Source organism: Tyto alba, unplaced genomic scaffold, assembly GCF_018691265.1.
Source record: "Tyto alba isolate M040663 unplaced genomic scaffold, T.alba_DEE_v4.0 Super-Scaffold_41, whole genome shotgun sequence".
Classification (NCBI taxonomy): domain Eukaryota; kingdom Metazoa; phylum Chordata; class Aves; order Strigiformes; family Tytonidae; genus Tyto; species Tyto alba.
In genome coordinates, this window is record NW_024881317.1 from 15,794,285 (window position 1) to 15,866,373 (window position 72,089).

General features: G+C 38.4%; 1 protein-coding gene across 1 annotated transcript; it reads left to right on the top strand.

Annotated features, from left to right (window-relative positions):
- The first annotated feature begins 447 nt into the window (after positions 1-447).
- Positions 448-60,037, top strand: LOC104358469 (myocardial zonula adherens protein). The gene is made up of 15 exons (XM_042804065.1): positions 448-585; positions 6,629-6,718; positions 15,259-15,417; positions 17,991-18,083; positions 20,738-20,851; positions 21,711-21,863; positions 24,754-24,879; positions 25,729-25,857; positions 28,058-28,143; positions 30,784-30,889; positions 43,625-43,708; positions 44,139-44,239; positions 54,688-55,383; positions 55,882-56,104; positions 57,060-60,037. The coding sequence occupies exons 1-15, from the start codon at positions 511-513 to the stop codon at positions 57,195-57,197; spliced, it is 2,373 nt and encodes a 790-aa protein (XP_042659999.1). The 5' UTR covers positions 448-510; the 3' UTR covers positions 57,198-60,037.
- The last annotated feature ends 12,052 nt before the right edge of the window (positions 60,038-72,089 follow it).

The following is a 72,089-nucleotide window of genomic DNA, read 5'->3' on the forward strand; positions in this document are numbered from 1 at the left end:
ATCTTTCACATAGTACTCTCCGGTTAGAGCACTCAGAGGTGGGTACCGGCGAATGGGCCCGAGTGGCCTCTACGGGGTCCTACAAGCCCTAACCCCCATTTTCCACTGCCTGGGAGGTGGCTGAGCGACACACGGACCCGTCTGGGACTCCTCTCAAAGCCCCGCTACCCATCCTGCACCCCCAACGCCCAAAATTCCCGGGAGCAGCAGGAACGCCGCCCTGCATTGGGACCTCAGTATCCCAAGGCCAAGTTTCTCGCGGGTCTGCGTCCCACAGCGCCTTTGCCCAGCTGCACCCCACGCGAGGAAATCGGGCCCAAGAGCCGGCGCAGGGACGCGAGTCGCGCGGGGGCGGGTCGCGGAGGGCGAAGCGGAGCCTCCCCCCGGCCCGGCCCGCCCCCGCCGGGGCAGCCCGGCCCCTGCGGCCGCCCGCGGCCATGTGCGCGGGGGCGGAGCGGCGGGGCCGGCCGCGGGGAGCCGCAGTCAGCGCCGGCCCGGCGGCCCGCGGGGATGCTGCGCTACAGCTCGGGGCTCACCGTCACCGCCACCACCCCCCGGAGGACGTCCGGCGACGCCCGGCGGAAGGTGCGCGGGGGGGGGACGACGACGACGACGACGACACGGACAGTGGGGAGGTCCCGCGGGCCATGTCGTGGGGCGAAGCGGTGGTTTGACACATCACCCCCCAACTCTACCTTCCCCCTCCCCCCCCCCCCCCCCCCCCCCTTTCTGTTTTTCCTTGCTTATTTTCGGTGGTTTCAGGTGAATCTTGCGGTGTGTGAGAACATCTTTTTTTGCGCGTTCGTAGCAGGTGCTGGGAAATGAAGAGCTTGCGGGGTGTCCGGGTGTCCTGTAAGGCTTTTCTTAGTGTTAGTCCGTGGCTGTTTTGGAAACTTGCAAGGAAGGTGTGCTTGTGTTGGAGACCACCCCCCACCCCCCCCTTGAAATGCGCCTTGATATTTACAACTGAGAACTTGCCTATCCAGTCTCTATTTATCGTGAGGAAGCTCACCATAATAATTTAGATGGCAATAGTGATTTATTTCTATAACCGATTCCTCAAATACAGAAATATGATTTACTGATGCTTTTTTTAATTTTCATAAATGGGATAAATGATAATGATGTATTAATCTATTGGGAAATGTTTCTAAAAAGTTGTTATAACTCTGGCAGATATAACAGGAATGTCTCTACAGCCACACGGCTTTAAATAGCCCTTTTTTTCTACTGTAACCACACAGCTGTTGTTGTGAGTGCTCATTCCACATCTGAAGAAATAAAATAAGTTATAAGCTTGTCCTTACAAAGAAATAGAATTGTATGAGCATGATGCTTCTTCAATTGCTTAGTGATTGTTTTGAAACTCCAAAATATGAGTTCATAATTGAAACAATGAAAAATGTCATGTTGCCACGATAACATGGGCGTCACGCTCTTCCACAGAAAAAATCCCTGGCCTTCATAAAAATGAAATTGCTCATGTATGTGGAAAAATTAAGATGCCTTGGAAATCACACTTATGTTTCCTATGTCTTCTGTGTTCCTGTTAAATTTTCCTGGTTTAATATTTCTTAAAGAAGTTTAAGAGATTTTGTGTTTAAGTGATAATTTTCTTACTTTAATCCCCATGATATATTTCCCAGAGCCAGTGTAAAATGAACCGTATTTGATACATTTGCTTAAAGAAACTGGTAAAAACCTAATTTGCAAATAAAACTGCCAGGCAAGCTGCTGTTCTTTTTTTTTTTTTTTTTTTTAGTGAAATGTGACTCCCTTACCATGAGTTGTCAGAGGAGAAAGACAGTTAGAATAACTGCTGAATAAATGAAAGATATGTGTCACTTTCCTGTGTGCCTGTGGTCACAGGAAAAGTGCCCTTTAATTGTGTGGGGAATCCCATAACAGAGATTTCATAAATGAAGTAGGCTAATCAACAGATAAATGACCAAAGAAAGTATTCTTCTTTTCTTTTTAAGACTGACTGAAATTAAACACCTACTCCTTTTCTGCTTTCACCTTCAAAAGTCTAAAACTAACATTGGGTCTTGGGCAAAGGGAATGATTTTTGGCTGTTGAGCTGGTAGGTTAGCAGATAGTTACTCAACAAACTTGTTATCCCCAAACCATTTTATTATCAGACATTAGAAAGATCAAAAATATTAAATTCAGGTGAAGTTAACTCTAAAGTTGATTTGAAGCTAGATCAATACTGAAGCCCATCTTCCCTGTGGGGGTACTGTCAAAATCTTAGAATGGGACTGGTTTTTAGTAGAACAGCTTGTATTTTTCTATCGCTGTAGTAGTAACTTTGGTTATTCTATAAAAACATCACTTATTATTTTAATGCTAGCTCTGTAATTATTTCGGTACATAGTTAACTATGATCAATGCTTTTATGGGTGCTTTGTTTTTTAAGAGGGAAGAAGAGGCTGAAGAACATTACTCAAACTCAATCTATCATCTGTATTTGTTTTAAGTTGCACCCTAGTGATTTGAGTACAATGGTAAACATGAATCTGGATTGTGCATCTGGGCTGTGAATTCGTAGTGGTTTTACCTTGGCTAGATTGGCTTTTTTCTTAACTGCCCTATTGTGGTAGCTCTCATTTATGCTGTCCCACTAGCCTCTTAGAAAGTTGTTAAAAGAGCATGTCTTCACCTGTTAATTGCCATTGCACTCAAAACTTTTGCTGTCTGCTGTGCCAGGCTGAACCTTTCAGTCTTTGTTTTCCTGTCTGCACATTTGTTTCACAAATTATGTCAGATGAGCTTTGGAAATACCCCTTGTGGATTTTTGGTGTCAAACTGCCAGGAGTGAACATAAAATGTTGGCACAATTAAGGTTACTTACATTGTTGGCTTGCCAAAGCTATAGATGCTGCAAATCAAACTAAAATCTGATAGTGTAGAAAACTTGATATCTGGTGGTTCTTCTACCCAGTATATCTTTTTAAAACTTACACTCACAAAGTTAGAGTGTCGATGACATAAAGGTAGAGTGGAAGCCATGTCTGTCCCTGGTCTTTCTCACTTGTTCTTACTGTTGGTCAGCAGCTGAAAGAAATTGAATCACAGCCTTTTCCCTGCTAAGGGAGTTCTCTTTCATTATCCTACTCGCTTGCTCTCTGCATAACCCAATTTGTTTCTGGAAGTTACTCCTTCATCCTCAGTTGCACACTATTCTGCCACTGTTTGGCACTGAGTCGAGGCTCTTCCTGTTACGATCTCATTTCCATTTTAAGGCATCACTGCAGCACTGTTTTGCTGTTGGAGGAGGGCTTGCTGCAATTTCCATGTGAGCCTGCTCATTCATTTGGTCAAGTAAATTTGCCGACGAATAGTACAGTGTGTTGTCTCTTCAGGAAGCACTGCAAGGCAAGAACAGTATAGGTACAGTATTCGTGATGGCTATTGGAGGTTAGAGGAAAAAGCAGTGTCTGTTTTTTTCCCTTCCAATCTCTATAGTGTTCTTGAATTTTAACAGATTGGTCTGTAGTTCTGTCCTTAGGTAGAGTGCATCAGCTGTGGCCCAGGAGGAGCAGGAGTGAATGGCTACTTTATATGTTTGTTGCTGTTTCCCTAGGGATGCTGAGGAAGTCTTATTGTTATAAACAATAGCAAGAGTACAGCCTGTGTAAGTTTGTCCTAGAGAGGAATTGGGTGGTACTTTGCCACATGACTTCAAGGCTGGAATCCTTAGATGATTGCCAGTGCCACCCTCTGTTTGGCATTTGCATGCAACAGGCTGCAAAGTATAGCATTAAAACTTTATTTTGTGTCAGAAATACTGCCAAATAAATGATACTGATTTGAGGTATTTTAAAAGTAAGGACCTAGCATGGAAATGAGGAAGTGGGGGGTGGGGGAAATGATTCGGGAGGGTAATAGAGAAGGCAATGTGAAAAGAGAAGGGCAAGAAAAACAGTTTAAAGGATAACAACCCTTTGTACTGTGGTTTTAGTCTCCACAAATTACTGTTATTAATTTGTATTTCCAGCCTGGTTATGATATGACTGCCATCTGTACTGGGCTTTTGCAGTTTCCTACATAGTAACCCTGTAAAACAATTGCTGTAATCTGGCAGGCAGTCATGATTCACTGACTGGTACACAGGTACAGGGGTAATTACTTACTTACAGTCACTGCACTGTGAACCTATAAGTATGTTGGCTATAATTAGTCCCATACTGACTTAACAGACAAGCCATTTGCCAGCTTCAAACAATCATACACAAATCCATTTCTTCTGGCTTTGAGGTGCAGTCACTATCTGTTTCTATTTATTTTAGATATTTTTTTCATGTTTTCTCCTAACAGTTATTTCATTTCTTTTAGTCCAGTTTTCCTTCATTTTAAATCACTGTAAGAAAAAGTTGGCCTCATCTATCACTTCCTGCACAGCACAATTTCAGTTCTATTTCCTATTTAGGGGTCTGGTCATTCTTTGTCTACATGGAGGAATGCCAGACTCTGTTTCCCTTCTTGTTGTAAACAGGCATGTTTTAAGAGGAAAGAACCTTGCTAAGCTAATGGGAAGAAAGAACAGGGGGAAATGGAAATTAAATAGGTGAGAAAAGGTGGTATTAATTAATTTATGAATCAACAAGCCCCAAAGTTGAGGAGTTTATTATTAATGTATCTTGATAACTAACTTGTAAGCAGGAAGCACCTCCAGCTTCTGCAGCATATGGGGAGAGTCTGGTGTTCTCAGAAGAACAAACATAGCAGTCAATCAGTGTCAAAAGCCAATGTGCAAGGATTCATAATTTTTAAATGCATTTCATTTTTTCAGAATTCTTTAGCAAATATGAAAGCATAAACTGCTTTTATACCAAGTTTGGGGGGTTTATGTCACTTTCTCTGTGGCTCCTTCCTCTGGATTTGCTAACATACAGCTGAATGGTGAATTAACAGTGGGGAGCCCACTGCACAAAAACTGGCCTCCACAAATGTGACTAAAGAGTAGGTTATGTTTAAACTTAATCTTATTACAGACTTTTTTTTTTTATTCTTTATAATACAGACACAGCTACATATTTTATAGGAACTTTATCTGTATCTGAGGACACTGTTCCTTATTGGTAGAAGGCCTTGCAGATCTAAAAGACCAAACTGAGAGAGGAAGATGGAAGGCAATACAGAGTAGCAATTTTTAATACAGTTCACATCATACCAGTAGTTTAAACACTGTTGATTAGTTGTCTCAACAGATTTGAAGAAAGGCTGGAAGAAAAATAGTGAAATTGCTGTAGATATTTGCAGATAGTTCTTCCAACTGCTTTTGTTTGGGAAGAAGAAAAAGGTTGTTTGAAAAGGTGCATTGTTTGGAAATGGGAAACAGGAGTCCTTGTCGTGATGCTGAATAGTGGTGCTCTGAGGAGGTTGTGTTGTGAAGAGCCTTGCAAGTGAACTCAAGTTAGCTTAATTGATGTGAGAGACAGTTGAAAGAACTGAATTATAAAATGGTAAAATTTGGGGTCTGTGAAAAGGACTTTGCTGCTTTCCTCTGAGTGCCTGTGAGCCAAACATGGTTGCCATTTTCAATACAAAAAGGAGTGCTGTAATGACCAAGACATGAGCTGTGAGCTTGGGCAATTGCAATGGAAAGGTGTATTTCAGAGAGAAGGTACACATTCAGCATAACTGCAGATAAGTAGTTAGGAGAAACTAGAGAAGATCTAGATCAGATTAAATGCTGGGCTATAGAAGAACAGTGGTGATGACCCAGAGTAATCATGAAAGAGGTATTTTGGACATTTTGAGGAAGAGCTTTAAGAGCCCTGTTTGCTATCGACAGCTGGGATTTCGCAAGAAGGTATTGTGGAGCTTCCAATTTAGAGAGACAAATTTCTCATTTCATCATTTGCTATGCTCTGTTTAGGATTTACAGTTATTTTCCACAAAAATGTTTCATGAATAGGACTAATAGAAAGTTTTAACCAAGTTTCCTGGATAAAATGTGTTGCTTTAAAAATATCATTACACCAAAGATCTCTCAGCCAAAAGCAAGGCAAATTGCAATTGGGGATAGAAAGGTATCAACCCTATTGGCCTGTTTCCTCAGCAAGAGAATGGCTTTTCTGAAATCAGATAGGAAACAATGCCTCTTAAATTTTCTCTGAAGCATTTTGAAGCTTAGTTTTTACAAACAGCTTGTACGTATCAGATTTCAGTAATATTCAATTCACATTCAATGGAATTGCAATATTTGGTATCCTTGGTTATATACTGAACAGAAAAGAAATATCCGCTCCAGAATGCACTTTGTTTTTAAATAATCCCTTTTGAAGATTAAAAGTATGCCAAGTCTGCAAACAAAACTGAGAAACTAGAAAATGATGTTCATTGTTCTGTTATCTCAGCTCTCAATGTCATTTATGAGTACATAAGAACATGTTGTTGATTGAAATGGATTTTTGCTATTTCAAGTATGTAATTATGGGGATGCCCTTGAATTATTTCTTGCCAGCTAAAAACCCCTCCAACCTTCAAAAGCCAATGCAGAATGTAGAAAATAGTAAATTAAAACCTGAATGTTAGTACAGTTCATTCTATAAAGCAAGTTATTAAAATATTTTTTTTTGTAACATTTAAGCCTAAAAGCAGACCTTTGTTTTTCTTTCAGATGAATGTCTGTAGACTACGCTTAACAGTACCACCTGATGAAGGCTCACAGGCTGAACAGGGAGCAAAGGAACCTGAAAGAAAGAAAAACGTAAGTTTTAAGAATTAAAGTTAAATTCTGTATAAACAAGGAGTAAACACTGCCATTTGGGAGCCCAAGGCCCAGTCATCTTGGAAGACTGAAGAACATGTAGAAGCTGAGCAAGTCAGCTGTGAGCTTTGAGCCTGAACCTTGGAGTTGGGGATAGCAAATCTGCATGTAAAATAGGGCAATAGTAGAGGAACAGCAAAGAGATTGTAGATGATTTGTGACAGAGGTACCTTTAAGACTTGATTATTTAATATTTATGTATTAAAAAGTAGGAAACTGCTGTCAAGAGCAGGGTCTTGCATTAAACAAGATCTTAATCCTCATCTGAACAAGATTTTGTGTTTCACATAGGCTTAACAGAGTGCAGGATTCTAGCCTTAATGTGTATGGGAGCTGGCTTGCTTGGAATTTAGATGTTTTGCTGTGTTGGCTAACTTTGGTAATGGTTGATATACTAATAAGAAATACAAAATAAAGAATTCAATATTCGGAAGTGAAAGTGATTTGAATATCATGTGTGTAGAAGGGTTCAGAAATGCAGTTTTTTTGTAGAAGCAAGTAGAGTGCACATATAGATGTCTTACAGCTGCTTTGGTGCAGAACTTGTTCTTTAAGAGCTATTTCAGAGCAATAGATGATATTTAATTTGTCTTAAGGATGGAGATGAAAAAGGGAAGCTGGGCAGGCTCTATAATTTCACCACATTTACACTTTGATAAACCAAAATCAAGCAAGAAGTTGGCTAAGTTTACCATACCCAATGTCTGAATAGCAGTATGACAATAAGAAGCAAAACAATAACAGGATTTATTTGAAATAATTTCTTAGTGGTACTCCAAAGCAAAAGTAACTGTAAAATTACTCAGAAAGATGAACATTTTAAAGCAATAAAAATAAATGCAAAGTAAAATGGTCAAGATAAAGATTCCTTACCAGATATTTCTTGTGCTGGAATTTTGTATACTCTTAGCTTTTTATACACTGCTCTGGCAGAGTAGTAGGTCTTTGAGGATCTATAAATGGTACTTACAGAATGGATTAAAGATGCCTTAATGCAAACTAAATTTGGGCCACCATTAAATAGTAATAATTCCTATATATAAATAATTTTGTACAGAAGTGTCTAGCTGTACAAGTAGCTTTCCTCCACCTCTTACTCTGTCAGTCTCTTGTCAGTTTGTATCTGATTGCAGAAACCCTCAGACTGGCCTAAGCATACGGGCCCATTGCTCTAAGAGTAATGTAAGTTTGGTTTTGAGGAGGATAGATATTGACTCATGACTTACTTTACTGTGTTGAGTAGTGTAATAATAAGAAAGAAGTCTGAATGATTAAGGCTTGGACAATTTGTAGCGACTTTTTTATGTGACCATTTTTTTTCTTAGTGGGACCTTGTATTTAATGAGCTGTATTTCCCACCTAACACAAGTTAACAGCAGGTCTCTTGTTGGGATCTAGAGTTCTGTGCTGTCTTCAAATGCTGAGTACTAAGAAAACAGGAACATGGAAAATGTTTTTGGTTTTTAAAATACATTAGTGTGATTTACAGAACTGCTAGAGAGCTCAAGCAATCAGGCAGTCTGAGACTGACTGCCAGGCACTCTCCTGTTTGGGCAGGACAAGGGCTGGAGAGAGGCAGACTCTTCCCAGCCTCTGCCTGCTGCTGGTGAGGGAGGAGAGCAGAGGCCTTGCTGTGTCAAAGGGAATGCCGGAAAACTATAAATATACCATGGCTTGACATTTGGTTGTAATCACCTCTTTCAAATCTCTCATTAGAAGGAGGTGATTTTGAGCTGCCCTAATGTGACATAGTGATGGCTTACTTGTTACTTTTCTCTATCTTCCTGATGTTCAGTACCATTAAAAGATGGTTTGGTTGCAAAATCAACTAATGAACTGCACAGATTTTTCTAGCGCTGGTCATCCCAATAACTTGTTTTGGAGCTTGATGTCAGATCAGAACTGATTCCTTACTAGTTATGCTAGTAGCTGTCAGCTTAGCCTTTTTCACTATAGTCCAAATTTAGCAGAAAATGTATGCTGTATTTCATTAAATCTGTATCAGTGCATTAAGATTGACTGCTTATTGCTATACATCCACGAAATAAAAATGAACCAAAGTAAGAGATTAAAATGAAGTGATGGAGCTGGGCAGTTTTGTTACAACAAAATTGCTGCAGGCATTACTATACTAGGATGTCCTCTCCCTGTCTTTTGTGAAAGGCGGGCAGATGGTACACAGAAGTTTATCTCAAAAACTGAAGGGGGGGAGTGAGCTTGTGTTCCAGTGTATCGGGTTGGATTTTTATATTCATATTTAGGCTATGATACCTTGAAAGAAGCATATGAGAACTGAAGTCACAAGTAGAGGCTGGTTAGTTTGTTTGTTTGCTTTTTACAGGCTAAAAGCCTCCTGCTAAATATCTCTGAATTGTTAGCACTTTAGGTAGAGAGAATCTGAAACTATCCCGATTTGGTTTTATTACTTCTGTTAATGATAGACAATGGATGACAGTAGTGGGAGGCTGTTCATTTCACCATGAAGTACAAGGCAATATTGTGCTTCTCAGATTGTATGCAAAATCTGCATATCCTGAAGCCTGCCTTGTCTTGCATAATAAAGGACTACCAGACAATTGTATTGTCCCTGTTTGGGATTGGGCTTATTTTTATCCATCAGTCCCTTTCTTCACTGTCATGGCTAAATTTGGAAGTGGCATTGGAAGCTGCAGCTAGGCATTTGATGGCAGAATATGGAGATATGTATAGACAGATTTTTCTTTTTCATTTGAACACATGGACAAGAGAATGAAAATGAGCTAATGCTCTAGAAATTTGTGTCACTTTCTTGTCTTTGTGGCTTTTAACAGAGTTTGAGCAGTGTTTAATCTTAAACTAATTGGTACTTTGGCTGTATATATCCTCAAGCTCTTTAGTTTTCTTATGTTTTTAAAGCATCACAACCAAGAGGTGAAACTTTTCACTTCCTAAGCAGGAATACAGAAGCATAGCAAACCTTTTTTCTCCAGCAAAAAAGTAGGTTGTAAAGAAGCCAGAAGGGGAATTTGCTCCTGTATGTGATGGAGAGAATCAAGCAGAAACTTGTGTCAGGCCTGGATCAAAGTGCAATGAACGTGGGGCTGTTGTGCACATTGGATCTAGGACGGTGCCTGTTTTCTCTGCTGATCTGCTACTGCCAGCCCACTCCCATCAGCATAGCAAAAGTAGTGTCATAACAAATGTGGCTCATCTGCCACAGGTGGCTGATGTTACTGTTTCTCAGCTTCTCCAGCACTGATTGCTTGATTTTTGGTGTGTACTAATTAACACCTTAATTAAAAACAGCAGTACATGAAAACCACAGAGAGAATTCCACTGACTTCTGTGGTTACTGCTGTATTTGTGGTATCTTATTTTCTTAATGTATAATCATTGGTGTTCTGTGTACAGATTTCATTGATGAGATGTGACTTTGTATAATACCTGTCACTTCTATTTTTTGAGATAGGCACCTAAATTCTACATTTCAAGGAGCTTAGAAGTTGGATTGTGTTAAACGATGATTCTTACTTAGCATCATGAATTTAAGAACACTCATGTTTATGTCTTGGCATATTTTCCCTACTTTAATACTATCTATATATGAAATATCCCTAAATGTAACATGAGTTTCATGGGCTGTAGAGGAATATGAAAAAGCGTAAGAACATAGCTACCTTTTGTCAGAGCACAGTAACTTTCCTTGGTGAGCTCAATATTATAAATTTGTCATTTTACTGAACAGAAAATATGTAACCTAAGTAATAGTGTAAATGTTCCTTTTCCTTGTATAACTGGTGAACAAGCAGAAGATTACTGGATATTTCAGAAACCTCTGGAATGTGTCAGTTGAGGAAAAGGTAAAGCCTCGCTTAACTGGTATAGTTCTGGTTAAAAGAAGAGTTTTTAGATGGTGAAGATAATGATTTAGCAAAATTTTAAGGAAATATGAGTACTAAACCCAGAATTGTGCTGGTCGTTACATTAGATGTACTTTTTCTTCAAATAAGATACTTCTTCTGTGGTTCTGCTTCCAGTTTTGGGACAGGGAAAAAGTATAATGTATGGAGGTATCTGACTTTCATTTCAAAAACTTATGAAGATAGATTAGGAAACAAATAACCCCTCAGTGTTATTTACATAATGCCCATAAAACCATGGACAATACAAAAAGCAGCTAACAAATCATATTTAGGTTTTGTTTTTATAGTGTCTTTGATCCACCTTTTTCATGCTACTTGTGCTACTTCTTTGGACAGAGACATAAACAGGATGCATAGCAATTATCAAGAGTTTTGCAACCTTGGGGTGTAGGCTTCTGTTTTAAATATTCATGAATTAAGTAAACATAGTCTGCATTTCTTTAGTGCATGCTGTGTGATCACACCAAGTGCATCATGACTGTTGCTGCAACATAGACAAAGCATGTTCCTGGAAGCTCTTATAATATTCATGTGCATCAATATCATGTGTTCTTGCTGTTACCTTGGACTGTCATATACAACTGACTGTAGGTAAAAAGAAATATTCACAAATTGCTGAAGCTAAGTTTGCCTTTTCAGATCAGCAGCTCACATTTGAAGGGATTTTTAGCACACTTTAGGGCAACAACTGCACTTGTTCCAGGGCAGCAGGTGCATAGATGGGTGGGGAGCAAGAACTTCCCTGTACCCTGGAGTTGGCTCATATTTTGACCTGAAACAGCAATGGTTAACTGTTGTAACAAAACTTTCCATCTTCAAGTACTTTTCTCATTAGCTTTACAGTATTTACTGGCTCCTATATACCTGTGTGTATTTACTTATTCTGTTATCATCACGGAGATGCCTCACTGCAGATCAGGAGTGGAGACAGGTGAGGACCTTCTCAGAAAAATACCCGAGTTCTGTGAGTGGATATGTATGGCACATAGAGGAGAATGATAAAAAGTATTTGACTTAAAACATTGTGTGGTCCTTGGGGATGTGGAAAATCCAGGATTTCTGGAAGAGGAAACATGGGAGAGAGAGAACGTGACAGAGGAAGAACAGAGGACAAGGCAGAAAAGGAAAAATCACTGAAGGGAGAAAAAGAAACAAAGGTGGGTGGAAGTAGCTTCAGAGAGGAGACAAAGTGGTGGAAAGTATACTTAATGCATACTTAGTGATGCAGTTCTGTGAAGCAGTTTGAGAACTGAGCTATTCAGCAAGGCCTCCTTTAAAGGCAAAGGTGTATTAACAGAATAGGTAACAAGCAAAGCAACCCATCCACCTCTCAACCGTGCATTGAGAGAAGTTTTCTGGTTGTGACCCTTCCTCTAAGATGAGACTGCATCAGGTTAGCCCTTTTGTGTCAGGGCATATGCTGAACCCTGAAACAAGCGGTCAGTAAGTGGAAATTAAGAGTTTCAAAGAGAAAAGGGGTAGCAGAAGGTAAGCATAGCTGCAATAAAACAACAAGGAAAAAGACTGAAGAAGTATGAGAGCGGTTATTTGTACAGCTGTTGGTTCACACAGCTTTAAATCAAGGAAGAACTGTACTGAAATTTTAACAGGTGCTTGCCTGGGGTTGTGATACAAAGGAGAAGTAAGGAGGAGGTAAAAGCAATATCCTGTATTTTAAGTAGCACATAGTAGAACTGGAACACTCAACAGATCATGGTGATTCTTTTAATCTTCTAAAAGAGAAGTGACAAAGGCATCTTGGGAGGCTTGTGCAAATACAGACAACAGGCAAGATTAGCATTGTTGCAAGAGACATGTAACCAGTCTGGCTTTGTACATGCTTAATCCTGCATGTACTGCCATTATGATGTAAATTTAAGTCTGTTCATCTGTGAAATATGTAAGTACCGTGGGTGATTCTCCAGCAGCAAACCCATTGATCTGAATTTATAAGTCTTTTTTAGAGGGAGAAAAGAATCCTTCAAAGTATTCCTTAGTAATGTGTTAGTAATATTCTAAAAATAAGGAACTTGGTCAAAATTTTCATACAGAACTCTGCAAATAGCCCTTTAAACAATTCTGCTAATGTTTTGGAAGCACAAAGGATCTTGATAGTTGCTGGTATTCAGCTGTTCACCTCATAAAAAATGAACGATCATGGGTAAAGGGTACAGATTTATGAATTCAGTGTCTGGTGCCTTAGTAACATCTAAACAATCAAAGTTATTTTTCATTTGGTTATCAGGAAGATGGAAACTTGAATGTAATCCCTTTATCCAGATGCAGGGGAGGAGCTGCGATGAAACTACCAAAGAAACTGTACAACCCTGGAAGCAAACAAACATGAAGTTTTGAGTCATGTCCCCGTCTAGTTTCTGTATTTTCCCTACTCTCAAAAAATCAGGTGTGGGGTTTTTGTTTGTACGCATCCAAACAACAAAATAGAAACCCCAGTATTACATAATTCTGAAACTGCTGATTATCAGGATATGAAGCTTTGCATATAATATTTTCAAAGTGCAAAATTATATCTTGTATAGGTAGGGCTGGTTGCCCAATATTTTTCCATTAGGCAGTTTTAAGGCTTTCTTTTTAAATGATTGCGTATAGCTTTGTTGTTCTCTGCCTGAAACATTCTTTATCAGGTGTCTGCTCTGTGATTGTTCCCCTCCCAGCCTTGCACACACACACCCAGAGCTTCAGCAAAACGGTTAAGCTATTAATGATATGGTAAAGGAAAACGTGTAGCATTTAAGATGTTGAGAAAATCTGTCAGTGCCATGTGGGAGGGACACAGTATAAAGCATGTCTATCTTTACCTGTTCTTCTTAATGCAAGTAGATTTTCCTGTTCATTTTTGCCTTACCTAAAGAAGTACTTACTTTGCCATCATAGTTGTGTTAGTTTGGCTACTAAAAGCTGAAAGTGCTGCTGCTTTTAGACGGTAGATGCTGTCATCACCGCCTGTCATGGTAAGGACTGGAAACTCTAGGATGCAGCTGCAGATGGATATAAGATGCTGAACGTCATCTCTTCCATTCTCTGGTGTCAGAGAGAGTATTTAGATACTGCTTGGACTCTTAGTAAAGAATCTCAAAGTTGGTCAGTTTTCATACAGTGTCATTACTGAACAACAAAACAAACCAAAACATATTCTAAGGTCAGTGTAGTAAGTATTCTCAAATTTACCTGTATCCTTGTATATCTAGCATGAAAAAGAAAGTTCAGTAAAATTACCTATAGCTGATTTGTCCCCAGCACTGGCCTTTCAAAACCAATATGCAAAGCTACGCAGTAACAGCTGTTTCCAAGATTGTGTCTTCCTAACTTTCTATTCAGAAATAATCACTAATTTTAGGTTCCTAGTTTGCAAATATTTAAAGTTAGGTAAAAATGTTTTTTCCCTTCTTTTTAAAAAGTTGTAATGTGGATGTCTTCATCTAAGCTAGTTGTTTAAATTCTTTGTAATCAAGAAGAGAAGGTAGTACTTCTGGAGGCTGACTCATTTTGGATGATTGCTACAGAAGGATGTTTCTCAGGGTTGATTAGAAGGGATGTTAGGTGAGTAGTTGGGTCAGGTGGTTACATCTGACATTGCAGATATTTATTTACATGATGAGGGAAATGATTCCTATTACTTGCATGAATATTTTTCTTACTAATTGTATTGCTGAGATGAGTAAGAGGATACTGTTGCGGAGTGCCTTTAAGTAAGACATACAAATATTACAACTACGTTTTCCAAATTTCTGCAGATCATTAAAATAACAAATGTAGGCACTTTAAAACAGCCTTTCTATTAATCTATCAAGACCCGATTTCAAAGTTTTACCCTCCTACTTAGTTAATAACACTGGAACACCCACATGAATGCTGTTTCGTAGCTTTGCTTTGGCTCTTACAATGTTGGTTTTACAACTTCTGTAAGAGAAATGCAGCTGTGAAATAATGTTTGATTGCTTTGGAGGTCCTCAGTTAGCTTTAAATGCAAACTGAAATTCTACTTTGTTTATCTCCAAGATAAACAGATGTTTTCTGAGCTCTGTTTAAGAAACCTTGCCTACAGTGTTTTAGTTTTCAGTTTCTTCTGAGAACCTTCTAAAATTTTTTCTCAAACTTGTGAAGTTTTGTATTTCCTGCAGCAAGGAGTTTGGCGAGTGAGGAGCAATTCTGTGACTGCCAGAGTTTAAAAGGAACTCTGAGAGTGGACAGTGCTCTGGAAGAATTCAGAAAAGTAGCATATGTTGGTGAATGAAAATAAGTCAGGATAACATTTTCTCTCCTATGCCTCTACTCCTTGCACAAATGCAATCTGTTGTCTGTAGCTGTACCTATATCACTTCTATTAAAGCCAGTGGAAATTAGATGTCTCAATTATAAGCTGGTCACTGATCTTCTCAAAAACATGAAGGTTGACAGCTTGGCCCCAAAACATTTGGGAGCTAGTTTAGGTACTGTTATGCTTTCACTATAGTTGTCTGTCTCTTCTGGCCCTATGTTAATGTGTTTTTGGTTGTTTGTTTGTTTTTTTATTGTAGTACTGATTTTAAAATAACTTTTTATTTTTTTACTTTTAAGGAGCTCTACCATGTACCAAATGGCATGTCTCCAGGGAAGCTCTCTCATGGGATGGTGTATGGCGTCGTGCACCGAACTGACAACAACCATAAGAGAGAAATGGTGGTTTATGGCTGGTCAGCTGATCAGCTGAAAGAGGAGATGAATTACATTAAAGAAGTGAGTTATGTTTCAGCTTCAAAATTTGTCAAATACCCTTTACATATATTCATGTAGAGCTGTGAGTGTATGTGGGATGACTGATGTCTAGCCCAAGACCTGAATTTGAACTGGGAACCTACTCTGAAGCTAAAGGCTTGTCTTGTTAGTATTCAAATTGGAAAAAAAGCGTGCTGTATACCTAGGAACTGTGTGGTCCAGACTCAAGGCCTCTGTGCGAAGTGATACTTGTTAATGCTTGCTAACTGGGCTATAGCTGGGCACACAAATTGCCAAATAGATCTTGGGGCTACTGTCCTGAAGCCTTCATAATTTCAGATGTGATACAGAAGAAGCTATGTAAGCAGACACCTGAAAGGATAAACTCTCTCCTCTCTTCCTCTGCTTCCCCCGTTCCCAAACCCCCAGTTTTGAAAAGGCTCCTCAATTAGGTGACATAGTAAAATTACTTGGGTATATTTTGGGGCAGCCTTAAAATAGTCAGCCTAATAAGGATGACTTTGTACTACTTTCTCTGTGCATGCTCATTTATCATAATTGGAAGAAGCTCTTCCAAAAGAAAAAAAAAAAGTGTATTTCTGATGCTGCTGGTCTCTGTGCTTGAAACTCAGCATCTCTCTGCCTGTCAGTCCTTGGCTTTCAGGCTTTGGAAATAACACCCTTAGTTATCCCAGGGTAAGTAATTGGACCTTCTCTTTCCATCTACCTTCACCAACTAGGAAGTTATTGGTGAATGGTTGCTGTGTTAATGATTCAAGTGCAAACTAAGTTGAGCTAAAAGGGAGGAATACTGAGTCAAGCTGTAATTATGCGTGCTCTTAACATCTGCCTGCTTTCTAGCTATCAGCACTTGCTTTTCTCCTTTATTACTCACAGTTTGTTAGCTCTCAGAATTCACCACTCTCAAGTTCTGCACTCACAGTTAGGGTATGTCACTACTGCAGGGCCAGCAAGGCATGTGTGCTGCCTCAGCTGCTGGTTTCCTGCCTGGGTAGTTTATCTGCCCTGCTGTGGTGGTGCCAGGGAATGGGTAAATTTGCACACAGCAGGTCTGGCTCCCCACGCTGCACTGTTTCTGATACCTGGCACAGATTGCTTGGACTGGAACTGTCTCCCTGCGCTTTTCTGTTCACATCTGGCTTGTGGCATGGAGGGACGTCAGGCCAGGTGAACTGCATGGCTTGCATGTGTGTTCAGCGTACTGATCCTTTCAGGAAAAAGTGGGAAAGACATGGGAAGATACATACTGGCCATTGCTCTCCTGTCTTATGGAAGCTGTATTCAGCTATGCTAATCTGTGAACTTTGGTCTACCAAGTAAGTTTTGTGTTTAAAAGCAGAGTCTTAAACAAGAATCCTCAGCTTGTGCCACGTATGTGGTGACTTAAATAGACCAAAAATGATGGGCTACATCAGAACTGCTGATGGTTTCCTCTGTATCTGAGTCAAACTTGCACCTTGGAAGAGTGTGTGTTTGTGTGCATATGTGGGTGATGGGGACAGGGCAAGGGGTGCTTTCCTGAGGTGAAGTGCAAGAGTCAGCTTCCTTCTATGTTTCTCATCCTAAAGGGAGCACATAGTTTCGAGTAGGCATGAGCCTACTCCCTCCATAGATCCGGTGGCCAACACCCATCTTTCTGGAAGGGAGTGGGTATACTGCAGAGCTGCTAAAAACATCCCCTCTTGTATAAGGCCCTATTAATATTTTACCTTCACACCTTCCCCCAGCCTGTGCAGAGACAAGGTAAGATCACTGCCCTAGATTTGTTTGATAGAGCGGGGAGGGAGAGGTGAAGGAGTATGAATTATGTAGCTGGAAGGTAGACTGTAGGCAAACATTTAACTAGTGTTTACAATGTGTGCTCTTGAGAAGACTGGTTCTAGAAGTTCATGACTGCAATGGCATGTAAACCCAAGCTGGCTTCAAGTGTGCTTTGCTTTTCTTTTTTTTTTTTTTTTTTTTTCCTTTTTTCTTTTTTTTTTGAAAGACAAGGTATCAGTTACAACCACAATTCTTAAATAAAATCAAATTAAGTACTCTGTTTTTAAGATTTGAATTTGCATTGGTAAATTTATGCTGATATCTTGTTTAGGTAGATACCAGCCTAAAAGTCTGAAATCGAAGAGTTTATCTTCAAAGGATACTCAGGAAAAACTAATTACCACTTTAAACAGTATTAAGGTGTATTAAACCCATCTATGGGTGCTTTTTTTCAGAAAGAAAACATTATATGCTCAAATGAATTCTAATTCCTTTAGTAATCAGGTTAGAGTGAATTATGCATAATGTAATTGATTTCTTTATTTAAACTATTAATTTACAAGTGTTTAAGAGTGTACAGTGAAGTTTAGAATTACTCAGAGATGTTTATTCATATCATCCCTACGTAGACAAGTCTTGAGACTTAGATTTTTGTCTTGTTCTTAAGAGTAAATTGTTGATGCTAAAGTTAGATTAATAGTGGAAACTGTCGAGAGTAACAATAAAGAACATAGAAAAAACAATCATCTCCTAGTATAAATGGTATTATCAATAAGTTTGATAAAGGCATTTGATTTTTTTTCTGACACCAGGTGAGAGCAACTCTGGAAAAAGTAAGAAAGAAAATGTATGGTGAATATGATGAAATGAAACGAAAAATACAGCAGCTTACAAATGAACTGAAAGTAAGTATACATTCATTTGTAGGGAAAGCATATGAGAATAACTGTCCCAGTGTTATCTAGAAACTTTTTAAATTTTTTTTACTTCATCAGAACAGAAATTATTTCTCAAACTACTCCAGTTCATTGTTTTATGTAATATCTATACTTTTTAAAATTTATTTATTTTTCCCTCCAGGAAGGTAAAATAGGACAGGGATGCTTTTGCATATGGAATTACTAATTGCCTGCTTCTTGGTAATAAAAGAATGATCTTGATAGCATTGTCTGTGTGTATTTGTAATTAGTGGAGATGTTTGTATCAGTAAGCTGCCAGGTCAGTTGAATAAATTACTTACATAATTAGAATTAACTTGGTGTAATTTCAACAGACTTTGCTCTGTTTTACTGACTTTATTGTTTAAACACTATAGTAAAAGAAGTAACAATATTCTTTAGTATTAAAGTGCTTGACAGTTCTAAAAATTACTTACCTTTTGGTTCTTAATTGAACCTTTCAATGGTAATTCAATGTCCTCTCTTTTTTCTGACATGCTGTTTTAGCAATAAAAACTGCTGTGGTCTTATAGAAGTATCCTTCATATTAAACTTATGATTTATTTGGTCCAAAAAATCTTCCTGAAAATTTGCTATGGATTTTATATTCAACATCAATTTTCACAGTCCTGGTTCAGATGAAGCTTTGGCAATTAAACATATTCTGGTTTCATGTGACTGGGACCCTGACTTGTGCCCTTCTGCCATCCTCATTTGGAGACTGTCAGTTCCCTGCATGCTGTATTATAAAGATCATGCTGTATATAAAGATCAGAACTTGCAGTTAAACTGGTACTTTTATTCTGTGGCAACTAGTTTCAAAAAAACAACAAAAAAAGTCACCCTGACTTGAGAGCAGGAGGGAGAGAAAACTGAATTTCTCTAAACCGTGTTAAACAGTCTTAATGATGCCAATAAGGTGTGTCTCTCACCCACTATGCATGGAGGCAAATGCTGATTTAGATGCAGTTTTGTCATCTTTGCTACTGATCCTTACTGAACAGCAGTGGTCATATCCTAGACTTCCAGATGTTCTGTCAGACCGGTAGAAATCCTGCATGAGTCTGAACATCTCTCTTAATTAAGGGTTTCTGACTAGCTCTGACAGAATCTCTAGTCCTGCAGCACATTAGCAGTTTTTGAAGCATTGCTTCTGACATAAATGACACATTATGAGACACCCTCCCTGCTTCTTTAATACTTTAGACTGGCTGAAAGAAAGCACAAGTGTTGTTCTACCTAATAATATATGCTTTTTTTTTTTGGTTGGTTGGGTTTTGGTTTTACATGACTGCCATCTTTCATGGTATTTGGGGATCCTGTTTAAAATCCTTTATATATTCTTTGCTTCAGCTTTGAATCACTCTGCTTTTTCCCCATCAATTTCCAGGACTACTGTTTGTTCATAAAGTTTGTTTGAAATTTGTACTTCCAGTATTCTGCCCTGAGCAGTATGCTGCTTCACCCAGGTTCTTAGCTTGTAACTTTCTTAATCCATCCAAAGCATTTCTGCTTTTCTTTGTTTTTACATGAGCACATGTTTATATAGGGTTAACAGTAACTACTTGGCTTTTGCTTCCTATGCTGACCTAATCTGTGTATGACTTGGTTGCTAAACACTCATTGTTCTCCATATCAGTCCCTAGTGTTATGTTTTTACCAAGAAACAGATCTGGGCCATCTAAGAATATGAGTTGGACTGGACTCCATTTGTAGCATTTTTTTTAATCTTTATTATTGGATGGTTCACAATTACTTACATTGTTTGGGTTTTGCTCTCTTCTTAAACTACATCATTTTGTGCCTTTTTTTTTTCCCTCCAATTTTCAAGCATGTGTGTATACATAACCGAAGACCAGACATTTTCACACAACAAAGCTCTCTGTTGACATCTACCTGCTTTGTATTGTTTCATAGAATCACAGAATCATTTAGGTTGGAAAAAACCTTTAAGATCATTGAGTCCAACCGTTAACCTAGCACTGCCAAGCCCATCACTAAACTGTGTCCCTAAGTGCCACATCTATACGTCTTTTAAATACCTCCAGGGACAGAGACTCAGCCGCTTCCCTGGGCAGCCTGTTCCAATGCTTGACAGCCCCATCGATGAAGAAATTTTCCCTAATATCCAATCTAAACCTTCCCTGGCACAACTCCTTAAGTCTTCTTGATGTTGCTTCTTTACATACCTGATTAGTCAGTTCATTCTTAATTAAGGCTATTCTACAATTCACCCAAGCCTTTCTAGATTTCCTCATCTCTTGCATTCTTCTGCTTTTCAGTCTGTGACTTTTTACAGTCTGCCCACTCTGTGTATATAAACTTTCTGAATAGGTATCTGCCAAGTGTCCTCTTGTCCTTTCAAAAAGAACAGCTTTTACAGTGATAACAGACTAGCAATGAACATAGATACTTGTGCTTTATTTCTGTTAGCATATTTGGATTCTAAGTTTTGTTTGTTTCTTTCTGAGGTGCAAGAACATGGTTTGAGGCCTGTATATTTTAAGCATCCAAGTACTGTGAAAATTAACCATGGGGTCTTTCTCTTCAGTGGGTCCCTTTGAAAGAATAGGTAAACTTTATCATAATTCTATATAAAACTTTTTTTTTCTTCTGCTCAGGTGACAAATGCTCATCAGGAATCCTTAGAGAATCATGTGCGAGTACAGGCTGCAGCCTTAGATAGCTTTAGTGAAATGAACAGCTCCTTGACATCAGCATCAATAGACTTGCAGGTACATTTTAATAGCTGTTTCACAGCTGACAACTGCCTTTTCTGACATGGATTTGAAAGCATATGTAAAACATGGATGACAAATACAGATTGTAACACTATACAAGCCCATGAAGTACTGTCTTGGATATCTAAGGCAGCTAATTTAGGAAACTAAGAAACAAATAATTCCAACACTTGTGGTTTTTAAAACCTCTTACAAATAGAGTACAATAAAGAGATACTGATCTACAGCAGACTAATGCCACGAGTCATGTCTCTATGAAATATCTAAGGTAAAAATGTGATTTGTTCTGTATTGTGCAAAACAGTACATCTCCTGACTTATTCCTACCTGCACTGGTTAACAGAAATGCAATTGGCGTGTTTGGATGATAAACACTTGTGAGATTTTACATACCTGTGAAATGCAGGGGGAGGGAGAAGGTGGGAATGAATTTTCTGTTTTAAATAATTCCAAATGCCCACGTATTTGAGCTGAATAACTTAATGTTCCTGCTTTCTTGTATGTCACAGGTTTTTTTTTCAGTCTAGTGCATTTAATATGTGTAGCACGGGCCTTGGAGAGAAGAAAGGAAGATTATTGGGAGTAGCATTCATACTGAAATGCGTCCATGTTCCTTTTTTTTATAGTGTTCCAGGACTTGATTTCACTGAGCATGACTCTCATGGAAATACCTTCTAGTAAACTAAATACAACAAAAGCCATAATTTTAAATGTTAGAACTTGCAAAACTGTTCATGCTTCATTGATACATCAGGAAACTCTTGAATGTTCTGTCTGTCCCATAATCTTGTGACTATATTAATTCACCAAATTATTTGTGATTTTTAATATGTGGTTTGCCTCTTTGCTCTAGAAAACTCTAGTGGATGTTACACTGGAGAACACTGATATAAGGGAACAAATAAGGAATTTAAAACATACACATGAGCAATCTATGGAAAAGCTGAGAGAGAAGCAAAAGCAACTGGAAACAGCACAAATTGAAAATCAGCTACTGAAATTAAAGGTGTGGTATATAAACTCCCCTAAAAATATTTCATAATAAGGGCATTAGGAGCATGTTAAATTAATTCCTTGGCCTTGTTTGCAAAGGGGTTTTTATGCCTTCATCATTCCCTAGAACTGACATACTCTTGTGAATCAATACTGTTCTAATAACAAAAATCTCAGCTGGCAGCACTCAGTCTTTCTGTCACGTTCTGTCACTATTCAGGGATGAATATTCAAACCATTACTCTGGTAAAAATTCAAACCATTGAATGGTTATTAGCATCCATTGCTGTACGTAAAGGAATATCATAACTCTAAGCAGCGCTATAAGAATGTCTTGATGTTTGTTTATTTGGTATGCACAGTTTTTAACAGGTAATCTCTTAAGTCTTATGATCATATGGTCAGCAGATACATGCTGTAACAGTAAGTGTCTTGGAAAGAGAATTAAGGTATTCCTTTCAGAGAAATGCAAGGGACTAAAACGCAAACTGGAAGGTTTTATATGCTAGAAGGCTTGACTGTTTTCTCCCCTCATCTGCCAAATGTATTCCTTTTAATCTCATTAAAAAACAAACAAACAAAAACCATAACAAAACAAATAATCAAAAAACTCTCCTGAAAACTTTTGTCTCTCTTAAAATTGCTCAAAAGAGAATATTTTTGGTATAGTATTGTATCAGAATTTGTCACTGTAAAATTAAGGTGACTGCTGGTTTATTCGTGTTTAATTTTGTCAAAGATGTTTCTTTTTTGGTGCTCTAGTGACTTGAATTCATGCTAAATGGTGAATGATTAAAAGAGAAAATGCTAACATGAGCATATTTCAACTTAAAATTCATATTCTAGTTTCCTCTCATAGTGAGGTTTTGCAGGCTATAAAAGTACCTGTATTTTGTACCTGCTAGTGTCAGCAGGAAATAAAAAGAAGAAAAAAACAATTAACAGAAGAAAGCAAAGCTGATGCAATTAAGATTTCAAAACAAATTTGGACTTTACTACAATCTTAAGGACATGCACCAACAAGTCAGGGGAAGGTATGTCTGCTTCTTAGGTCAGAGAAGCGCAGGTTAAGCCCCAGTTCAACTGAGTGCTTAGGGATTTGTTTATCTTCAAGCATGTCAAGGTCTGCAGAATATATGCCCTGCCTTAATGAGGAAAAAGTTTAAATTTTGCCCTCCAAATTACAGTTTCATTACAGTGTTAGTGGATGAAATACGTCATTGCTGTCTTTGAAAGTTAAATGTAAAATTGTGTATCAAAGATGCAAAACATCTGGGATTTCATTCCAGGGGTGAATGTAAGAGGGTGGTGTGGAATCTGGGAAGCTAGCAGCTGAAAAGCAGTAACAACTGTATGCTGTGATTACTTTCTCGGTAGGAGAACACACCCATGTATCTTATTACGTAGGTTCAGTTTATTCATCCAGTCATGACAAAAGCAATGTCTTCAGCCTCAGTTCAAGAGTAGTACAGCAGGATGCCCTGATGTGTCTACCTTTTTATGCTTGTTTTTACTCCTCTCATTGCTCAAGCTATAAGCAAAGGAATGATGGTGAGATGGTGCCAGAGACCATATTCCAGTTCAGTTAAGGACTCTGGGGTTTGATTGTTGGCTTTTTCTGAATTATATGTTTCTTTCAACCTTCCTGAAAGGTGGAAGGTTTCGTGTTGTACTGAAACTAAATTTAACTTCACTCACTCTCACAAAGTGTAGATTACTACCCCTGCCCAGGTCTAGATGAGATGCCAAAGGGGACAACTGCAGTACAAGTGGAGTCCTTCAGAGCTCAGTCCCTTTTCAAAGGATGAAATACACTTGTTATCCTAAAGGGTAGTAAAATAGCTTGTTCCCACCATGCAAGATAAACACAAGGCTTTAATAAATCTTTCAGTCCTTGAAATGAAAAGAAAACCCCAAACCTCAAAACCTTAATCATCAGAACCAGGTATTTTGTATCTGTGTACTGATCAGCAGGGAACAGTTTATTATTCTCCTAGATGACAGTATATTCCTCATCTTCCTGACATTTTTGTAGCACCCACAACATTTCACTGTAACCATGTCTGATTTATAGCATCTCTAGTAAGAGAACTAAGTCCTGGACTAGCTATTTTAGTTTGCTTTTATTGCGCTTTACACAGTAGATGGGTTTAAGCTGTGAATATCCTATCTGGTGTTTAATTACTTGAGGGTGTGGTTCAGTCAGTGTTTTGAGCCAACACAAGGGGGAAATCCTGCCTCTGAATTACCATTCTTACCCTCTTCTCTGTAGCAGTAGTAAAGTTTCTGGTTCCGTGGTTAAAAATTAACTCTTCCACACCCCTGAGTATATTAAGTCTAGTTGTTCCCTGATCTGTTTTGCTCCATGGTCACCCCAGTTCTTGTGCCTACACAAAGAGTGGTATGTGAAAAAGCAAGAGAAAGGAGGGAGGGTATAGCTGTGTCTTCTAGTTAACAACACATGCTTAGGTCCAGTTTAAAGTAATTCTTGCTTTGTGTGTTCATGGTCATTTAGAAACAGGAGTTGAGTCTAGATCTTGTCTAATCTATGCTTCTGTAAAACAGGGAGAGACTATCAATGGGGAAACAAACCAAGTGATTGGAGGCTGTTATGGAAGGGGTCAGCAAAGAGGCATATCCTGGGCTTGGATAAGCAATGAGTAAATTCAGACAACATGAAACCTCATGAAGTGGTAACTTCTACAGATTCAAATTACTTATATAATGGCAGAGTATTGTAAATGGTCTTGTTGCTAATGAAAATCTGCTTCAGCAATGTCAAATTTATAACAAAGTGGAGAGGGAGTGGAAGTTCAAAGTGTTATTCTAACATCCTGTGAACTCTTTTCCTACTGCCAGTAGTGCTGCATGGTGACTGATGGGTCAAATTTCCTCTCTCATAGGTGGAATCGTCGCAGGAAGCCAATGCTGAAGTCATGAGAGAGATGACAAGGAAACTGTATAGTCAGTATGAGGAAAAAATGCGAGAAGAGGAGCAGAAACATAAAGCCGAAAAAGAAATCCTTCTCGTATGTATAGTTAGTCTATAAGAGTGGTGCTTACCTTGGGTGTCATTTCTCAATCACTTACTACTTCAGAGTTGACGTGTTCTTCACTCCTGTCTCTGTGACTAGTCATGCCACGGTTAACTAAGCTTTCCAAACTCTTGTGGTTGTAGGGCTAAGAAAAGAATGTGTTCAAACACAATAACAGAAATGATAGTGTAGATTTCAAAATTTGAAATGAAGTTGTGTTTTTTAACTTCTCATTCTCTACAAAAAGGAAAATATAATGTCCAGTTTTAGTGATAGTTTAAGAACAAGTTCACTGCATGCTGCTGGAGCAAGAACTCTTCCTTTCCCCTGGTTTTCCTCCACCCCCAAGTAAAATCTTTCTATGAGCACTTAGTTACTGAATTTTTCTAATTGATAAAGGCAGAGATAATGGCTGAGATTCAAGGTAGATTACCCAGTCTCTTTCTGTTCATATTGTTTTATATGTGAGGAAGGTACAAAGCTCAGTGTGGCAAACTTCCCTGTTTAAAATGCTATCTTCTGCAACAGTGTATTTTTCTTACACTGTTACTTCATGGCATCCTCAGAAAGGAAAACAAACATCTAAGAAATGGGTATAAGTTTTTCTCATATATTCATACTGATGCTTTACAAATACCTATGAGCTTCAAAGTGCCCTAAATCTTTTGTTGTACAGTTCACGTTTAGGGTCACAACTCTTCCAGACTTCTGGGTAGGTGTAGTAAAAAGCTTTGAGCTCTGATTAAACATTGTTAGCCTGGCTCTGTGGTCTAAAAAAATTTTTTTTAAATTCCTCATTAATACATTGGATGTTAATGTGACTGTAAATGTTCTTATTTGAAGGAGGAAACTAATCGGCTTCTGAAGGCTATTGAAGAGGCAAATAAGAAGATGCAAATTACAGAAACAAGCATACAGGAAAAAGACCAGCGAATTGGTGAGCTAGACCGGCTGATTGAACGTATGGAAGAGGTATGAGAGTTAGTTGCTTGCTGCCTTTAAAGGAAGTGCAGAAGTGGATGGAGGAAATATTTTTTTTTTTTTTTGCCTGCTGCTCAGTACCCTGCTCAGTGACATACCATTGCTGTTTGCATCTTACTTAGTTATTGTATCCATATAAGTAAATGGACCTGGACTACCATAGAGACACTGCAATTAAGTGGTTCTTCTATCTTTCTAGTGGCCTTTACAGTCAGGAATGCTTAAGGTGTCAAAATTTATTTAGCAAATTAACCCATTATTTTAAAGAAAGAGTTTAAAAATACCATTCAGTCTTCCTTTGGTGTGCAAGGTCTCCTAAGCCTAATGAAGTAATAATCATAATTGATCCAAAGTCTCTCAGAAATGCTGCTGGTAGGTTCATTAAAATGTGTTTTAGTAAGGAATAGGCCTTACTATTTAGCTATTTATATTTCTGATTGGAATTGTATCTCCAAATTTCTCCTCATGTGGATGAAAGGCTAAACTGAAAGCTTTGGACTAAAATGTTTTTGAGGGTTTTTTGTGGGTATGTAGCAGCCACTTAATCTTCCATGCAGATGTCTATCTTATTTAGATTATGGCTCAGAATATTTTGAGGAGATAAGAAAAAATCATTTTTACTGCCTTTTATTCCAAAATTTATGTTCTTCCTTTCCTGCTAGCATTAAAAAACTTCTAATTATTCCATTCCTCTCCCTGGCTAAATATTCCTTACCAAACTGTAATTGAGAGCAGATTTTTGACAGTTCATTTTTAAAGCTCTGAAAGCAGAAATGCTTTGAGGCATTTACTTACGACACTGGCAACATTACTGTAAAGCTAGTTGTATCAGTTTTTGCATTGCTTCTTTTTATTTCCTGCTTTTTCTTCTCTTTTATGAACTTCACTACAGAGCAAAACTCAGACTAGTAGTCAGATGATTATTATTTTAATATATTGTTAAACCTAAGAATACCACAGCACCTCTCCTTGCATAGTACACTACGTCCGAACTGTATTGTTCAACCTTTTCAGATAGCTGAAAAAGCTCTATATCTTCTGTGTCAAATAGTTAGGGTGAAATTTCCTCATCATTTTCTGGTATCATTCACCTAACTGAGAATGAATGTTACTGTTTTGTCCTTACACTGAATAATGTTACCCTAAACAGTGTAAGAGCAGCCCTTACAAACGATTACAATGCCCTTAGATGTACTTTTGCATTTCTCATTTCATTCAATAGCAGGCATCTCATTGTCTTTAAATATCTGTGCCTTGTTATCTAAAATACAGAAGTAGGGAGTATTCTAGTAAGTGGAGGGAATACGATCTTGTTCTTACATGTGAATTGTATTTTCAGCAGCTTTAGTCAATATAGTAAATATCTGCTACTGAGAAATAGATTTTTATATGCCAGTCGTGTTGGCTTGACTGGTTAGTCTAATGTGCATTTGTACTGAGCCCCTTTTTCTGATGTTTGCAAATCTATTAGTAGAATTAGAGATTTCACTGAGAAATCATTCAGCTTAATATGCCCCTTTAGTAGCTCCATAAACTTCATCTGGGCTTCAGCCTACAACTTGTAAGTATTTTACACAGTGAATAAAGGATGACAATATAGTTCTTAAGTACAGATGAGTTTCTTCATGTTGGTTATTTAATTTGCTTTTATCTGGCTGATACTTGCAGAGTAAAACTGAATGCCTCTTAAATTCCCATTAAAGTAGATAGCAGACTCCTGTTAATTTGTGTTGACTCAGTCCCCAAGTCCTCATAGATCTTCATGAGCACTGTGCTGGTGGACACCTGAAAATAAACAGGAGTATTTTGGAGAAGAAAATAGAGCAATACCTTTTATCTCAGCCTTGGATTGAGAGATCTTTTTGGAGGGATAACATGGAAAATTATACATTTATGTACTTAAAGGTTGTGATGATTCATCTTTTTATTCAAAAAATAAAGTTTCAAAAAATACAGTTTCAAGTACAACTATACATCTTTGAATAGGAAATTGATCTTATTTCCATGCATAGTTGGGAATTTGATTTTATTATGCATTCTGTGCTCCTTGGCTATAGGAAATGCATGAATTTTGTTTAATCAGTTTCTATTTTAATTTCACAAATAATCTTTTGAATTGCAATTAAATATGCTTTGTGAAGCCTTTACATTTTGACACATGGAAAACTGAAAGGCAACATTTCTTGTTTAGGAACGTCACCAGCTACAAAAACAACTTGAACTAAATGAACTACAAATATCTGGAGGAAAATCTGAAAACAAGTCTGACAGTGAAAGGTGAGATGTCTTTTCTGTGGAATTTCTAGTATTGCTAGGAAACTTCAGGGGCTTGTTTGTTTTTGAAGACACCTGAATTTTACTTTTTCTAACTTTAAAACAGCAGTCTAGTAGGGATTGTCCACCTGAATGTATGTTTATTTACAATATAAAATATTGAGAGAATTAATTTTTGCAACAAAAAACACTTTAATGCATATTTCATTGAAAAGTTGTTTACAAACAAGCAGAGCACATTTTAGATGGAACAAGTTGTGATGTATTTGTGGATTGCATTTTTCTTAAATCTGCTTTCCCAAATTCAGCACAGTATGATCTTGACTGAAGTGTTTCATTATCTCCTAGATGGCTCAACACAGTTTCAAAAGAAAAGACATTCTGTATCCTGTTTTAAAAGATGAACTCTTGAAGAGAGCAGGAATTCATACATAACTGCCAGAAGTGTATTTTTTGTATGAAAGGGAGAAAGCGGGTAATATGTTTGAGGCTTGGAGGGGCAGGTCTACACATGCGGTGCACATTAACATATACACATGAACAAAATGAAGCTGTGGAAGAAATCTGCCATGTAGCATCACAAGTGCAGAAGCTATGAAGTTATCTGGGGAAAGTCAGGGTGATCTTGGCAGTGAGACCTCTGGGAATGGTTGTTCTCAAAAGCACTGAGGCTTAGATCTAGTGGTGCAGTGGCACCTGGAAGACGTGTTTCTGCACATAGGTGGCATGTGCATCCATCAGTACTTCTTTGGGACTGGCAGAGCACCATGACCACGCAAAAGAAATCTTCAAGCGAAGTCAGAGGCAAAGTTTCAAGAGAAATCTATCCAGCACTGAAATACCGTGACTTTCATTGGAGTGAAAAATGCATCTGCCACTCAAAGGTTTATATGACACTACTTGAGCAGCTAAAGATGAATTAAGAGCAGAGACTGAGTAACTGTACTTGATTACTACTTATATTTCTGTGGCACCCAGAAATTCAGTTCTCAGGTTTTGGCATCCCGCTGTTCTGTAGAAGCATAAACATGAAAGGAGTCCCCTGCCAAGAGCATCTCACTGTCTTTGTTGTATTGATCTGTGACCAGCTTATCCAGTTTCAGGCTTTTCACAGCAGCCTGTTAAAATAATAAAGTGAACAGATGTCGCATACAACATAGAATATGGAGATGAAAGATAATCGCTTTCTTTCTTTACCTCTGGATAACAGAGACTCTTCTTGCTTCAGTGAATCCTGCCCTTTCCACTCAGCATGAGAAGTTATGCTGCAGTAAAAAGGGTAAAGGCAGTGTTCAGACAGAAATTTCTGCAGTGCAAGCAAGCACACAGTTGCAGTCTATGCAAGCAATGAATCTGTGTTCACATACTGAAGTTTGTTCTTAAGTTCTCTTTACCTGTCTGTACCCAACCAGACACTTCAGCTTCACCTGAGGAGTATATTCCATTGCTCCATTGCTATCAGTGCTTAAAATCCTAAATCTTTCAAGGAGAGACCAAATATGTGTCACAATTGCAATCAAAATGTAAATTGTGGTTTTGTGAGACCTTAATACTCGGGATTGAAAAACCTGCAGCAGTGCCTTGATTTTTTTGAGTCCTTGTCAAACTGCTGCAGTTACAGTTCTGTAGAGTACTTCACTGTTAATAGAGACTCCTTCTGTGTGTAACAGCATACAATTCAGTCATTCATTGGAATCATGTCATACAGTTTGCCATCTGCTGCTTTGCCTTAAAATGGTGGTTCTATTTGCAGCTTCAACAGTTTCTTCTGCTGTTCACAGACCAAGATGAAAAAAAGCCTTTTTGTTTTTGATTCCCCCTCCTCCACTTCTCAAATTCTGTCCGGTCCTAAACATAGGCAGACAGAAGTTTATTTTGTAAGCAAGCAATTGCTTGCTTTCAAGAATTGTACATTCCAATAAAAATGGAGGCTTCCATGGCCAACATGCCAAAACCTTATTAAAAAGCTTCCCTCCTGTTTCTTTGCATATTCTAAAACTACTTTTCTGGTAAGCTGTCCAACATGTGGAAGGAGTTATTGTGGGTGTTCAATTTCTGTGTTAAGCAGATTTGAAGAAATATAGGAACTATCTAAAGAATCATACATACAAACTTAAAACATCCATAGTTCCTGCTGACTGTTGATGAGTTAATACTACTCCAGTTAGCATTCTGCTACCATTGGCAACTATGCCAAGAGCTTTTAAAAGGATGTCAGGAAATGCGCTTCCTGGCTTTTATTTAATATGTATATCCAAAAAGTTTGCAAGTGATAGTAAGACAGGATAAATGTATCTTTCTGATGATTAAGATCTAGTTGTCTAAATGCTTTTCACTTCAAGGAAAAATAGACATCTTAAGGAGATGAGCTTTGTTACATTCTTTAATTGCCAGCATTTCAGGCTCTGAGTAAGCACACCAGTATGCAAGACAAAGGTGAGTTAACTTGGGCAGAGACAGCCACTTTGACTAACAGACTCCCATTATAATGTACTTTGGACAAGTTGACATCTGTCAGTGGAATTTGACTTGCCTACCTCTTGTCCTAATCTTCCTGATACATGGTGGGATTGTGGGGGTTCTTGTTTTGCTTATACTGCATAGCTCCCCACTTACATGCTTAATTCTTGCATGTTTTGCTAGGTCACAGCATTTGGAGGAGGTAGCAGCTAGCCTAAGAGAGCGAATCAAACATCTGGATGATATGGTTCACTGCCAACAGAAGAAAGTCAAGCACATGGTTGAGGAGGTGAGATCTAGTAAAACAATACTGAGTCTTTGGGGGACACTGATTCTTTTAGTAAATAATCCAAAAAGAGCTCTGTTTTGTGTGCAATTTCCTTATGCCACCTTAGTTATAAACACAATGGAAGATGAGTTAGGCATGTGGAGCTAGTGAACCAGAAAGACTAGGTGAAAACAGTTTAATCCAGGGGCTGTGGGTTATATACTGTGATCTTTAGGCTGACACTAATTCTGGAACTCTTCATGGTAGTCCAGGAATTACAACATACAACTTGCAACTTGATTTGAAGAATTCAGAAGGTAACTGCAGAAACAATGAAGACTAGTCATTAAGAGTCTTCCACTTCTGTACAGGAAGAAGGCAAAAACTGCCTTTTTTTTTAAAAAAAAAATGTGGTTCCTCACAGAAATAGGTGAGCAAATGGAGTTTTTCACCACTCATTTTTACCCTTGTCTTGGGACATCATCATAGCTGATACAATTTCTTGTTAAATTTTAAGCGGCTTTCTGCTGGAAAGCTGCTTTAAGTCACAGCCTACCTGTGTGCCAATAAACTGTTTAGCAGTCAAAAGGCTGTGATTGCAAACATTTCTGTTTCTCCAAGTGGATGGGAGAATGAAATGGGAAATAGGTAAATTAAGTTTAAATTGGGGCTTTACAAAGCAGACTGACAGCACTATTACACTGAGCCATGCTATTGCAGTGAGGGTAGGCATTAATGAAATATCCTTTATTTGTTTTTGGACACCACACATTCACAAATTCAAGTGTTTGGAAACCATTCTAACACAAAATGTTCTTTCTGCACTCATGATGTGCTAGTATAAGATTCCTGATTAGACATGGAGTTTTTCCATTTTTGTCAAGATAGTTTTTATATATTTATATATATATTTACCTATATATGGGGTTTTTTATAAGATTCTGATGTAGTCCTGCAAAAGTATGTATCTCTTTGCATTACGGTTCTTCTGTCATCAGTATAGAAGACTGGTATAAAGTCTTGAGGTTTTGTTTCTAGTTCAGCTTGACATTTTTACTATTTCCAAGCATCATAGCATATGATCTATAACCGAGATAACAATCTTTATACCATGGTATTCTTTTAAGGAAAACTTCCCCGATCTAATAATCCAATCCATCTAATCAATGGATTATGGAAACAATTACTTAACCTGTTTCGTATCCTTGTAAACCAGCCATCATATTATGAGCTTTTTTTGTTCTAACCAAAAGTTCTAAAGGACTTGTCACTTTGATACACGTGGCAACCCAGATGATTCTAGTAATATATAAGAGGATGGTGGCCTAAACCCTGTCCTTTATTATTCAATATATTTTAAACTGCTAGATATAACTTGACCTCTAGTGGGTTGCCTTGGTATAGCAAATACTTTCAGTTCTATGGGGTGTTTTGGCATAAACATTTGTAAAGCTTGAGCCAATTATTATTATTTCATAAATATTACATTTAACGGGTGAGTTTAGTTTGCTGATTCCTTGTAATGTATCTCTGTGGGTGCCTTCATATACACAGAAAGCCCTTCTAGATCTTTTGGTTATCCTATTTAACAAGTAGAATGTTAGGTGACTAGTTCACTACTTAGCTGTCAAATATGCCTACTTTGAATTGATGTCTGACTGCCTGCTTTTCAAAATCAATTAAATCTCTGCACAAATCCTTGATTGCTACATTGCCATAGGGAATATATTTTTGCTCTCTCCTTTAGTCCTTGTGTGGTTTAGTTTTTCTTTTAATTCTTTCCTTGAGAACTGCGTGAACACCTGTAGCTACATCTGTATTTTCACCAATGAGCTAACTAATGACTCTTGTAACAGGTTTGATCAGGACAGATGGTACCAAATACATTAGGCACTTAATGTTTTCTTAATTTTGTGCTATCCATGGTTTGTGTTTGTATGATGTTCGAGAACATATCTATGATATAGTTGGCATGGACTCTTTTAATTAAAGTCCTAAAAATAGCAGCTTTAAGAGTACAGAGAAGAGTAACTGTCCACCATGGGGGGGAAGATAAAAAGCATTGCAGAGGTATATGCCCTAAGATATGATGATTTTCATGATTTTGTGCTCTTCTCTGTGTAAATACTAGAAAAGTGTTTTTAGGCTCACTTTAAGCAACTACTTACTAACTACACCATAGAAGCTGAGAAATTGGCAACAGAAATAGTTCTTAAAAAGTAGGCTGTTGAAAAAAAAATGCAGTCTGAAGAGTCTGTTCTGGAGTTAAGTTCAAAACTAGTGAGCAGCTGCACTAAACATACTTTCTAGAGTAAACAGAGAAGGTTTTGTAATTGCACTGCTATTTAAGTCCCAGAAAATTTCTTCATCTGGGTATATTTGAACATGTGTCCTCTCTATATTAAATTTAACTAAATGTATAATGTAGTGGCTAGGAATATCTAGAAAAGTGTCATGAAAACCTACCATGTTACTAGCTATTGCAATACTTTCATGGCGGGTATCTTTTTTAAAACAACATTCTATCTTAGAGTTTATGAGGGTATTATAATGATCAATAGCTTGCATTAATATAGTTAAGAAAGAATGATCACAGCAGCTAGAATGCCTGCTTTCTGAAATGCTTAGCTTCTCTTGCATGAGAATAGACTGAGAACAGGCCAACCTGGGAAACTCAGAAGAGAAGTGGAAAGAAACCAAATAGTCAAAACTATCAGCAATGCTTTTGTTAGAAGCTGAAAGAAAGCTACGGTATGAACTAAGTGAGAATGATGGTTAAGCCTATGCTGGCTTGACTACATGATGATCTTTATTTCGTATTAATCTTGGTATATTTGGACACAAATCTGAAGTATAAATGAGGTGTTTATTCTCTCAGTGTAAACCACAACAGGTTTGTGCTGTTACCATCTCCAATTTGGACAAAGTGCAGCTGTAGAAATTAACATCATTTCAAAGGGGTGCTGAACAAACAAGATATGATATGCAGCTTCAAACTCATATGGAGAACTGTCAGAATTGAACAAGTACTGAGATGAATCTGCTGGCTGAAAAATCACAAAATAGATTGCTCTTCAGGCCTTTTTAAGGAAAGATGATGGATCCTTTGGAAGTGAAAAATGCAGGGCATTCTGTAAAAAATCAGCAAGCAGTCAGTGAAAGAGAAGCATTATAGTTGAGTTTTGTGGTGCAATAGGCACCTTTAACACCTCCAGTGCTGTTTTGATAGCATTTCAAAACGTGTTAGGAGGCTGTGGTCAGTACTAATTCAGGCATGCATGAAAGGGGATGCTGGCAGAGTAGCACCAAATGTAGAAGACTGTGGAGGAAAAGAGTATTAAAGCCTTCCTTTTCACAGGACCCATCTTGCTGGTACTGAATGCAGTAGATATGTGACCTGTGGAATTGAGCCCAGGCAGAGAAGGACAATGACAGTTAAGTGTGTTTACACTCCTTAGTGAAGAAATCATTTGCTTCTGATTTTGTTTCCTCTGAAAATAAATCCTTCCATCTCAGGGATTAATAGAACCTTTTTCAACTTGACCTAGTCAGACCAGTCAGAAATTAAATAGGAGCATGGAAAATAACTTGCAGAAGAAAATAAATGGAAGAAATAAAATGGAAGTTTGCTAGTATCAGTGACCTTCGATATCTCTATGTTAGATCCCATGCACACCCATTTTTCAGCCTTGTAGGTATTCTCTCCTATGAGAGCCAAGATCACAGCCCATTAGAGCACCAGCTGAGTAGAAAGTTATCCTGCGTAGTCTTAAGGCCTCATGTTCTTGTTAGAGAGAGATTGCAAATGATTTAAGGCTGACAAATTTATCCCTGTGTTGTACTTGTTTGTTAAATGAATCTGTTTGTTCCCAGCTTAGTGCAGTACATTTTATATGAAGGGCTGGCAGTTGAAAGTGCAGGACCCGCATTTGGCAGGTGTGTAGTAACCCAGCCCTTTTCTCATACTAACTGTACATAGCAAGCTTTCAAAAAAAGAGTGAGAAGAGACAGATGGCCAGAGTGGGTCACCCAGAACTCAGTGGTGAAATCAGTGAATTTTTTTTTTCTTCAGCGCTTGCCTTTGTAGCCATCTCAAAGTATGGCTGGGCAGAGAAAGACTTTCAAAGACAATCCAAGAAAAAGCCAGTGTGAGAGGTGGAAGCATGCAAACTTCAGGCCCTTCCACCAAGAGGGTTTCCATGCAGATATAGAATTTGGCAGGCAGATGCAGGCACAGAGGTGGTATGGGAGGGCATGGGAACCTGCTCCCACATTGCTTCTTTCAGGGTTGAAATTGTTGCTGCTCTGTGAGAGGGTTGACAGCTTGTCTTTTAAGTTATCTATTCAATATGTCAATCAGTTTATCCTGTCTGTGCCAGTGTAGGAGATGGGAGAGAGTTTAGTGTAAAATAAAGCTAAAAGTCTTGAAATGAAATACAAAACATTGATTTTAAATTAGCAACGAAAGTATTTCCTGGCTTGATCTGAGTTTCAAACCTGGAGAGATTTAAGAGAGCTTTAGTTTTGAGACTTGTGTAATTGACAATGGAATGGATTGCAGTTTCATGACAGAAAAAGCTTATTTTATATGTAATATTGTTTCATTGTTGAGAAGCAAGAGAGGGAAGGAAATAAGCATTTACATTTTGTAAACAAGGCAAGTGGGTTGATGCAGATACAGGGTTCTGTTCTGAAAGGGACCGAGAAGAGAAAAGAATATTTGATTCCATGCCAAAAAATTATCTACAGATCTCAGATGTCACATGAAATTCCCCTAACTACTCAATTGAACTGTCTCTAGGTCATGGCCCATGAGCTGTTCTCCAGCTTTAGTCTCAGATTCGTTGGATAATAAATGGTGACCAAACACCAGGGAGAAGCTGTATCCTGTTCTGTTGTGGAAGACACTTGCATGCAAGGACAGAGTGATAATGAGCAGATGATATCCCAAAATACAGAAGATACTTTGTATTGCAGAAATGGGGAATAAAGAAGAAATTTTCCCACCAAAGACTTAATAACCAGCTGAAAACTTCTGTATCAAGATATATAGCAAAATATCCCAGTTTTAATATGGAAGTACGGTTTCAATTCTAGGTCAAGCAAAAGAAGCCACACAGAAGCATAGAGGATGAGAAGATGGAATTACCAGCCACAGACAGATACCAAATTTTTATTAACCAAAATCTGCATTGTACCTACTATCTGCATATAGTACCTACAATAAAAAAAAACCAACAACAACACACAACAATAAATGTAGAAAGAGAAACCCACCTTAAATGGCAGAACATAAATAACTTGCCACCCCCCCAATTCAAGTGCTTGGCATGCCTCAGTGGACTTAAGCAATGCAGTACATTCCTTATCTATTGGCAGAAGTAAAATCACTGCTGGTGTTTGGTGAGAGTGTTTATACATGCATAGCATCAGCTCTTCCAGCTGGGAATTTCCTGGCCAAGTCATTAATTAGAAAACTTGCACATTACTAAGGTAGCTCTTAATAAGGTGGGTTGAAATGTTAGACAATGTGCTAGTGTTTATAACTCATTAGGACATCTAGACCCTGTGGGCCTGCTTTAGCAATAGATGTACATCAAAGACTGGTGTAATGTGTTCATACAGCTCGTTAGTTCAGGAGGGTCTCTAAGTTGGTGCATTAACTTAATCAGTTGTTACTTTTTCTTTAAATATGAATTTTAAAATGCAGAAAGTATTGAGGGGTCATTTAGGTGATTTAAGGAGGATTAAAAGGCGAAGGTGTTCATTCCTATTTACTGAATGATGTTCCCCGAAAAAATTTCAACACTCTTACCTAGCCTCTGATAAATACTACTTAACGTCCAGTAATATATTGGACTGAGTAAAATCTTGTTCTTGTACGGCAGTTAACCTCAGAGTTCAGTCTGATGTTGCAATGTCTTGTCTGTCTTGTTTTATATCATATAGTATGTGTTTGTCTTGTGGTTAGTCATATTTATGACCAGTTTGTTCATTTCTCTGAATCAGTGTTACAGATGCCCAATCCATTAATGGTAGATGAATAAGGAAAATACACAATACTTGAATAATATATAATACTTAAATATATTAATTCTGTCATGTTCTGATAAATATTTTAAACTAATGGATGATAATATCAAGTAGTAAATGTTGACTAAGTTTACCAAACAGCTAGATCTGTTCCAATGCAATAAATCACTGTATATTTCAAATCTGTGTCTAAGTACACAGAATAAAGTTTGCTCTTTCAGACTTTCTTTATAAAGGCTTTAGAATTGAATACAACTTCAATTTTCCTTAGGATACTTTTTCCTTCTGCTGCAATTGCTTTGTAATTCTGTTGACTTTCCTTCTAGTATCACTACTCAAATCTCCAGCATTTCTTTAGAGACTTTCTTTTAGCTCTTGCAGTTCTTCCCTTGACTGTCCTCCTTAGGTGTTCTATCCATGAGATCAATTTAATGCAGTTGACTTGTACATCTAGCTTTCCATCTTGCTGAAGCAAAGTTTAGTTTCTTAGTGGAGCAAGAGAAATTCAGAAGTGCAGCTCTTCCTAAAGAGTATTTACACAGTCCATTCAAGTAGCATGACAATTCTGTTTGGTATTTGAGGAGATGTATTGGAGACTGTATAAGGTGCAGTAGTGAGAAAGAAACAGATCTTCTTTGATGGGATGGGCAAGAAGAATTTCATTTTCTAGGAGTTGCTACAAGATAAGGTCACAATTTGGAGGTTGAGGGAGTTTGAGAGAAATGACCTCAAGGTTTCAGAAGGAGGCAAAAGCAAAAGGGTGGTAACAGCAATAGGACCAAGTCATGGAGAAGAGAGAGCTTCAGAAGTGATGTGGCCATATATTAATCTTGAGCCAGTGGATAAATTCAGGATGATTCACACTGCATGTGGTCCCTTATATGCTGATTAAGTTCATTAGAAATTGCAGTGAGTATGTGAAATGCAAGCTTCACACCCAGTGCAATCTGCCAGGCACTTCGTGGATCCTGCCATGATGGAGAGAGATCAGTGCCCTTCCCGTGCCCTACAGCCAAATGCTGGGATTGAAGTGGGGTGGCTGAAGAGCTGAGCTCACGTGCGCCCTGCCACATTGGCCTGTCAGCAGACGCAGAGCTCCTGAGCAGCCTGTGTGTGCTGAGTGACTGGGACAGGGAGTTCATCTCTCCTAGTTGTTGCAGCACTGCAGGGAATGCTCCCCAACCCCTGGGATGGCCTAAGAGCACATCCTGCCCCTCAGTCGCTGGCAGACCAGATAAACTGTGAACTGTAGCTTAGGCCTCGTAGCTCTTCTCTACCCAGTTTTGGAATAGTCAGATGTCTCCCAGCAGGAGAAAGGAAAGTAGGAGCAATTAATACAGTGGGATGGGGGAGGTAAGAGAGAATGAAGTGGTAGGAAAAAAGGGTTATGGTGTGGTACAGGGTTGCTGAAGTCACATTGCTATTGTTAGCAGAACTGTTTTGAAAGGAATGAGTAGGTCATTAATGTAAAATGATATTGCTAAGTAGGTTGCCAGTTTTGTTTGCTTAATGTGGGTGTGAAAGTTGTAGAAATACTGGTAGAAACATGAAGGGAAAAGAACAGCTAGTCAGTCTAACAATGCAAGTCAGGTCAAGAGGTTAAGTGCTAGAGAAAGTCTGTCTGGGCACTTCTAGAGAAGGTTGGAAGAGGAGAGGCTGAAGGATGTACCTGAATAGTGCTTGTAGAAAAAGATGGAGAAATCTGAGAGAGTAGTTGTGCAAAAGCCAGATTCGGGAGCAAGCTGCTGAGTTGGCGGTGAGCTGAAATGCTAAAGTCTACAGACACAGCAAGAATAAAGTGGATTATAGGCCATGGGCATTCAACAGAGAAAATGTAGGAACATCATGGTGATAATTTTGTCCCGGAGTCAGTCTAGAAGTGACTTGAATTCAAGAGTCAGTTCATAGAAGTTGAGAGTCTTTGGCTTGCACTGATTTGTTTCTGATGCCAGACTATTCTGGCCGTCACCTGGGCCCTCCATTCAGTATTGTGCTTGCCCTATCTTGTTTCTCCTCTCCTCCATACCTTATATACAAATAAAAGTCAAAAGCTATTGCTCTGTCATCTGCTAGTTGTTCTCATGCTTTACACAAATCCTTGAAACAAAGACACTCAAAACTTGAGTTTGTACAATATATGTTTATGGTGCTGTGTTATCATCTTATTTTAGTTTGCCATAACTAGGATTTTTATGGAAAAATCAAAATGATATTAAGTAGCAAGGCATGATTTTCATTTTTGAAGTGCTTTTACCCAATATCAGCATTATGATCCACTGTTCTTGTTACATTCTTCCGTCAAAGGAAACCATCACTTTTACGTTATGCAATGTGATTTATATAAATATATTTAATTAAGGTTGAGTTTTATTTAATATAGTAATATATTAATACATTCCCCTGAAGTTATTTCTGGTTTTCCTGATTTTCTGTGACATATCCCTTCAAGGGTTAATCAAATCAGGCTTGATCACTCTTGGTGCTAATGGCATAAGATGGTATGTACTCTAGTCCTTGTTCAGTAAATAAACTTTTTTGTAGTAAACTACTCTGGTGGGATGTGTCATCTGTGTCAGGCCTGGGGGTAGGTTTAAAGGTGTGATGTAACTTTGGAAGTTGTTTCAGCCCTTGGACTGCAGTAGCTGCTGAGACTAGCTGGCCATGTGTCTGGGGTGCAGCATGCCTATAGGGTACAGTACAGGTGCCCTGCTACTTTCTGGCCCTGCTTTCCTTCTGCAGCGGCCTCAAAGAGTAGCTCTGCAGCATCCGGGGAGCAGGGACTGCAGGGTTTTTTTTCCTGGCACTGAAAGAGCCTCTGAATTTATTTCTCCTAGAATGTATTTGGTCTGTTTGGCTGTGACTTTGAGTTCATAACTTTCTAAAGATCCACCGAGAGGTTTTATATAAGTTACTCAATTCACATACTTACCATATTTGTAATCTTCATGGTCTAATCATTCCATTCTGTTTTACTGCTAGATTAAGACTTTGTACATGTGGTGATATAGTACCATATTGTCTCTTCTCCATACTGTAGAAGGGAAGGCGTATTTTAAAATTCTGGCATAATTCTTCAGAGGGACAAAGTAGATTGATTTAATTTGTTCTAACTGATACTATGTAAGCATGTCAAAATGAGGCAGGGTACTGTTAGATTGTAAGGTGTCAATGCTCATTTTTGCCTTTAGACTATTCTAGTTAAAATAACTCAAAAACATCTGTAGGAAGTTTGTGTCTCTGTAGCCAATGTGAAGAATAAACAAATATAAGTTTAACTCACGCTAAATCTATTTGTACATAATACTGGTAAAACTGGTTATGTTGATTACTTGCATGTCACAGTTTATTTCATTATTGAAGCCTTTGTATCATAGAGTGAACATAACTTAAGAAACACAAGATTTTGGTCTTGCCTTTGGGTAACAGATAATCCTATCACTTATTTGGAAACAAATATTTTGTGTTTGATGTAAAAAACAGAATAGGCAGCTGATGAGATATATTATCTTCAGTAATGAGAATGGATATCTGTTGGAGCAAAAGCCTCCCCTGATCACATAGCTGTGCTTGGCTTCAGTCATCTTTGTGTCGTACTGATTACTGGTGTTAAAATTATTTCCTTGTATGCACAGTAGGAGAACAGAATATTAATAGCAAAAATCCCCCTTGAAATTCCTAAAAGAACAGTTTCACTTTTTTGAAGCAGTGTTTATTGGCAGGACTGAAGCTATGGAACCAGTGAAGATACAGCTGACTTAATTTAGTCGTACTATTAAACAAAGTTGTAATTAAATATGAAGATCAAAATATGTTCTGTGATTTTTCTGAAAATGATACAAGCTTTGTGTTTCTGTGATTTGAAAACTGAAATTATATTAGCTTTAGATGACGTGGATAGTTTTTACATGCACTTTGAATTAAAATAAAAAAAAAAAAGGAACCACCTGATTTTGAGAAAGATGGATGATGATAGCACTCATTCTGTAACTGTTCAGCTGAAAACACTTACTGTATGGAGTTTAAATTTTAGCTTTTCCAATTAATAACTGATCATTGTGTCAATGAGATGTGATAACTGAAGATCATGGAGACTAAATTAAAATTGAGTTGGTTTTGTAACTTTTCTTTTTTTGGTTTAATTTATGCATCTGTTTTGTTTCATTTTTTTTCATAATAGTTCTGTACCTTTTGGTTGAAGTGGTTTATAATACCTAGCAACAAATTTTTGGGAGGGTGATAGCATTACTGTTGTTTTGTTTATTGTACCTTAGAGTACTTTGTCCTTCTCTTTTAGCAGGATGTGAATATTTCTACTAATCATTTTTCCAGACATGCTGAAAAGTATTACACTGGTAGTTTTGAAGGGGTTTGTTAACGTTCTTTCACAAAATTGATTTTGAGATACAGAGTTAAAAAGTGACTGGTGAGAGTGCATGGAAAACTTGACCCAAGTATTTAGAAATGGTCTTTCTTGCATATCAATATGACATAATGACTGCCAGGAAAAACTAATGTATTCTGAGGTTTCCTTGATTTCAGTTTTGGCTATTCTACAAAATGAATTCACTTCAGTAAAAGTCCACTAAATATTTTACTAACAAATACTTTTAAACTTTTTCCTTAAAATTATATCAGTGAAGCCCATAATCAATAACATGACAAAATAAAGCTACCTCACTTAATGTGAAGTTTTATGGAAAATACCTATTTTTCTTATTATGCATAGATATTTTTATAGTTTTCTTGTGATAAAAAAGGCTATAGGCATAGATCTGGATTTTTTTCACTGTTGGCATATTGCCCAAAAATGTGAAGAAGTGTGCAGGATACACACTCTTCTAGTGCTGTAAGGGCAGTTTGTATAGCTATCTTTCCTCATCTAACAGAGCTTTAAGGGTCGCAATTTTTATACGTACAGTAATAGAGACTTTACTAAAAGCGGTGCATGGCAGACTCTGGCAGTCCATTTGTGATGTGGACAATCCATTTACTAGCTTGGTTTACTTCTGATTCTGCTTTCAGGCTTAAGATCAGAAACCATTTGTATCTTTAATTTACTTTAATGAATTATGGAGACAATTGCCTTAGATAATGCACTGTTTGGTAAAGCAGTAGGTGTTGGTTGGGCTCTGTCTAGTTAAAGAGAGCTGGTATGAGGCAGAGGGAGGGGTTTAGCTAGTGATGTTGCTGCACCTCAGTTGAGACACATTCCCATTGACTTAATAAGGGGAAAACAGGGTTTTTGACTTTCATGTCATCTGACCTGAAATGGTGTGTTCAAGATAAGTAGATTGAAATTTAATTGGAAAAATTACTGACCTGAGAACATTCAGCATTGAGAGCAAAAAGAGCATCCACTACTATCTGCTTTCATTGCTGCTGCTGTAGGACAAGACTTGGATGAGCACAGAACACAGTGGGAAATCTGTCCTCTCCCAGTTCCTACCTGCATGCAAACATGATGAGGAATCCCTTTTGTCCCTCAGCTGATCTTTCAGCACACTTCTGATGATTCTCCTTAGAAATATTTTTAACACTGTTTTCTGCATTTGAAGTAGACTGTAACGACAGATAATAGGAAGCACCTTGTCTTCTGTGCTTATAAAGTGTTGTGTGTCTACAGCTGTTTATGAGTAATAACCTGAACTACCTCCTGGGAAAGCAGTAACAATTGAAGTTGTTATTTAGCTATTGTTTTGTTTTGTTCTTTTTATTAGCTGCTATTTTGGTGGGTGTAGTCAGCAGGGGTTGAGAGAAAATAACAAGTCACACTCTGGTCCAAGGAGAAAATTCAGTTTGTTTGCACAAGATGCTATTGTCTCCTAAATGCGGTCAGATGAAAGGAACAGACCTCTGAGCCTGTCAACAGGTCTCTTAGACTATTGCTGATAAGAGTATGAACCTCACACAGCCAATCTCAATTTAAGCAAAGAGTTCAGAAGAATGGAAAAGGAAAACTGCGGCTTTCGCAGCTTTAGAAAAGACATTTCCACAAAATCAGAACAGGTTTAGGACAACAGCAAAGGGCTGCTATGAAAACTGGGTCATACCCAGTTTCTCTGGTCATACCTGCTTGTGCTGTGGTAGCAGGGAAAGATACAATGCAAAAGTTTGTGTTGTATGGCTCTCTGACTAGCAGAAATCCCAGAATATAAGGAAGATTGTCTTCTGTTCCATGTAGAACAGTATTAAGATGCAATGCCTCTGGTGTAACTAGCTTTATTTTAATGTTCATGAACATTTGTAAAAACCTTCCTTCCATTCCCTAGGTATAAAATGGAACTGCACTTTTTTTTACCCTGAGGAGTCTGGTATGCCAGGAATTAAGTGAACAAATAAGACCTTCAGGAAACTAGCAAATATGCAACATCTTTTTGGGTGTAGTTAAAATTGACTAGAGCAAAGGACTGTAGGGAAAGCTCCATCTTTGATTCAGTTTGCTTCGTTACATGACAATGTTTGAGTTTCCGTTCTTTTTCCAGAAAAATACAAATTCTTAATAGGCATGTTAGTATACATGTATCATTTTTATATAAACGATCCTAATTGTATGTGATGATAGCTAATCCATGGATTATAGCAGTTTGTGAATATGTATAGGTATTCCAATTGTTTCTGAACAATAAAATTAAACATGTTTTCTTCCTGTGGTATCTAGGTGGTCTTCCTCCTCTTCCTATCTCCATTAGACTAAATGTCTTTGTTTTTTATTTTTCTTCATAGATTGAAATGCTAAGGAAGAAAGTAAAAGAAAAGGAATTATTTATAATACAGCTTTTAGAAAAAATCTCTTTCTTAGAATGTGAGGTAAGGCACTATATTTTAAGTTTATGCTATTGTGATGATTTTATGAAATCAAAGAAAATTTGAATTGATGTCACCTGATGTTATCTGGATGCATATTTACTGTATGTATTCGCTGTTCTTCAGTATAGAAATCAAACTTATTACACCAGTCACCTGAGGAATGTATGCAATACAAAGTCTCAATATTCATGCCAGGTTTCTTAACATACAATTTTATAACAGTTATTATAATTACTTAAAACAGAAGCTTCTGAATAAAACTGTTGGTTTAACTTATATTTTTTTCCCAGAAGTAAGGATTCCTTTATTTCCTCAATAAATACTTTTACATTATTTCTTGTGGGCATAAGCTAATGTGCGATTTTATTTCCTTTTTTAATTAACATTATTTAAATAATATAAACGTGGGATGAAAATTACTGGTTTTCAGAATAAAGAATTACAAGATAAATTGGACTACTTAATGGAAAACCAACCAAAGACCAATACAGAAACCAGAGATACTGGGGTAGGATGCGATCTTCCATACAGGTATTTACTTCTTATGCTTGTTCATAGCATTCATTACTTGTTTGTAATATCCCTTATTGGTGCTGTATTAGTAAACCATTGTGCTAATAAACTGTTAGAGTGGACTGTGGAGTTTTGCAAAATTTCCCTAAGTTTAAAAGAGCACATCTACTAGGTGTAGTGTACTTCAGTGACTTATGGACTAGGACTTTTTTTTTTTTTTTTGCAAAGATGCAAACATGTTGCCAGACCTTGGGGAGTACTTTTTTAAAGTAATGTGATTTAAGCAGGGAGTAAAGCTAGAGACCTGACTTTGTGAAATACAGGAAGTATTGATTAAATATGTCTGCTAGCAGTGCAGCAGAAGACAATGGACAGCTTTACCCTGAGGCTGGTTAATGCTGGCTTCATGCATGCTTTATTCTTTGTGTTCTGGGAGATGCGTCCAGGACCAGTTTAAAGGGCAGATAACACCAACAGTAACAGTTTAGGGCTGCAGCAATTTGTGAAGATATCCTAGCCCTAGGTGGAAGACTACCAAGTAAACAGCATGGTAACATTAACACTTGTGCACTGGAATGATTGTCTCTGATCTGTGGTGGCCAGTAGCTCTGTAGGCTGGCTTTGTAAAGATCCAGGTATCGCACATCCTCCTCTCCTCCTCCCCTTTCTCTGCCCTGAGCACTGCACCCGGGTTGCACTGAGCCCTGGGAGCAAGGCTATGGACCGGTGCTTGAATCTTCCCCCCTACAAGTCACACAGGGAAGGGCAGAACAGAAACTAAAATAGTAAGGTAAGGAGAACCCTTGCATAATTACTACCAATGAGTAAACTTGTTCATCTTAACTGCTGTGAAAACTGAGTAATTTAGTTTGAGGAATGTAAATTAGCATATGAAATCAGCAAGCTTCAATACAAACTAAAATTTTCTTCCCAATTTAGAAACGTGTTCATTTCAGTGTTCAGCCTAGAGCATATTTTAATGGCATGATTTCTGAAACCTAAAAACCAGTGTTTTTTCACTCAGGGTGCCAACAGAAAGCCATCTTTGTTGTCCTCTCTGGGCTCCCTCTGTATGTTACTGCAGCCCCTGCTTACCTGATATTTTTCATTTTTTTTTAGATTTATGTTCATGCAGAAGCATACCTCTATGCAGTTTAGATTTTATGGAATTACTCTTCACAATTATTTGTGTTCTTAAATGTAATATTGCTGTCCGTACTCTTGCAGGATCCTCAGTCCTAGCAGCTATTGCTGGACACTCCACTATGAGCTCCAGCAGATGCCTGCATGTAAACTCATCAGTGTCTGCCATGATTTTTATCAAATATTCTTTGTGGCATTATAGAAAAGAAATATGGAACATATCAAATACACTGAATAGTTTAATTTTAGCCTGTCAATATCAGTAACAAGGCACAAGCTCATTGCCGTGGCATTTAGAGCCCAGCTGTCTGACTCTCTAAGCTCTTTCTTGTCTCCTTAACAGTACAAGTACTGAGAACAGAAGATCTCCTGAAAGTGCAAGGCCAGTGAGGACATACACCCCATTCAAGAGAGTGTTGGAATTTAGCACAAAGAACAGTACATCTTGAGCATTCAAGTCAACATGCTTTCTAAATACGAGCAAATAGCTTGCGCCTTTGCAGCTTGATTAGATACATTTTTATCAAGTGATAGAGAACAGCAGCAGCATGGAGTCTTGCTAAATTTGTCCTGAAAGCAGCTTTTTAGTAACTTGGTATCTGAAGTTACTACTGACATTAACTGTAAGGGGGATATGGAAGAAACGGGATGAGTGAAACAGCAGGTCCATATTGCTTCTTTAGAAGCTGTCTAGTGCAATGTGTCATTTCAAGGGCATGTAAGGAAGGAATTATAGAGCTGTACAGGTTTTTTTCTTGATTGTGTTGTTATTCTGACTGTGTAATAAAGCTCTAATGTATTTTATTTTCAATACTACTAGAAGCAGTATCTGAACCTATACTGGCAGAGGGCATTCATCTGAAAGCACCCCCTTTCTCTGTGTACAATGTGTGAGGGCTGTTCATGCCTGTCATAGAGACCTGGTACAGTTGAGGGCTCTGTTCACCTGGAAGAAGGTCACTTCCGAACAGCCCTCTTTTGCTGGGAGGGAGAGATGCAACAGGGCTGTTCCAATTAATTCCTTCAACACATGCAGATGAATGTCGTGTTTGTTGCTCAAAACAGTAAGTGATAGAACTGATTATAATGGATTTTGCTTTGTTGGACTGAGGCACTGGTTTGCACTTCCTCAGTCATCGGATAGAGTGATTACTGGTGACACATTCAATACTAATTGTGTAGGAAAATCCCTGTCACTATTTACTTTTCCATTAGAGGAAGGTATTTTCATTAAACAGAATTTTGCCTACAGCAACCTGCAGCAGTCCCTGCAGTTCCTATAGCAATAGCATTCCTGATTTAGGATTTTGATTTTAGAGTACTTTTTTTTTTTTTTCCCAAAGCACTTAAAATCTTATCCTTGACTTCAAAGTACCAGCAGGAATGACATCATTTAGTACTGAACTTATTTAAATATATATATGGTATTTTTTTACATCTTGTTTTGATCTCCCAGTCTTAGTGAACTAAAATTAATTATGAATATTTTCTCATAGTTCTATTAACATGAATGAAGGGCATTTTTTTTTTAATTACAGTAACTGCTATAGAAAACAAACAACTTGCATTTTGTATGATTAATACTGTTCTTGCATTGAATGTCAATCCCAGGAGGTACTCACTTTGCCACAGGGCTTCACAAAGTGATTGCTTTTATCTCCGGTCTAATGCAAGTTCTTAAATTCAGTACTGTCTGTTCAAATTAAGTATACTCATTAGAGTTGTATTTAAAATAATAATATTGACCTCATAATCCAAATCTTATTCCTGCATTATTTCATGGGTTTCTGAATTTGTTATTTTGTTTATTGTATAGCTATGCTATTTTACTACTAAATAAAGAAACCTGTATTGGAGGATGGATTGAAGGATGTTTCGATGTGGTACAAGTATCTTGCAGGAACATGAATTGCTTGATATAATTGAAGCATATACAAAATAAAATGAGAAGTTCAAACTTGTCCAGCTTTTGTGCTCAGATCATCCTCTGTTTGCACATAAGCTATTTTTTTGGCTCATGACCTGTTCAACTCCTGAGAACTTAAAATGGTCATTCTTTTAGAAAAGTCAAACATAATATTATGGATTGTATTATGCACAAAATTCAAGAAATAATTGCAATCAAAGCCATTAACAAAGAGGTAAATTATCTACTGTGTGAAGGAAGCCTGTAATCTTCACAGTCATAAACATTAAAAGCTGCTCAATGTTTCTTTTAAAAAGAATAATTAAAAAACATTGTTGGTTTTAATAGCTCTGAAAGGCAACTGTTTACTTTCCATGTGATGAGGCAGTGCAAAAGATCTCATAGATATCAAAAGGGCAAAGAAAACTGTCCAGCTGTCACATTACTAAACAGGCATAATACCACACATTTGCTTAAATAGCTTCTCCCAGAGAAGGGGTGCAAAGCCTCTAGGGTGGGAAAGGGCTTGAAGAAAAGGCCCCTGAGAGTAAAGTCTGCTCCATATAAAAACTGTCCTCAGACAAAGCACCCTGTCATTATGCAAAGCAGAGAAATTGTCTTGTACCGAATACCAAAGACATGGAAATAGTTGACACATGGAGAAGCTGTAGTCTTAACAATGCATAGGCTGTTGTTGACTGAGGTTTTGATGCTTGAGTGAACGTGGGAGACTGAGTTTGCTTAACAGTTCCCAGATAACAGTTAATTTGGTCAACAGCTATGAACAAGTAAGATCACTAAGTGAAACTTGAAAAGAGAACACATTGAAATTTGAAGTGTATGTTGATCTACCCAAAAGATGATGGTTAATGACCCAGCTCAAATTTCAGGGATAAGCTGTGTACTTGTGTTATATCTCCCTCTAGTGGCTCATAACAGCAAATATTTGCACAGTATCTGGTTTTGAAGACGCTAAAAACTGCTCCCAACTGGCCATATTAATGTCCATTAGGGATGCAGCTTCAGTTCATTAAATAATGCCTTTCAGCGTTTTTGGGTTGTTTTTTTTTTTTTTGTGCCCAAATAGTCCCTCTATATTTCATGAATTTAATTCTGAATCATGGTTTGTGAAAGTTACTTTCAAATTTAAGATGAATGGACAAAGGTGGTATTTATAGATAAAAGGAAATGCATGTTGCTGTAAAATACATTAACTGACAAGTTAAAATGAGTAAAAATACTTGATCCCTCTGTTTTTGTCCAGAATTCAGAAAACAGAACTTGGTAACTGTGAGGTGCTTAGTGAATGGTAGGAGAGGCCAGGATGAAGTATCAAAATGCTGTTTTGACACAGGCTTTAAAAGGAAGTTCATTCTACTTTTTATATACTCCTGAGGATCTCCCCTTAAAATATTGCAAGCTGTTTTAACTCTGAGATGTGCAAAGTTATGGTCATCTGCTCAGTGCTTTACCAAGACACTAGAAAGGCATTTAAGTTTTCCTGTAAAAGTTTTCTGTTAATTCTGTCTTGACTATTTGATAAAATATAATTTTTATTTTTCCCAGACCAAATAAGGATTGAAGTCTATGCTATATTTTAAGAGCAGCTCACTGCATGTCCATCATTTGATCAGACTAGTGGTCTAAATTTGGTAACTGTGAAGAACAGGAAAGGAACAGTATTTAATTGTGTTACATGAAAACATAGAGCTTTCCAGTCAAATCAGCAGCAATGTAAATTAGCATAAATAATAACAAATCTGACTGAAAAGACTAACACTTCAGTACTTTTGTCAATTTGAGACTGGGTTAATTAGTACCATACCATTAGAAACCAGTAAAATTTCTGTAAACATGACTAAAAGCCATATAGCCAGGTCCCAGAAAGTGCATTAAATATAAGTCAATTATATGACTACATTTGTACCATGATAAGTATTCTTTTGTGATTTATTCCAGATACTCTGGAAAGTATTTTGGGATACAATTTTCAGATATGCTGTACAAATAATGCAGTTATGTTGTATGCTTTTAATACATCCTGTATGTAGGACGTGAAAAGGATAAAATTGCAATAAATATTGTATTTAAACTTTCTATTCTGTTGTGTCAACATTAATTTAGAAATATATTAAAACCTTGCAAACTCTTACTCTACACAATCTTGTTTGTTCAACACATGTATGAATGCAAAAGCAGTTCCTCTGGAGCCTTGATGTTCTTGGTAGTGTTTCCTTTGGCAGATGGGCTCTTAAGAACAGGAAGACACTCCCTTGTGAAAGGCTAAAGACTCTTCTCCAAGCCAAGTAACAAAAGTAGATGAACTCTTTTATGAAATAAAGAACTATTGACTTGCACAGGATAAACAAGAACTGGGCAGTGCATCTCTTGCAAAAAAAAAATCCAGCAACTTCAGATCCCACAGATAACATTTGAATAAATACATCGGGGATTATGCTCTCCAGGCCTCAGCATGATGAGATTGGGATGACTGTAGCCCATCTTTTCTACAGTTTATATCCACTTACTGATAGAAGAGATTTATCTTTAAAGACTGTCACAATGGAACAATCTACATGTCAACTAAATAATAAGAGGAGGTTATGGAAACATGACAATTACAGCGTTCCTGGTTCACAATGCTCCGATGAAGAAGGTGAAGTTTTTTACTTGAGTAATGCTTCCCTGTGTATGTGTATTCAGTACAGATTGCCAAAAGGACCTCATAAAATCTTGTTAAGATCAGCAATTCTCAGGGCTGAACCTACAACATAGGATTCTGGGAGTTGGATACTAATGCTTTTCGGAGAGGCTTTAAATTCTTGTTTTGGCATCTGAAGGCTCTTAGATATGGACAGATGAGCAAATAGGTAAGAAGTTCTCTTCACATTAAGTCTGTAATTCTGTACAGGAAATCCCTGCTCCACAGAATGGAGGCGTGCATATTGAGAGTTTCATTCCACTTACATTTTATTTAATTCCTATTCAGCACCTGAGGCTATTTGCATGTGTAAAAGAAGAAATGTGTTTAAGAGACCTGATGAGTTAAGGCCCCTTCAGCCCTACCTCAAGCACTAGAACATGGAAGAAACACAGGAAAACAAGGTGAGAGAAGCCAACTACAACTTAAGGTATGTGAAAATTTTCAAAAGAAAAAGGTACCTGGTGAATTAAAGAGAAGACACATAGAACTGAACATCTATGAGGTTGCGATATCCTGTAGAGATGTGTGTGGTATGTAGGCATACTACAGTAATCTGACAGTTGCTTCCTGTATGTAAAACAGTATGTTGATAGATATAAACATATATAGGATTGCTTTTAAAGTTTTTGAGGCTTTTTTAGAGAAATAAGTTTAGGGAAGGAGTTATTTTCTGTAAGGAAAATAAAATTATTACAAAGGTGCATCATGCTCATTTTTAAAGTTTTTTTAAGTGAAATTTAAATTATTAATGTCAATCCCAAATAGTCACACCATTTTTTTTTCTGTTATTCTAGGGGTGATTTATTTTGTATGTGTGATTCGATTTCTCTCCTCCTGCCCCTCAATACTTTCATCTAGGAGCAGAGAAACTGTAAAAGTAGGGTTTTTTTCCGCCCTCAAAACCTATATTCTGAAGTCTATTTTGCCCCTTTTCCTAGTGAAAAGACATAACATTTATGTATTCATAAAGTTGAAGAAAGGAGAAAAGGACAATGTAAATAACACCTTTAACAGAAAAGAAGCGAGAGTGTTAGCTTCAATAAGGATTTTGGGCAGACTCAGGTATTTCTGACAGGAAAGTTTTCCACCTGAAAAAATTCAGCCAGTTGTACTTAATGGTCACCTCCCCCAAAATGTCACATGACTAGAATACATCAGCTTAGTCATAACCAGCATTGATAAAACATAATACTAAAAATTCAGACACAAATGTTTGTTGCAATGTTCCTCATAACTGGTGCGATCTACTTTTAAAATCTATGCTTGAATAAGTTAGTTATTCGAATACCTTTCTTTTTAGATATACTATAGATGAAGATGAATACTCCTGGGTCACGCCTTGCTTTGTGTTGTTTTTTTCATGGGGTTTGTTCTTTTTTGTTAGTATACTCAATTTTCTTCTTCATTGCCGTTCTAATAATTTCATTTTCTTGTAGAAATAATATTAAATTGCATAGTAATTCCAGCTGTGCTATTGCAGAATAAATTATATTTAGCTCTAGATATCTAGTGACAGAAAACAGACTGACTGAAAACTGTATCTAATAATAGCTCTTGAGATAACGTCCTAAGTGAGAAACATAGGAAAGCCCATTATGTAAGACATAATAAAAACTCCAGTTTTGTTATATACTTAGCTCACATGAATGCTGATCAAAATATTCAAGGAAGTGATACAAAATAAGGCCTCTAATCACAAAGGCCAAGGATGCTCTGAGGAAAATTATAAAAATATGACTGTGCACTGCAAATAATGATTGTCAGTCACCCAAGAGAAACAAGAGCAAAGTCCTAAGACTAAACTTGCAGTAGATACTGCTGGATGGTAATTACTCATATTCAGAGTGAGGCTAGTGAGGATTTTCCAACGTACTGGTATTTCACCTCAGGGCAAGCAATGACTTAGTATATAATTTTCCTCACTCCCACAAGCGCTCCATACTTCTCATCCTTGACTGGGAAAGCTTACATCTATTTTTCCTTCTTTGCATTTGTATCTACATTGATACTATCTAGATTGCATTGTATCTAGTTGCTGCCTATGTCTCCATAATCAAGAATATATTTGTTCTGGCACCTTCTAAATTTCAGCTATTTGTTCATCATTCTGGAACTGTGTGTTACCTATAAACAGACTATGATGTTCCAAAACTTAACACTCCCAAACTGTAAAGATGAACAGTGTTCCCTCCCAGTGACCTTGGACAAACAGACTTAGTGAATGGTATTCCAAGTGAGGCTACAGAATGATCAGTTGTGATTCCTAGCAGTCATGTTATTTAGGACTTTCGCATCATTTTTTGCTCTATTTTTCTGTGTTTATGCAGTTCAGCACATAAGCTGAAACCTGCTGTAAATACTAGCATTACTTTTCTGTATTCTGTACATGTACTAACAGCAGTTGAACTGAGATGAACCATTATCGTGGAAGTACAGAGCAGTGGTCTAATGAGATCATTCCTTCTAGACTCTCACTTCCATGCTGGCAGAAGTGGTGCTCTGCTTCCATGCCCAGCCTTCCCACTTTCTCCAATCTGCACAGGAGAAAGAGGCTAAAAAGGAAGATGTTATTTCTTGTAAGATGCAGAAATGTTGCATAGGTGGCATAACTGAAGCCTGCATTACAGAGGCAGCAATTCAGAGAATTTATGTCCTTTAACAGTGGGTGATCTCTTGGTGAGAAAAACTCAGTGACTTCCTCTTCCCTGAACTCTTAGGGAAAACTCCCTGAGGGATTTTCCACAGATGATCCAGGTTGTGCATAACAGACAGTGAAACAGTCTCAACTAGTCACTTAACTTGGCTTTTCTCACCCTGATCATGGTATATTTTTCCATGGGTAGCTGCCTACTTGATTAATCTCATTTCCCCTGGCCCTCTGCCTTTCCATTCAATGTCCAGCTGCGCAAACAAAGGGGCGGGCAGCCATTTTAAACCGCTTCCTCCTCCGGTCCCTCCGGGGTAGGCCCTCTGTTCATCTGTTCATAAACCAACTGTTTTAACAATCTCTGAGAAATATGCCTCTTTACTATTACTTGGATTGAGAAACCTCCACTGGGATCAACTTAAAAAGGCTGACATCTGCCACCTGGGAACTACCCTTCAGCTAATGACCTTTTTACTGCTAGATAGAGTGGACTTGCTAAAGCTCATAGCACTTGTATCAGGAAAGTTTGGGGTAAGCAGGCCAATGTTAATCTACAGCCTGAATTTCTACATTCAGTCTCTATGTTGTACATAAACGTTAAAAAGTAAACGCTATGTAAAGAAAATTTCTAACAAATCTCTGAAAAGTAAGCCTTGCGTCCTAAACAGGAATTGACACTGTCCTAAAAGATACTCCAACACATGAAAATGGCATGGCTTTTGTCAATGATAATGCAAAATAATTAATGTAAGAAACGTTTAAGCTTTTGCAGCTTTTTGAGCATACCGAGAGGGCAGAGTTCAGGAACAGCACTCTGCCTGTGCTCTGCACAACTTCTTACACCTAGTCCAACGTGAAACACGTTTCTTGAATGCTACATCAATTTCCGAAATACGGGTTTTGTTGCACGGAACTCAGATGTTGGCGCTGCGGAGCCTGTCCGCCCCCACTCCCTCCGCGGGGAGGCTGGCGTGTGCTCCTCTCCGCCCTACGCCACAACTGCTGGAGCGGACAAAAAAACAAGTGTCTGAAGTTATTTTAGGCTTGTGTGAATGTATCAGAACGAGCGCCTGGGGCCTGGGGTGAAATCCCCGTCCCCTCCGTTACTCGGGGGGGTGGCTGCCGCGCTTCGCCGCCCTCACGGCGGGGGCGGGGCCTTCCCCTCACGCAGCGGCCGTGTTGGCCTTCGCGTTCCGACCGGTCGGGCCTTGCCGCGCTGCCGTCGCTTCCGGTAAGATGGCGGCCCCCGAGGAGGTGCGGAAGCGGCGCCGGGCCCGGGCGGCTGCCGCGGTGATCGGCGGCGCGGGGCGGAATGGCGGCGGCGGCGGCGGGCGGGGGTGGCGGCCTGCGGGGCCGGAGCCTCCCCGAGCTGCGGGAGATGCTGGGGCGGCAGGAGCGGCTGCTGGCGGACCGGTGAGGAGAGGCGGAGCGCGGGCGCAGAGCGGCGAGTCGGGCCGCCCGCCGGCGGCGGCGGACAAACCTCGGCCTCTTGTTTAACTCTTCCAGGGGCTGATGGAGCCGCATGTGCCGCGCAGGGTCTTCCAGCTCCCTGGGGACGCGGCGCTGTCCCCGCCCGGCCTCGCTGCAGCTTCTCTCTCTGGCTGGGGCCGGGGAACAGCGCGGGCCCTTCCCGGGGGGGTTGTCAGCGTCGCGGCCGAGGGATGTTCCCCAAGGTACACACGGCTGGGCGGTTTTTGCAGCCCGTGGGCATTCACAGAAACAAGTGTGTGGTTATTTCTGGGAATATGGACAGGAAAATCGCTGTACTACATTTCGGTGAGAATGCTAAACAAACAATACATCCACTCTGCACTTTTCAGAGCTGCAGTTACATCTTTGAGCAGAAAGAAATGTAACAGTTGTTTTATCACAGTATGCATCTGAGGCTGCAAGTGCTTTCCATCTTACTACTTTTCAGAAATAGAAATTTCACATGTAAATAAGAAACTTACTGCTAGAGTGAGAAACCTGCCACGTTAACTATTCTAATAAAACAGCTCTGTATCTCAGATTGAAATAGAATTCTTTATACCCTATTAAATAAACTGGTTTTTTTTTTGTTTTAGTAAATTCATTTCTAGGCTTCCAGATAAGGGTAAGAAGATCTCCGATTTTGTTGAAAAGCTGAAGCTTGCCATTTTACAAGAGGAAGAGGTAGCAAGGACGGCTGAGCTGTTATCTGCTGTCAGATTGGAGTTTCAGGTGAAACAGGGGGAGATTAATACAAGCAAACAGCAAGTTATCCTAAAGGAGGACACACTGAACTGTGAAGGTTCCTCAGTCTTTAATGAAAACTCTACTATTAAAGAAGTTTCTGAGATTTTTTCCCAAAGGCAGGAGACAGAGTGTATTAAGAAGGATGCCACAAATACAGCTCTGGGAAATCAAAGGACTCGGAGGAAAAATGATGAAGTAAAGACTGTTGCAAAAGATCAGAATCTTTTTTGTGAAGTCATCTCCAAGTCAGCCATGAGCAGTCATCTGAAAAGTGATCATCAGGTATCTCAGAGCAATGCTGAGGATGATGCGGAAGGTGCAGGAGCTTTGGACAGCAGTAAAGATGCGTTCGTTGATGCCTTTCAAAAAGTTACAATTGCAGATGGGGATAATAGGGAAAAAGTATTGGAAAAAGAGCAGAATGTGGCTAAACATAAGGGCAGTATCCTTGGAAGCCTGCAACCCAAGACACCACATTATATTGAAGTTCTAGAGTCTAGAGCCAAGAACCCAGTTGTAAAAAAAAGCAAATTTAAAACAAATGTGTAAGTATTATAGAATAGAAAAACCTTTTGTGAAATAATTGACTGGTATAAAATTGGAAATGGCACAGAGCAAGCATGGTGGATTTATTTTCTTGTGATGATTAAAGAGATTTAAAGTCATGTGACATGCAAGGTTAATATGTTGGTTCTTCAGGCATTGTCACAGAATCTCAGTGCTGACCAGTGGTCTAATTTCACCCATTTGAAACAATTGTTATGAATCTTCATAGAGTTTCATAGCTTAAGCTACAAAACTATTAAACAATTGGCAAAACTTTTTTGTGCATCAGTTCTATAACTTGTAGAACTTTAATAGCAGGTAGCCTTTTCCTTTTCCTGCACCTCTTGAGAAATTACAATTCACATTGTACTGGTAGCAGTAGCAGTTTATATTTTGTGTGACTCTGAAAGCATTACTATTTCATGCTTGCTAATTAATTGGCGTAGCTTTTTTTGTACCAAATTTGCAGCGCGATTTTTATGTTTTATCTCTTCCAGATTATCAGGAGAGCAAAGTGGATCATCATATGGTTCTTCATCCAGTCAGTCACCTGGGGGATTTGGCTCTCCAATTACTACTGAAGAAAGACGATTTAGAGATAAGAAACATTTGAATGACATCACAGCAGCTCGGCTACCACCGCTTCACCATTCCCCTGCTAAGCTATTATCCATAGAGGAATCCATAGCCATTCAGATACAGCAAAAAGAAGTTTACGAGGTATGAATTTACAATTTGGTCTGAAAAGTAATTATATAATTGGGATCACTCCTAAAAAAGAAAGCGTAAAGGTATCTTTTCATACTGATGAATTTAATGATGAAATTGAGATGGGCAGACTTTGAGTAAAGGCACTTTTTCTTGTATTTGATTCTTTTAGTGATATAATTAAATAATGTCTTAATCCTTTCTGAAACTGTTATTGTTGCATTAAACAAAATCTAGTATTATTTTTCATGTGTTGATATTCTAACCTCATTGCACTCACTCCACCTCTGACTAGAAATTTAAATGTATACCTTTCCTTTTAGTCTTTAAAGAGTTTATGGCCCTTGCATAAATGAAGGCCCAGCAGTGTTTGTTACTCTTAAAACATGCAAGTATCTGCATTTGCCTTTATTTATGTGGTGCCTGAAGAATGTGAGTTCTGAGGTTCTTCAAATTCTATTGTAACGGATTTTGATTTTGACTTTTCAGGTAGTGCCAAGCTAATGTTTAAATTAGGCATTACTGTAAAAGTGTTTGTTGCTGTTTATTGTTTTAAAAGCACTTGCTAATTTAGTCATCTCAACACTTTAAGGGAGGCAATTTATTTGGAAAATGGAGACAGGTTTTTTGCTGACGTTATTGAATGACAAGCATTGCTATTGCTACATGGTTACTGTGCACAACTGTTCTTCCATGTGGACTAATTTTGTTGTTAAAGCTGACATGAGTGTGTCACAGGTGAGGACTGCCACATGGGGAATTAAAACTCTCATAAAATGGTCTTCAAGTATTAATAGCACAGTTATGTATAAGTGTGAAAAGAAGCCCACTTTGGAATTCCTAATGTTATTATGTCAAGTTCATACTTAAGTATATTAGTTTTTTCAGGACCTGGATAAAAATGACAAGTGAACGCTTTTTTCTAACTTGTGTCCTTTTTATTTTATTTTTTTTTTCTTTTATATAGGAAATGCAAGCCAAGCTTGCAGCACAGAAGCTTGCAGAGAGATTGAATATAAAAATGCTCAGGTTTGAACCAGAGGGGGAGGCCTCAATGCAGTACAGAGAAGTGAGAGATGAAGATTATTTTTCATCAGAGGACTGAATTCAAGAAGGGATGTCTGAGGATGAGCCACGTAACTGATCTTTATGCAGTACTTCTTAAAACCCAAACCTGGATATTGAGGATGCTTGATCTAGTAATTTTTTTTTTTTTAATTATTTTAACATTGCAGATACGGGAAGGGTTCAATATAAACCTCATAAATATAAGTATTATTAAGTGGTAACCCTAGTGTTATCTGGGGACCATTTTTTGAGCACTTGGGGCAGTTAATGCTTATGGAATGCCCCATAGTTTTCAGCTACATCAGAGCGAGCTCTTTAACGTGTTTTTGTAGGCTATGATGGATCATCTACAAGAGAAGGTTTCTTTTGCACAGAGATGTGATTGCAAAGAGCATCAGCACACATGTCTATAAAGTAAGCTAAGGTGCCTGTGAACTGCCCGCCTGTATGAAAACTCTTGTATAAATTTGAGATACTTTTTATCTATTTAAGATTATCTTGCTTTTACCATATGGTGAAAATACATGTCTGGACAGCTACAATAAATACGTGACAGTTAGACTGTATGTTAGCTTCTTATTACATGAGTACTTGTTTCTGTGCCTGCACTTTAAAATAACACTTTCTGCCCTTATGTTTTAAATAGGTAAGAATTTAAAATGATTTTGTAACTCACATTCTATTTGGGCTTTAAGGGGCTCTGCTGTTTAATTTTTGGTTGTTACTGCAAAGCACATCAAGAGTTCCAGTTAATCTGAAGACTTTAATATTTTTATTAAACGTGTTGGTGTTTTTCCATACTTTTGTACACTGCTTTCATACTTTGGAATACTATTTTTTCATAGTCTGATACTGTAAATTAAGAGATTCACCCTCTGGTTTTCTTGGAGAAAATGTTCTGTGTATTTTGAAGTTTTGGCTGTTCTTTGAAGATAAAAAAATTCTTCCTTACAATAACATTTTCTGCCTTTTAATATGAATTTTGAAAGATAAGGAACATACCTGAGAAGTACTTCACAATGATATTCTAGGATATTCCAAGCCTAGTATGAGTTCGGTTCTAAAAAACAAACCTCAGAGATTCCTTGTATAGCCTGGTAGCACCTGTTTCCTGAGAAGCTGCGACAGCAGTGTGTGCAAGGCTCTCCCTGGATGTGTACATAATTCCTGCAGAAATTGTGTCTCTGGAAACCAAGGGTGCTCCAGATGTGAGTCATTCAAAAAGCTGCACGGTATCATCTGGAAATGGGGAATGAAAGACTCTGCCACTTCTTGAGTGCATGTCCAGCACTTTACTAGCAGGCGGTAACTCTATCCCAAATGCTCCACAAGCTCTCCCAGGCAGTCCCTGTGTTGCAGTCCATACCCTGGCAATGCAATTTGACATGTGGAACTGCTGCTGAGCTAATACATGGTATTTTTTGACTAGGTCATCTGTTGCTCATCTGTGATGCCTCTTTCTTGTACCCTTTCCTCTTGCAGGTTTCTTGTTTTCATTGTTCATTGGCTTCTCATCACCTGTTTGCTGCTCCCTTTTCCTCATAAGACTTATCTCCTGTCACTAAAGCAAATTTATATTCTGCATTCTTGTACCACCCATTCCCTTTCATACAACATGTCACTGCCTGCGTCTGCATTTAACCTCTGCCATGTGTCATGTATCCTCCTGCCATTGCTATGTTATCTTGCTTTCTGTAACTCCATCTAAATGCCAGCTGTGTACCTTTGGCACCTTCTAAATACCTCAGTCACTGAAATATCTTACAGTGACCCAGGTGTCTTTGTGTTTTTGTCACAGCTGACCTCCTACTGACGTTTTCCTTTCTTATTCCTGATTTTGGTTTCAGACTGTGCAGGTGTTTGCCACTTCCAGGCCTTATATCCTCTGTTTTACCAGATTTTCCTGGTTTTATTTTTATTTTCTGTGCTCCTGCTTCATCTTCCCAGCTTCACACCATCACTTCTTCTTTGTCAGCACTATTTTTTGGCATGTTCTCAGTCGTTCACAGTCATACCTCAGCATCCATGTTGATGACCCATCTGATCTGCTCTCCACATCTTCAGCGTGCGGCTCTGACTCCACAGGCCAGTGGAGTGCTTTTCTCTAGTGGATGCAGTTCACCTCTCAGATCACTGTTGTCCATGCTACCACCTGCTCATCCATCTGGGTCCTGTCATCAGTCCTCCCATTGTTTCAGTCTGTTGTGCTGCTTAAGGACAAGAGGCATCAGAAGTGTATTGGCTTTCCCTTTGTTGTTGCATGAAGCATAAGTTACTACTTCCAGGCCTGTTTGCATCTCTCCCCCTTGTTAATATCAGCACCCTTGTCCTCGTACTGGCTGTGTTCAGCACCCTTGTCCTCGTACTGGCTGTGCTGTCACACTTTTTTACTCTGTGTGTGTTTTTCTGTGCTAAAAGTCCTTGTAGAAGAGAGTGCTGCATGAATACAAAACCAAGCTTAAGGTATTAATTTTAAGTTACTGCTAAAGGGTTTGTATTGCTGCAAAACCTGGAAGCTTTCATGGGGGTTTGTTGGTCCTAGGTTCTGAGCACAGGTATGTACTTTGAATTAAGATTTTGTGAGTGATTAGAAAGCAAAGAGTCAGGTGTAAAGAGTCCCATGTTAAGGAGGATGTGAAATCCAGAAGTTTGTAAAAGGTTAGAGAATAAGAGGATGAATCATGGAACAGTTTAGTCATACTGAATGAAGTTTCTGATCTAGTATGGTATTGCTGTTGTGTATTTCACTGTTCTCCAGTTCCGGAACACTTTAAAACATAGAATTGAGGACCTTGCTCTATTTTTGGGGAGTGGACTGCTTTATTGGAGTGGGCTGTTAACCCAGTAGAAAATAAAGATAATATGTTTCTGAAGTTCCTCATGTGAGTAATGTTTTGTTTTGACCATGTAAAGTTTGCAGTCAAATTTTGGGGAAAACCAGAACCTTTTGCTTCAGTGCTCCACAAATAAAATACTGGAGATGGAGTTAGGAAACAATTGCTATATAGGGAAAGAAAACTTCTGGGAATGCAAATGGATGAGAAAAGATCCATAAGACCTAGAGGTGGTCAATCATGCAGTTCTGAAAAATGGCAGAGACAGACCTTAAATGGTGTGCTGCAAGTCTAAGAGCTATAGCATGTGAGGCAGGTATCTGTGCAGCGGCAGCTGTAGTCCCTTGATTTTTGCACTGTTAGGAGAACCTGATGCCCAAACTGCACAGAAGAAAAGCACCGGAAGTTTCTGTTCATAGCTGTAACCTTTCTTGAGGGAGAGAACATGCAATCTGTTTTGCCAGCTGTGGTGATAACATGAGCTAGAGGATTTAGCAGCCTAAAAAAGCTATGTTAAGTATTTAGGAAATAACATTTGAAACAAGAAAGACCTCAATGCTGCTGTACTTAATTATTTTGGGGGACTATAAGAGTAACTAAGGGTAGAAAAGATGCATAAGCTTTTCCTGATTTTTAGAGTTAGACCTAGCTGACAGATCAGCAATTCTGTTAGTAGTTTTCTGTCCGATGGCTTGTGGACTGCTTCTAAGGGCTATGCAAAGAAAATTCAGTGACAGTAAGCTGCAAGTTCCTCTGTGGAGGAAATGTGGCCTGTAAATTGAGAGGATTTGAAAACTGTGGCTCTGTACTGTAGAATTTCTGAACCTGTCACAGGGACACAGTCGCAGAAGTCAGGGAAAAGAATATCCAGATGTTACTGACTGATGAATTGAAACTTGAGCAGGAAGCCATGGCAAAAGCTGGTCATGCTCCATGAGCAGGCCCAAGCAGTAGTTTGTGGGGTTCTGTATGGAACTTGCAGACAATTTCCATATCGCAGACACACCACAAGCTGGCAGCCTTTAACAGTCTCGCGGAGGAGGTAGGACCTGACTCGGGGAGTTGTAGGTGCAGATGTGTCTGGCTGGTTGTTTTGTGCAGCTCCCTTGCGGAGCCAGTTCCCTGGATCCAGAAGGCTGACTGCAATCTCAGTCGTGTACCATGCTGGGTTTTGCCAGTGAAAGTGATCTCTAGTGGGACCCTCTTCATTACATTTTTGGCCTAATTTGAGTGGCATCTGTCTCATCCTCTGCCTTTTAGCAAGTTAGTGCCTGCAAGGAGTATCCTTGGGCCAGGGGAATTGCAATGAATTCTTGGGCTTTTATATCAAATGAATGGCATAAAGGGGACAAGGAATGGGAGTCCTGTGTCGGAAGAAGCTGTGCCCTACCCTGTGGACTCTGCTGTAGGAAAAGGTGCTTTGTCAGCCTTGCTTCTTTTTCAGAGCAGTATAAGAAAGAAATGTAATTTCTCCAAAGTGTTTTGTAAGGACAGTTTTTTCAGGGAGTAGGTCTTGCATGGTGTGGTCTTCTTCCAGGGAGGTGCTAACTGAACTGTGTTTTTCGTGAGTTGGTGCTTCATGTTTCGTTGCAAGTCCACTGTTCTTACAGTGGTATGTGTAGAGATTACCACTGAGATTTCCTGGTTTCCTAATGTTTGTTTTTAGGTTGTGAACTCCCACGTTCTGGGAGGGAAAGGGAAGTAGAAAAGACAGATGTGTGAAAACAACATTTATTTTGCTGTGGTATTTTTTTCTTTTTCAGTAAGCTAATGATTGTGTTTTATTCTCATACTTCTGCAGTGCTGTTTCACTGCTGACATTGTGGCAGGCAAATGTTGACTGATTTTTAGTCCAAACATTTTACACTTACGTTCACTTTCCATGGGATATAAGTGCTTAACTCCATTTGACTCCTTTGTAAATACTGTAATTATTATTCTATATGTATGCAAAGCTTTAGAGGCATTTAGTCATCTCTTGTTTAAAGCAACTGTTTTGATCATTTGGTTATTAAGATTTTATTAAATTGGCCCTTGATTTGGTGAATCATGAAAGCATGTATTGAAGTCAAAGCTTGATTTCTCTAGGAACATTTATGTGCAAGTGCTCTGTTGAACTGGGATATTGGGTCCATGTTTTGTTTAATCTCTGTGTGCAAGGATATTTGTGAATAAGAGTTGTGAACCAATTACTGGATGTGAGGAGATGGCACACAATGAAATGTGTGTGGGAAGCAAATTGATTTTCAACTTGCTAGAATCATTGAACTAAGTATTTCACTTTTAATCATCCGAGTGAATGTGTCCTCCAGCAGTAAGTGTAAGAGAGATTTCTTGACAGGGAAATTTGTGAGAATTTGTAATGATACCCTCATTGCTTTTCTTTCAGGTTTGATATTGCGAATCATAATTGCATCATGCACAAGTTGGCACTTCTCCACTGAATTCATGGGGGAGATAAGTGAGGCCATAATGCTTAATGAACATATTTCTTCCCTTTATCCACACAGCTGGTATTAATGTAGTTGCTTATTAGATCTAGGCAGTGGTATAATGTGGCAAGTAGTTGCAGTCCAAGGTTTTTCTGAGTCTCTGAAGCTGAGCACTCGATAGGAGATATTCTTTGTACATTTCTGAATAGAAATTTCAGTTGCAGCATTTCTACCCATGTTTTTCTTCTGGGTTGGTTTGTTGGTTGGATTGTTTGTTTGTTCTGTTTTGTTTTGGTTTTGTTTTTTCCTGAAAAAAATGTTTTCTCAGTTGTTACTTAATGCTATTAACATGCACATTTAATTTAGTCAGAGATTAGTAAAACAGTGGTGAGAGTACTGTAGCTCTGGTTATGATAGCATGTGATCTTCTGCATCCATCTCTGAATTGCATCCATCATCTGCACTTCTCTCCCGGTGCATGCAGGTTGTATGCAACCTGTGCTGCAATGAGCCCAAATTCTGTGACAAAACTTGTGATTCTACAAGAAAGTATGGGATTTCTTGACTGCTTACACAGAATCATGACTGAATTTGGAGATGCAGTGACACCATTTGTAGAAGATGTCAGTAAGGCTAAATGCTTAGCTATTAGGGCTTTGTCTGGTAGGTGGGTACACTTTCCCAAACTGATGATGTTGGGAGAGAAGTAAATTACATAATTAATGAGATTTACATTTCCAAGTCATTTAGACCATTATCCATTGAAGTCACAAGGTGTCTGTCTCTCACTGATCGATTAGAACTAAAATTAGAACTAAAAACATCCCTCACCGAACAAGGAACATTGATGTTAGTACCTGGGTATTAATGTGGAAACACGAAGGAGCATCGTCACTATTTTCTCCAGCCATCTTATATCTCTACTTCCACTTATACTGAATTAGCATTGACTTTCTTCTGTTTCCTTACAAATCTTTAAAAAGAAACTTTCCAGAATTTTTCTACAGAGTGAACCAACTGGCTTTGGGCAACAGATATATATATATGTATATTATCTATCTATCTGTCTGTCTGTCTATCTATCTATCTATCTATCTATCTATCTATCTATCTATCTATCTATCTATCTATCTAAGCTGTGTTAGCCAACTATTTGCATTTGAATGTAGCAAATCCTCAGGGAATGTGTGATAAGCTCTTCTGTTCAAGTCACTGTTAGGAGTGGCTTGCATTATCTCCTGATTACTAGAAAAGTCTCAATGTAACTGTGGTTTCCAGAGTTACAGATCCATCAATTCCATTTGTATTTATATGTGAAATTACTTTGTCATTGACTTTCCCCCTGCTTTTTCCTGAAGGGAAAAAAAAAAAAAAAAACCAACACAGATTCACAAAATCTTTATTTTATGCAATAATATTTTCTTTACTGGCCCAAGTTATTTCATATTGGTTAGAAGTTCTTATTCCCTGGTTTCACATGTATTTCTCTGAGCTGCTTTAAATTGACATTGTACTGATTATAGTACAGCTTAAATGATAGCTGATGATAAATATTATCCTTGCACAGACATTGGGCATCATCATGTGTCATGTCTGCAGACCAGTTTTTTGCCTGCACGGCAGATTTTTGTGGCTGTGAGCCAGGAATTTTAATGAAAGAAAACATCAAAGATGCAGAAGAAATAAGAATATTAGTCAAGGAAGATACACAGTGATGCTCTCTGATAACCCCTGGTAATTGACATTAGAACTATGTGGGAGCAACTTAAATAAACATCTGGACACTGAGTTTAGACATTTCCAGTGACAAAACCCAGACAGATCTTCTGGACTTGCAATAATAAATATTTCAGCACAGTCCACATGAATCAACTTAGAATTCTGTTTTCAATTATTCTAGTTTTATAAATATATCATAGTTAATTATTCAGGGGTAGAATTTCTTTTGAAGATTAAGGAATTTGATGTTTGCTTCATTCACATAAAGTTCCATTTTTTATTTATATCAAATTTACTTCTGTTTGTACAAAAACAATAGTGCAAGCTTGCCAAGAACCATTAAAACAGAATGCAACTGAACTTTTCCTGGGGTGGAAGGGCCTTTTTGGAAAATCGTGGCAGTGCACTGTAATTCATTCCAGCTATGGTAACCACTTAAACTGTGCTGAAAAGAAAATTATAAATAATCATTTTTAAAAGTTATTCTCAATATTTTTAAAAGATTCTTTCCTTATCTTTTTTTACTTTTCGTAACATGGTAGTGCTAAGAACCTGATATCCCTTACAGACAGTGAAGAGGTGTTTATATGTACCAGAGTATTTAAAAGAGGTAACAATGAAGCTACAAGACTGAATGAAACACTGGTTGCAGTCCAGATCTGATCCTGATAAATTACAACTGGCTAGTAAAAGCATGCTCAATTTTTGTGCAACTTCTATATTCCTTAGAAAAGCCTCTTGTGTGGGCTCTAACTACAAAATCACTTATTTTGGAAGGAATAAATCATGTATCTGAGTTTGAAGAGTTACTTACACATTATATTAAAATGATTACATTTGTGCTTTTATATATATATAAATTTTATTTTTTAATTATTATTATTTTGAAGCCATGCGTAGCTCTGTTGCCATGGGCTCTGGACAAGCTGAGGGGTCCTTCTGAAGAGTATTCAGGCTTTAGTAATTTTCACTGCCACTTTCAGTTTAATTTATGCTTCCTCACAGCCCAGGCTGTCAACATCAGCACATGTTCCTACCGTTTCCTACCTTGGCTGTCACTAGCAGGAGCACTAGTGTAAGCTGGCTGCCAATGTTGTTGAGCCACTAGTTGAGTTACACCATACCAACAAGTTAAGAAAGTTTCAGGGAACTGTGTGTTAGCCTGACCTACAGGTCATCATCCCTTTCAGAGGTAGAAGAGGCAGAATTGTGTTTGAGTACAATTCAGAAAGTCCCTCCTGTGTTAGCTGTTAAAATTGTTGTGTCCCGAGTGAGGCTTGGGTTCATATGGCAGTTCAGGTTAGAAGGGACCTCAGGAATGCTCTTGGCTGACCTCTTGCACAATGTAGAGGCATTTATGAGGCCATTTGAGGTTGCTCAGGGCTTTAATCTAGTCTGGTATTGAAAACCTCCAAGGATGGAGAGTATATAGCCTCTCAGGGCAACCTGTTCCTATGTATGACTGTCTTCCTGGTGTGGGGTGGAAGTTTTTCTTTAAACCCAGTCTGAACCATTCTTGTTTCAGCTTATGCCTGGATCTGCCTTTTGATGACCTCCTCACAGCTACTGGAGGACTGCTGTTCAATCCCCTTGAAGTCTTCCCTTCTCCAGGCTGAACAGGTACACTGCTGGCTCCTGCAGCTTGCTCTTTACCAAGGCCCTCAGGGCCTTTTCATCAGGGCTGCTCTCCAGCTTGTTGTCATTTCTGGACAAATCATAGTCAAGCATATTAGGAAGCTGCAGGCTGAAAAGTACTTTGTATTATTCAGTTCTGTCACAGCTTTCCCAGATCAATAAAATATGTTTTCTGCTGTCATGTTTTGGGAGGGGGAAAAAAAAAAAAAGTAACCGAGCCTGGTTATCCTAATCTGAGCCTATCTAAAACTTCAACATTAATTAAAAAAAGGCAATTTGTGCTTTGTAACCCTTTCTGTGTACTATAAAAATGATGGATAAGGAAGCACAGTGAAAGCTATAAATCAGCCATGAGTCTGATAATCTAGTAAGAGCATCTCTTCAGCAGTTTTACCTCTTGCTCATTGATCTATAGCTTGGTAATTAATTTCCCCCAGTTTTAACCTTGTATTCATTAGAATACTTAATTCCTTATTGCTAAAACTATACACCGGAAATCTGTAGTGTTATAGTTCAGACAGTGTGATCTATTCATTATTATAGGAACACAGAGGAGGAAGACAAGTTATTTAGGCATTTATTATTCAGAGAGATGCATTTGAGGAAAAACAGGCAATAAAGCTGAATGGATAAAGCTAAGAGGAATACGTAGACTCTGACTATTAAGCAAAACCTCTTGTAACAAAGGACTTAACTGTTGAATGATCCCCTATGGGAAAGTGTTAGGTTCTCCTCTGCACGTGCTTAAAACTCCACTGGACAAAGTACTAACTGCAGAGAACAGCTCTGCGCTGACCAGGTAAACGGGTAATCAGGATGTGCTGCTGTTGTTCTGTGTGCTGCCCCATGCCATAACTGCAGCATACCCCTCTCTTACAGGGCAGACACTGTTTTCTGTACTATTTGTGATTAAAACCTGAGGGTCTGGTTAGGCTACCTTAATTCCCATGGAATTTAATGGAAATTGCTCATCAGATCCTGAATCTGAAATACATTGACAGTTCTGGTTTCCTCCTCCAGTTTTGTTTTCTGATCTTGCTGAAAGGATGGGACAGTCTGAGTAGCTGCCTTATTTATCAGCTATGCCCTGTTCCAACATTGATTACTTTTTCCCAAGAATGAAAAATGCTGATAGAAAACAGTAATAAAATTAAAATTATCCATAGCAAATGTAAATTCTCTTTATGCTGTAATATATGTAAATTCTTTTTGTGCTTTGTGTAAAGGCAAAAGGACTTGAGCTGTATGCCTTGACCCCTCCTTTGACTCAAACTGCCGTGCAGTAGGGAGGAAGTGAACTTTATAGGTTTGTGCTTAGTGTCTGTTGAGACACTTGACATGTACATTTAAAATGTTAAGTCATTCCTCTGGGTATTTGTATTCCTAAATGATTATAAAGTTTTGTAGAGATCCAAAGATAACAAACCTTTAGTATATCGATTATAAGCTGACTTTTGTACTCATGTGCCACACACCTACATTATATGGAGAGAAAGTTTGTGGGTTTTTTTTAAAAAGCAAGATGTAGAAAAAAGTAATTCAAGTAAATATTTCATTAGATGGTAAAGCTACAATTTGCTACTTTTTATAAATAGCAGTTTGTTTAAAAAAAAAAAAGAAACCAAAAAAACTGCAGAAAAAGGCCCAACCAAAAAAACAACCCAGCAAGCAGCATATATTGTTATTAGGATATTGAAATTCTCCTGCAACAGGGAGTACAGGTCAGGTATATTAGCCAGATGTTCAGAGAAGCTCTGTTCTCTATCTTACAAGTAGTTACTCCGGGTTATCAATGGTGTTTGGCTTTTAGCATAAAGGGAATTGGCAAAGCACCATTTCACCCACTATGATGGTCTTACAAGGTATCACTCCCTTTCCACAAAAAAAGGGGCTCTGCCTCTTGTTTTGTGCTAGAGAGATCAGACTGCTTTTACTGGTGGATTGAGGATCTGTGGGAGACTGTCACTGAACTGCACATTTCCTACCTTTTAAAAACAGGGAGATGAGAGATAAAGTTTCATAGGTCTGAAGGGAGCAGCAGTTTGTGTTTCAGCCTGTGTCAGATCTGTCTAATCTATGTATGTGGTCCATAATTCTCTGCCATGGCTTAGGAAACAAGTGATCCAGAGAACTTGATGTGTTCTCTTTTGAGTGTTGGTGCATAAGAAAGGATAGCTCCAAAATGTTTGGAGGCTCTAAGATTCAGTGACGTAGAGATCAGAATGAAATGCTTTTTCCAGCCCTGTGCCAGGAAGGGGAGCGTGGCACTTAGCCTTAAACCTAGCCTTTTCTTGATACTTATACATTCCCTGCTAAATTGATGTCTAAGTAAATAGCTTTACTGGCGGGAGTAGAGGAGACATGAGAGTCACATTACACTTTATCATGGAACTTGATATGAAATCCATACTTTGATGCCTGGATGCAGCGGTGAGATGGATGTCTGTGGTAGTAATATAAGAGGATGTTTGTAGGAGTGTGATATGTCACAGGGCTGCCCTGGATCAGATCGCATTTAAATACATTGTACATGGGCTTTGATCAAGGACAACCTGGCCATGTCTAGCCAGTAGAGAACCAGGAGACTTACTGAAGGACAAACTCCCCACTTTACAGCCTGCCACTGCAACAGGAAATGTTTTTTCAGGTTATGGTTTTACTGTTAGTAATACTGGTGCTGTATAATACAGTCTCACCCAACAGTACTAATTCAACCAGGATACTATGTGAATACACAACTTATTCCTGTTGTCTGCTTAGCTGGAACAACCAGTGTGCTGGTTATGCTGCCTTTATGATTTTATGCCAGCTGTGTTAGGACAGGCAATACTAAATCTGGCACACAGCCTATCAGGAGAAAGGTGTTGTTCAGAACAGCTGAAGCAAATGTGAAACTCCTGGGGTAGGTCTGAACCAATGTAGCTATTTGTTTCACCCGCCCAATAGGGTTTTGTTTGTGGTCAGGACTAAGTGCTTAAAACCAGGTTTGCTGTCAGATTGAGCCATGACCTCAGTAAAATCCCAGTTTGTGCTGGAGAGTTGATGTCCCATTGTGATCAGCCTGTTCACTGCTGCAGAGCTGAGCTGTGCCATACGAGGCATTTTGTGGTTTTTGTCATTGTGCCAATGGTTCAAGGCTGCCGTAGTAATTTTAAACCCTAAGGTAGGGAGAAAGCAAATTTGTATTTATTTTTTTTTCCCCCACAAAAATGGCCTTGTTTGGAACTTGCTTTAGGGTTTGAAAATTGTAACTAGTTTTTTTTGTGTAATTAGCTAGTGCATTCCTGGTGTAACACTATTAAAGACATCAACATGGCATCAGGCAGCACCCCAGAGAGCTGGCTGGCTTGTGAGGGCACTGGAGGCAATATAGCTTCATTAGTGCCGAGCTCTGCCTGGATTAATGAAGTCCTGCTAATGAACGACAGCGTGCTAGGTAGTATACCCTCATGTCAGTAGAGTAACCAACCAAGATAAATTTTGACTATTGCTTAAGAGGGTTTTCAAATGTATTTTGATATTTTTACTGAAAAATACAGGTGTCTGGTACTACTACAGTTTCCATCGCTGGCCTGTTTGCAATTTTGGGGTAACAGCTTGACACCAACAGTAAAACATTTTTCTGTGGATTTATGATGTTCTGTCAGGCTAGGCTATCTGACATAATCATGTAATTAAATATCTAGCTCTTTCATGATACTTTAATTAAATATCAGACCTCCTTAGGGAGCTTAAGGAGAAGGGAAACAGAAAGCAGGAATAACTCCTGGCAAGTCACCCCCCAAAGCCAGGGGCTGGGGATCTGGAGAAAATCCCGCCCTCAAGTACTGGCCCAGGGATTTCGTTTGTGAGGGGGCGGAAAACCTCGGGGTGACAGAAATCAGAATGGTGGATGAGCTGCACCGCAGGTCTTGGGTTGCTCAGGCAAGGAGGAGGAGCTGGCCTCTCGGCCGCTGCACACCAGCGGCTCAGGTGAGTGACTGCTGGGCCCCATAGGCGCGTGTGGGGCCCCCGGACCTGTGAGGCTCCTGTGGGGCCTGGTGGCCATGGCGGGTGCATGGCAAGGCGGGATGGTGTGGCCTCCCCTGAGCTGCAGGAAAAGTTCAGTGAGAGCTGAGGAAAAACTTTAAACGGGCCATAGCCTGAAGATATTATAGTCTCCCTGGCTGACAGCCTCAGTCTGGAGACCAGCCAGGGAGGACGAGAATGGGGCCCTTGGGGTCCAAAGATATTAACAAAATAAATAACTCCAACCGCAGCACCCCCTTCCACTCCCCTCAGCACATTCCGCGGAGGAGCCAGCAGCACCCTTCCTCTCCCACTGCCTCTTGAGGTAAATCAGACACACCGCGTCTGCTTTGTATTATTAAAAGAGGGAAATGAAAAAAAAACAATGTAAACACTCTTACAATTGCTGCGGAAACTGGATATAACCAGGTTATTCAAAGAGAAAAAATTAAGCCATCCGTATATGCCAAGTTTGCCTTCACATCTGTTAATTGTAAGGGGGTGATTTTAAAAAAAGAAAAGTCATGGTTTAGGGCCTGGTTCAGCAAAGCCTGTAAATGCATACTTCACAAAAACAGGCTTAAATCTACCCCTTTTCAATGAAGCCCTCACACATGCTGGTGCTCATGGAAATAAAACATGTTTTTCAGGCCTGTGCTGCAGGAGGAGAGCCAGCCTCCATGGTGGGGCTGGAGGTCGGCAGACTGTGTCCTGTAAAGCTGTGAGGGCACCCCAGTCTGTCCTTAGCCAAGAAATTATTCTTGTAGTTGTCAGTATTGTGTTCCTGTTATCCTGTCAGCATTATATGGTAAGAAGAACTGAGCACTGTTTTCTGAACTTTAAAGAACAGAAAATGTCACTGTTGTTGCTGCTCTTACATTATGATTATATTGTTTTATTATTGTTATGACATTGCTCTTATCCACAACATCCCATTTCTGAGTTCAGCACCATCATTTTAACATCGAATAGTTAGTCTTTTACCTCAGAAAAATCTTTATTTTAGTTTAGCATGCACACGGGTTTAAACTTAAAATAAAGACAAGTTTTGTTTGGCTCTGCTTGCTCAAGTGAATGCAATTTGGTGTCGTATTTCACAGAGCCGTGATCCACTTCTTACTGAAATGCTGATTTCAGTAAGAAAATTAAAAAATCAGACTCATTAGCTCAAACTGCTATATTCTGGTTTCTTGATTGTTCACTTTAAAATATCATCCCATAAGAAACACAGTGTTGTCATTGCCCATTATTTTATTACGAGCTTTAAAATAGTCAATAGGGTTTTATTTGGGCCTTTGGTTGTTCTTGTTTTGGCTTTTTTTTTAACATATCATCACCTAAGTCTGTCATAAATTAAAATTTTGGCTTCATTTCTGTAAGGTGATTTTTCGTGCCTGAAATCTGGAAACATTAAGTCTAGAGGTAAAATCTTTTCTTAAATGTGCAATTAAAAAGAATAAAATATTTCCAATGTTTACAAATAAATAATTAAATAAATAAATCAGCCAATGCCCATGATTTTCTGTTTGGAAGCTGGTTTAATTTTTACTGTTTGGAATTGTCAATACTGAAAATAACTAGAGCAGAGGATGAAAGCATGTTCTGTGCCTGCTCAAATAAACTCTCAAGATATTTAGATTTTCTAAGTGGTCTTTTAATTTTAGACAATCTATTTTTATATAAATATTACTTTCATTAAATTGTTTAGATGTTTTTCTAATAGGAGTTTTTTGTAAACTTTGTCAGTAGAATAATAATTAAAATGTAAATAAATGAATGCTAAATAACTGGAAAACCTTGCACACTTTCTCTGAAACAGAACCAACTGATTTAAATAACAGTGTATAAAAAGTAGTCTTTAATATGTTCTTGAACTGTTACTGTTAAAGCTCTAAATTTTAAAATACAATGCCATTATCAAGTTATGACACAATCTTCCTTTGTAACATCTTTAAATGTACATATTTTGTAAGTAAGTTGACATACATATATGGCATTTGGAAACATTTGGACAAAATGCATTAATTTCATCTTTCATGAGCTTTTGTACATCTTGCCTTGCAGAGTGCTTAGGGAGCGTAAGCATTTTCTAAGATATCTGTGACATCTGTTCTTAATATTTTAACATCTTTCTTCCATGTATGTTTGATAGGCAACATACTTTTGGCAGTCTTTGTTATTAGAATTGCCAAAATGTTGATATTAATTTGAGTGCCTTGGTTTTCAATGAGTGCAAGCCAGAATGAACCTTTTCAGAGACTCATCTTTGGAACCAAGTTATTTCTAGAAAGCCAAATGTTT

Coding starts and splice junctions, on each gene's coding strand:
- LOC104358469 (XM_042804065.1), top strand. CDS start 511: ATGCTGCGCTACAGCTCGGGGCTCACCGTCACCGCCACCACCCCCCGG. Junction 6,719..15,258: donor AACCTGAAAGAAAGAAAAAC/GTAAGTTTTAAG, acceptor TTTACTTTTAAG/GAGCTCTACCATGTACCAAA. Junction 56,105..57,059: donor AGCAAAAAGAAGTTTACGAG/GTATGAATTTAC, acceptor TCTTTTATATAG/GAAATGCAAGCCAAGCTTGC.